General features: G+C 44.3%; 4 protein-coding genes across 4 annotated transcripts; 3 read left to right on the top strand and 1 right to left on the bottom strand.

Moving 5' to 3' along the window:
* The first annotated feature begins 17,986 nt into the window (after positions 1-17,986).
* LOC137910783 (CTP synthase 1-like) lies at positions 17,987-25,650 on the top strand. Its single transcript, XM_068755194.1, has 17 exons — positions 17,987-18,158; positions 18,262-18,432; positions 18,513-18,613; positions 19,237-19,353; positions 19,477-19,560; positions 19,913-19,993; positions 20,226-20,377; positions 20,597-20,729; positions 20,911-20,999; positions 21,215-21,309; positions 22,523-22,585; positions 22,701-22,744; positions 22,848-22,941; positions 23,029-23,084; positions 23,650-23,746; positions 23,814-23,958; positions 24,375-25,650. Exons 1-17 carry the CDS (start codon positions 17,993-17,995, stop codon positions 24,457-24,459), a joined length of 1,773 nt encoding a protein of 590 aa, XP_068611295.1. The 5' UTR covers positions 17,987-17,992; the 3' UTR covers positions 24,460-25,650.
* Positions 25,651-26,727: 1,077 nt separating this feature from the next.
* Positions 26,728-28,626, top strand: rab42b (RAB42, member RAS oncogene family). Its single transcript, XM_068755467.1, has 2 exons — positions 26,728-26,945; positions 27,624-28,626. The coding sequence occupies exons 1-2, from the start codon at positions 26,728-26,730 to the stop codon at positions 28,069-28,071; spliced, it is 666 nt and encodes a 221-aa protein (XP_068611568.1). The 3' UTR covers positions 28,072-28,626.
* A 511-nt stretch (positions 28,627-29,137) lies between these two features.
* taf12 (TAF12 RNA polymerase II, TATA box binding protein (TBP)-associated factor) lies at positions 29,138-32,905 on the bottom strand. Its single transcript, XM_068755478.1, has 6 exons — positions 32,779-32,905; positions 32,030-32,231; positions 30,843-30,920; positions 30,445-30,559; positions 29,911-29,999; positions 29,138-29,454 (listed from the first exon to the last, which is right to left on the bottom strand). Exons 2-6 carry the CDS (start codon positions 32,105-32,107, stop codon positions 29,419-29,421), a joined length of 396 nt encoding a protein of 131 aa, XP_068611579.1. The 5' UTR covers positions 32,108-32,231; positions 32,779-32,905; the 3' UTR covers positions 29,138-29,418.
* Positions 32,906-33,920: 1,015 nt separating this feature from the next.
* On the top strand, positions 33,921-42,070 carry si:ch211-79k12.1 (uncharacterized protein LOC568891 homolog). Its single transcript, XM_068760410.1, has 7 exons — positions 33,921-34,020; positions 34,669-34,790; positions 35,042-35,240; positions 36,890-37,035; positions 38,922-39,066; positions 40,345-40,489; positions 41,423-42,070. The coding sequence occupies exons 1-7, from the start codon at positions 33,969-33,971 to the stop codon at positions 41,508-41,510; spliced, it is 897 nt and encodes a 298-aa protein (XP_068616511.1). The 5' UTR covers positions 33,921-33,968; the 3' UTR covers positions 41,511-42,070.
* Positions 42,071-70,954: the final 28,884 nt, after the last annotated feature.

Here is a 70,954-nt window from a genome sequence, read left to right on the forward strand (position 1 = left end):
AAAGCTTTTCTTGCTATATAAAAATAATTGGCACATGAAAAATAAATCCTGTGCACGTAATAGATCAGACATTGTTATGCAGGGGGAAATGAAAATCACATTCTGGAATAAGTTTGAATTTAAAGGTTTTTGTCAGGAACAATTCTCACCCCAAATGTCCTTGAAAGGCTTGCAGTGAGCCTGGATGATAATAATAAAGTAATGTGTGCTGATAAGGAGCAGCAAAGAAGTGTAAGCCTGAAGGTCATCCCTGGTTGTGCTGGGAGCTCCCAGAGCACTGAGGATTCTGCTGACATCCGCCGTCTTTGTTCTGCGTAATTGGCTAAAAGACTGAGCAACTATATTTACACATTCCCCCGAAGAACAGTAATTACGGAGGGAGAGAGAAAGAAGTATCATCACTTTGCTGGTAGCTGCACACGTGAATGCTTATTGAGGATGGTAGCTAAGGCACTTTATCAGGCAACATTTAGGATCATGTACCAGATTCAGATGGCTTGGATACATTTAATAAGCATTTCTGTTGACTTAAGAGAGAATCTTTTCTTACATCATTTTGTGCACATAATTTTTTTTTTTTTTTTATGTAATTTAATGTTATTCATTTGCCAAATCAGACATGCATGTCATACCAAAAAAACTAAAGCATCAGAGATGATGTTGTACACATCTGTGGGCGAGAATTATTCTGTATTAAATCTGAGATAATTAGAACTCACAGATGATCATTGATATGTTCTTTACGAGACATAACCACACATTTGTCATTTAAACCCCACTGCAGGTGATTAACTCCTTTATTGCTGATGCGGTTTACACATGAGAAATGAAATCAGTAAAATAAATACCAGTGTGAAAGAAGGAGCAATCTAGAAGAACTAATCACACTTCCACTCCAGGACAATGCATTTCATCATCGAGTTTATTACCGAATAAAATTTGATCTCTTATTCTTTCTTTTCCAGGGTCTCCAAAATTGTACCTTTATTTAATAAAACTTTTTACTGCAGAAGGAAATAATGAAAAATTAAAATACTACCTGCATTTTTGCTATCAACATCACTAGGAATTATTTTATCATACAAATGTTGAATCAATCTGCGAAATATTTGTTTACAGCATGGAGAACAATTAATATTCCTTTCTACAGTATGCTTGGTTTATTTCCCCCATTTAGTCTGATGTCTTAGTCCCATGAGTACATCTTTGTTGATAAGACAAGGTTTAACCTCACAAAAAAGCACGTGACCACATGGAACATAACAACTGCAGCTTTAACAAGGACCTCAACAGCAAAGGGAACCAGGACAAACAGACCAGTCCAAACGCATTATCACCCGGGAGAATGTTGGCTTCCATTGTGCAGCTCTGGTTGTCACTGACAACAAGTGAAGTTTTGAGGAAAATAATGGTTCCAAACCAATTTTTCCACTTTTACAGCAACTAAGAAACAAAACACTTAATCAGGGATGTCCTCACTGAGTATTTGTACTCCAATCTGTCACATAGATATCTTAGCCAAAAAAAAGAGGCCACACCTTTTCCTGCCGTTCTCAGGATGCATCCTGTTTTTTATGTACAAAGCATTTTTTTGTTTTTTTTACAGGAGTCATGATGATTCTCTGCTCTCTGACATTCAGTTTGGAACTAGCCATGCTTGCTCTGGAAGGAATTGCATGCATTTCCACAAGTGGGAATGGCTGATGGGGCCCTTGTTAACCACTTCCTGTTATTGTCACGGGAATCTGGAAGCCGCCACACTGCAAAGTTCAATGGAGGAACTTTAGTGGGACTCAGCATAGTGCGAATGATCAGACTTTGCCTGGATGCACCACACTGGAGTCGTGATTAAATAAAATGCAGATGCGTTAAGCATGAAAGAGTTTAAATGATGTGACATTAACGGCAGCAGCAAGACACCTCCAGTCTATGCATGAGTGGAGAATAAACTCTTGGCTTCTCTGGGAATTGGGAAAAATATCTGAAATTGCGTCACGACACAATCAGACCCTAATCCTTCCCACCTGACACAAAGAGTGGAAGGAATATTTAGGATTATATTGTTCAGGCTGGAGACAAAACATGTAATTACAGCAGCATTAGTCCATAAGGAATTAATCATATTCCACAGTCATTTCTGCATGCTATCAGATATTGTCAAATGCCATTATATTACACAAATTGAATTGTATTTGAGTTGATAACGTGTGACCAGCACAGCTTGTTGTTTGGAACCAAGAGCGGTGATGCAATTGAATGCAATCTCCTAATTATTTCCCATGGAGCATGATTTTGTACCCTAATCGTATTTATCTTTAATCTGCACTGTTTTTGTTTGGGTTTCAAACAACCAAACTGAAACCTGTTGACTCAGGTGCCAATCATAGCGCTCATATTTATTTTAATTTTGCATTTGCCGGGATATTGAGCCTATTATTCTAAAAACCCTAAATCCTAATTGAATGAGACAAAATTGACAGACGGTGCTAGTACAAGCGTAGGGGAAGAAGAAAAACAGTTCTTGCTGCGGAGGATAGGGAGTTGGCTGATGTAATTGAGATAGAATGAGATGGTATCAGCACCGAGGTCACCATGAATAAACAGAGGGAGGGCACTGAGGACAATTGTGTGTGTGAAGGAGAAAGAGGCCAACCTTGTGCATGTGTGTGTGTGTGGATGTATTCGCTCATGTGCCTTTGAGCATGCGTATAGCTTGCATGCGTGTCCGTGTCCGTGTGTGTGTGCGTGCGAGCGCGCCTGCAAGGATCATCTTTGTGCTGGGGGATGGGAAGCCTGTGCTTTAAGCTCTGAAACTGACTGGCTGCTGCTCTGCTCTGTGGAGCGCTGGCAGTGCTTGTGCTGCATGGAATAAAGACCTCGCTGCTTGGGAATACTCAGGGGATTGTACAAAACACCACCACACACAGCATCGTCCTCGCCTTTGTCCGCCCACATGTCACCGTCCGCATCGACAATCTAGCGCCATCATACAACACGTACAACTGAAGGGGATGTCCATGAGCGCAGATCTCCACATGGGTTTGGTTTACACGTCTCACATAACACAACTACAGTGTTTGCTGATTGTCACAAATACTGCATTGACTTGTAGACGCTTACGCTGCAGCTACCGCCACAGTAATTCTGATGCTACTTCAGTGGGGATTGGACCGTGTTTGCATCTTTGTAGTCTGACAAAGCATTTAAAACTCAAGGCAGCATTCACCCATTCACACACGCATTCATAGATTGGTGTGCCCCCTCAATCAATCACCATTCACACAAGCGCTTGTGCACCAATGCAATAGCATGAAAAGCAATTAGTCTCTCAACTCAAGTCCACTTTATTAATGGGGCGCCTTAAAACAACCCCTAGCTGACACAACGTGTTGTACATGTACTAGGCACAATTTAGTGCCTGGTACAATTTACAATTTATAAGGGTTATAAGGGTAATGCTTTCAATTCTGTCACTCAGTTATTAGGTGCTGGGGCTCCAACCAACAACCTTACTAAACCCCTAAACCTTTACTGCTAATAAAGATGATGATTATTATTATTAAATGATAATGAAAAAATCTAATGGTTCATGTGTAGAAGAATAAAAATGGTGCTTTGCTCTTTGGAAAGTGTCTTATCAAAGCAGGTCTGGACATCTGTGAGGAAAGGCTGAGCAGATTGTTGCACAGGGGTCTTTGATTAAAAATGCAAGAGGACCAGCGCGTCAACTCTCATCCCCTGCTGTGATCCAAACAGTTAGATTCCCACAAATATGGGCTTTTGCTTTTTGCCAGACGGAAGGCATCAGTTTAGTTCATGTTTTTATGGAACAAAGCATGCAGTGTTAACAGTTTTAGCAGGAACATGCTTTTGGGATAGCTAATCTTTAACAAAATGTGTCTGTCCTACAGGCTGCATTGGTAAAGATGCAAAATTATTAATAGCCGCAAACATACAGGACAAATATGGAAATATGGAAAGTCTTCATTTCTAAATTTGCATGGTAAATTAATTTATTTCAGTCCATAAAAACATTAATGAAGGTGGGGGGTGCTCAATAAATGATAACACATCAGAAAGCTCAAGCACATGTGGATTCAAATTCATCCTTTCTCCTTCCAAAATGCATTCATTTTTGTACAAAGTCAACATGGGAGTGAGAGAACGCCTCACGCACTCAGAATTTCAATCACTGCTGAAACGTCCAGAGATTGTGTTAGACACTCACATTTAAAATGTCCATCTTCCTCTGGAAACACCCAGCAGCTGCTACAAAATCACACACCTGGCTGTTTTCACCTTGTAATTTGAATAACATGACATCATTTAGATAAAATCAGCTTTCCTCTCCTCTTGCAAAACCCGCCAAACATCCAAAAGCGTCTACTCTACAGTATATGTTGCAGCGCAGCAGTAAGTCGTTTGAATTTGCATCAATGTCAGTGAGAAATGCTTCTAGGAGGCGATGCTGATGAGACAAGGATGCCTGAGGAAGTTTTATCACTGTAATACATGGAGCACAGTCTGAGGGATAATACAATGATATTTTATGTTATAGAATAAAACAGGGCTGGAATAAAAATGCGGTCTGGTTGGTTGTTTCGCTGTCTGATAGTGACCTCATGTAGAGCGTTACTTTTGCAGGTAAAGAGCCAGGTGAACGCCGTAGTGTAGATTGATGTGTGGGAAAACAAGTACTGCTGATTTGCACGGTCATATGAGGTATAAAAACGCCTGCGTGCATAGAGACAGATGCACAAACGTGCGTGAAACAGAAACGGGCATGTTCACCGTAAATGTAAGCATGTGCAGACTAGTCTCCCCTGAAGCAGCCTGGGGAGAGTCAGGGTAATGAATGAGTCCTATTGAGTCCTGGCTGGTGAGAGGCAGGTCCATTGTTAAGGACAGCTGCGCCTCTTGTTTCTTGCTTTCTCTCTGGGGGGCCCACGAGCACCCAGCATGGGGAGATTGGGTTTCATCCACACACTCCCTCTCAGCCTCCCACGCATCTGTAGCAGCGTTTCCCTGTGACTGTCTATTCTTCAGCCCGAGGCCGACTCTGGGCTCTACGCTGACTGTGAAAAGGCTTTGATATATCTGTGCATGACGGGAATGCATGCATCCACAAATAAGTACAAATACCCAAGCCACCACTTGCGTATGATTTGTAAGGGCTATCACGCTGTAGAATCAAGTGTTATTTTCACAAACAAACGGTACTTTGCACATCTCGCATTATCGTCAATACGCGACATGACTGAGAGAATGTACACGGTGGTTGCAAACTCTTTTTTTAGCGCCATTCCTAAATGCCTGCTGGAACAACACAGCTCAACGTCGGTTGCCACATCTTGTCCCTCTGTATCTACATCCCCCCCCCCCGAGTCCTCCGCCCCTCTCCGTTTTCTCACACTCGCCTACTTCCTTCCCTCCCTGAGGGAGAACTGTGATTGGGTGGAACAGAGTTGCTCTTTGTGGAGAGCACTCCTTCTGTCAGGATCCTTGTGGCAGGAATAAAGCTCCCAAACAGGACTAGTAGAGGTTATTTTCATCCCCGCACTCCTGTTTCTCTGGGCTCCTGCTCCAAATTTAGACTTAGAATTAGGCAGTGACGTTAATGAAATGAGTCCCTCTTTCCACTGCTTTTAATCTAAGTTTATGTAATCTCTTCATCGCATGAAGAGCTGGACATTCAGTACCATTTGTGCCTGATCCTATCTGCTATTACTGTATTACAAAATCAGACTTGTATTTATTATTCTCTTAGAGGTCAGGTACATGAGATGACAGTGTACGTGCACTACAGTAATCGCTTGACACAGAGTGCTTTGACATACAAGTGTTCCGAGATACGAGAAAGCCTGCGAGCAATATTTTGCTTTGAGTTGCGAGTATAAATTTGAGATTCGAGCACGCCCCCTCACTCCTCCTCGCACGGCACACCGCTGTTAGCGCTATCGTCTGTCTTGAAGGTAAAACTCATAATAAAACCACATTTTGTATTACAGTAATACTGTATATCATTTATTATATCATTTTGCGTGTGTGTGTGTATCTATATTGCAAATAAATAAAAAAAATCCATTGTTATAGCATAGATTTAAGCGTTTTTTGAACAGATGAAATTGTTTTGCAGTTATTTTATATGGAAAATATTTATTTGGCATACGAGCGATTTGAGTTATGAGATCGGTCCAGGAATGAAATACACTCGTATCTCAAGGTATTACCGGTACTGTAATTGCATGTTTCCATTTGGATATCAAGAAAATCACAGCTGGGTGTGACCTCCAAGTCCCAGACAGTATCCTGTCATTCCAGTGCACAATGCAGGGGGGGAGGTGACAAATCCCTAAACCACTTTGTGTCCGAGGCGGACACAAATAGAGCGGCATGCCATGTGACAGATGCTGCACAAGTAGGGTTGCACAAAAAAAATAAAAATCAATCAATGATAGTTCAGTTCACTTGATGTTCCATGCTTAGTTTCTCTAAAAAAATAAATAGGTGACATCAATAAATGAAGCAGTTGAAGCGAATGCCATTAAACAGTAATGCTCCCATCAACACTAAGATGCAAGGATTTGTTTGTTTAGCCTGTTTTTCTATCAAAATCGGAAAATATTTGTTTTTCACTAACATGTTAATTCAGTTAACTTAATGCAGTTAAAGTCAGGTTGTTCCTACAAGGGAGAGAAACATTTTAAATAAATGCGGGACAGATCTGTTCCTAATATATAGGGAGATGTTTCATGCTGTTTCAGCAGGAAATCCTTATACAGGTGCAAGAATTCACAGTACCGGTAAATAGAAAGTGATTTATACGACTGAACAGTTCTACATGAGCGCTTGTGCAGCATTCCCTTCACTCTCCTGTGAGTGTGTGTGTGTGTGTGTGTGTGTGTGCTGGCTGAAAAGTGGTACTATGGGTCAGTGGAGCAGCTGGTGACTGGGAGGAAGAACTTAACCAGGCCTCCTTTGTGGATCAGCTGTCTCTGACTGAGCTTTGTCATTCCAAATTGGGTTCCTTACATCCAGAGACTGGGGAGGATTTGGCATGTAAATGGAGGACCGAGAGCAGCACGATTATGCACTAAAATGCTGCCGAGGCCAAAACTGCGCCCTGAGGGGGGGGGGGGGGGGGGTGACGAACGTACACGCACACGCACGCAAACATACCCACCCCTATGCACACCCACACCCACACACACACCCACTTGCTGCAGACCAAAGTGTGCCTGGATTTATGTTAATGACTGAACTTCCGTCTGGGCGCGAAACACTGTCTCCACCCTAATAGAATTATTTAAGGATGTTATGGGCAGTCATTGTGTGGCAAGTTGTGCAAAGCACGTGTAAACACAAGCCCTTTGGGACACTGTGTAACCATTCTGACTTTTAGAAAAAATAAATGGAACAGATGTTGGATTTCATATTAGGGCCAATTTGTGATTGTTTGATTTTAAACTGGTCTACCAGGCATTAAACATTTTAGGGAATAGAATAAAAAAAAATATTTCATTTTGTGTCCAACGTGTGCATATAAGCCATGATTCAAATGATTACAATACGAGATGTAATATTTAACATAAACTACTTTGTAAATTACGGAAATAAGTAAATGTAGAAACCATACCATTCGCTCTTTTAGTGTTCCCTTGTAACAGTTTCCATTGTTGTTTGTGCTGTTCAGCATTTCTGTATTTATTCTGTGTGTTTTCACAGTAAATATATCATTATAATGATATATCGAAAGGAATTATACATTTCCAGTACAAATACAAATTAATGTGAAATGTATTTATACTGCATGTCAAAAAGCCATGAAATGCCATATTATAGTTGCTTAAGTGTTTCTGCATTAAAGCGCGCCGGTGTGCGCCACGTCTGTATGCCACATGTGTGCATTGAAAGACTTCCAGCTCCCTCGATCGGGAGAGTAGCTGCTCATATGTGGTTAAATGGTTACCATGCTGCTTTGTTTGTGTTCTCCAAGAGAAACAGCAAATAAACAAGATTAACTGCGCACATTGGGTCAGGAGCCAGAGCTGCAAACATCATTACATGAACGCAACGAAAATGCACAATGCCCTCAATAATGCACAGCATCACATCACAGTTTCATTAAAGAGGGGGAAACCAACAGCACAGCGCCGTTGAGCAGCAGCATTAGGCACACAGGAAGTGAAATTTACTCAATACGCTTTAGCCTGCGGCAGATTGAAGGATAATTGCCGACACTCCTTGCCTGCTCAACAGCCATCCTGTGATGCAATGCTCAGGAAAACCCTGACAGCTGCCTGCAGCGTGGCCCGCAGAAAGGACATGAGACAAAGCATGATTTACCCATGTTCTCCATACACATGACATGCAGAAGGATGCTGGATGCACTGTAAAGCAGGAATGGATGCCTGCTGTGGCTGAGTGCTTCTTTCCAGGCTGCCCTACTTTCTGCCTCTAGTTGTTAACTTGGTTTATTTGTTCTGAATGGCCCCTCATTGCTCTGTCTTTCCCTTATTTTTCTGTTTATGAGGAAATGGAGTGACTACAATTGGGGGGGGGGGGGGGCAGAGAATGTGTACGACCTACTGCTGTGCTTCTCTGAATAGTTTCCATCACTGGTATCGGGGTTGTAAGGGAGGTCGGGCCTCTGGAGCGAGGAAACATCTTTCACACCAGCAGAGAAAACCTTAATAATGAGTTTCAAATGGCAGCAGAAGAACAGCTATACCTTGTGTGTGTGTGTGTGTGTGTGTGTCGAGTGTGTATGTCATTGTATGTGTCTTTGCAGTACACTGATGCAGCGATAGAAAGAGAGAGTGGGAGGGCGTGGCTGTTTGGGGGTAAGCAGATGAATAGAGCGGCAGATAAATGACCTCAGCTTCCATCTGCTGGTCACTGCGGGGCGGAGACACCTTCAACCTGCCACCGGTCGGTTGCTACAGCAGTCTGCGGCGCCCCGTCATCCCGAGGGCATCTGCTTTTGGGTGACTGAAAGATGAATGTCGCACCAAAACGAAAGACACCATTGCAGGCCACCAGACAAGCACACCAGCACTGCAGCACAGACGGCCAGAGACACACTGCTGCGGAGATCACAACATAGGCGTGCTACACGGCCTCTTGCCTTTCGCTTTATAATGCATAGCATAATATAATAGAGGTTTGAATTATGCAATGACGCATGCACTTTTGGTTCTGATTATGTAATGCCCCAGGGCCTGCTGGGGTAATAATACCAATATATTTGTTTGTAGAGAACTGGGAATAAGCGCTTTTGTGTATTTTGCACTCTGTATCTAAACTGATATTGTGTGTTTTTGTTTTTTTGTTTTTGCCTTTTTTTTCCATGCTTATCCCCAGACACTGCTGTCACGGTTATTTAGTGCCTCTGCAGTAACCTTGGAAACGCCCACTCTGCATACCAGTGTGTTCACAAACGTGAAACCTGATTGGCAGGTCAAGAGCGAGGAACAAGGTGACTGCACCACAGATTGCCATGAAAAAGTGAGGAAAACAACTCGTGTTGAGTTCAGTTTGAGGAGAAGGGCGGCTGGAGAGAGGGAGAGGAAATGAAAAGGGCGGAGTGGCGGTGGCCGAAGGACAGTGAGTATTCGAAGGCAAAGGAGAGAGGAGAAATCAGGTCAGTGTTGTGGTTCCTTCACGCAGGGCGGCAATGGTTTTGTGATCCACCTCTGGTTTGGAGAGCGAAGGAAAAGCTGGAGGAAATAAACAGCCTTTCTGTGATTGATGGGTCTGAGAAAGGGGCAGCAGAGAGAAAACATAATCAATTGTAATTGACTTTCATCATTTCTCAGGCAGCGGGACTGAAACTTTTCCACAATCATCTCATGAGACAGCCCGTTAGATTTAAAGGAAGTGCTGACATGTTATGCCAGGCCAGGAAATATTACGCTATGCTCAGCTGGATGAATGTGATCCGGAATGACAACAGCATCCGAAGGCTGCTTTGTTAAATGAGGAAAGTAAAGAAAGGAACCGGAATTTGAAGGAGAACCAAAGTTAAATTTAACTGTAGCTGTCAAAGACCAAATAGCTGTTGGCAAAAAAGCAGATCAGATTTCACTTTTTTAAAATACCTGACAATTTAGGGTATGAATTGTAATTCAAGGAATAACTCCATGTTTTCCTTTAACAATTCAGCTTAGAATCAGGACAAACAAACCTAAATCACTCCAAGATGGCTGATGGACAGGAAGACAAAAAGTAAACTACGGTTTAAGTCTGCAAAGGTTTGATCTTTCTGACTGAATTTGGAATTTTGACAAGAAAAGATTTCTAAGTAGAAGAAATAAACAATATGATGACCACCGCGATACGGAACAGGCTTTGGACGTTGTATGCAGCACTAAGTCTTTCTGTCAGTGGATCTCTCGACTGACAGAAAGACTTAGCTTCAGGTTTACAGAGATCAGCTGGGCTGAACTGAGAGCTGCAGAAATGTTTGCTGTAAAATGTCACCTGTACACTGTCTGCTAGGACTGGCTCCCATCTTAGTAAAACCGGTGCAGTGAGCTTTTTATTATTTTTTAGCAACACTACAAATACAGATAAACAGAGGTCAAATGTCCACGTATTGATAAAATAAGACAAGTAAACAAGGAAAGAAAATGACGTGAAAACAGGAAAAGAAGAAATGAAAGAAAGAAATGAGCCAACAGGTAACAGGAATACAAAAGAAAGAAATAAATGAAGGAAACAAGGGTGCGAGGAAACAAAAATCAAATCAAATCAAAAAACAAAAGAAAAAATAAAGAAATACAGGAAATTACAGAGACAGAAAAAATATTAAATGAAACAAATAAACAAAAGAAAACAAGAAAGTCTTGAAAGAAGGCCAAAGTGAAAGAAAAGAAGAAAACAGTACAAACGATCCCAGCCAAATGTGGAACCCCCCCTCATCATGCCTCCTTGTGCACACAGATGCACAACCAGCAAGGATTTTAAACACACGTGCGCCCACAAAAGTCACATGTTCCCTAATGCGCATGTGGGCACCGACTCACACACAAATACCACCATGTACACAATCCTGCTGCGCCTGTAAAATCAGCAGAGCACTCAGAAATTCCACTAGCATCTCCCACCCCATGTGGATGCACGCACACCCTCCTGTGATCCCACACAATTAATGTGAATCCCCCCCCTCTCTCTTCCTGTTCTCCATTACAAATAGCTGAGGATTGTCTTCTCTCTCGTTGGCCTTGCCCGATGTTGTTTTTACATGCCTTGTTGTGCGCAATACTCTCCCTTATGTAAGACAAAATTACCCAACGTGAGTGCTATTCTCAGTGGGGGCGATTTCACTGGAGCATTCCAAACGCAATGAGAGACGGAGGGGAATTGAGAGGGAGGTGAGAGGGAGATTATCTTTCCTTAATGATTATTTTTATGGCAGCCATGCTTCACTAGAATGTCTACAATGAAGACGGAGGGAAAGCAGGGTGGGGGAGAAGTGTGCTGCAAAAAGTCATGAGTCAGATTCAAATTCACGAGCACCTGCTGAGCTCCTACGGTGCTTTAGAGTAAAGAATCTTAAGTAGATCATTTCTTTGCAGATTTAACCCCCACCCCAACACGAGTTCTGAGGATTCCGAGATAAACATTGACCAAGAGATAAGGGGAATAAGTGCAGTTAAGATTTTTGTTTGCCTTGTAGCAGCCTCACAGGAGGCTGGAATGTAATCCGTCAAACATTGGATGGAGGAGAGTAGAATGTCCTGAGCATACACTGCTATTGGCGCAGACTGCGTTGTAGGCGAACACGCAAGCGCGACAGAAGTACCGAGACGTAGACGTAGGGGTCTCCCGCAAGGCAAGGAGACATAGACACATGGCATAATGGTCAATAGCTCTTTGTTTCTGATGTTTCATGCCATGCAACCAACAACTGGCACATTCAGCCTTCCTGTCTTGAATTATATTAAAGTCTCATGGTGATCCTTGATGAACTTTTTGGACTGAGCAATATTGCATCTGTTTTCATTTGGATCAAACAGTCCACAATTCACAAGAGCCAAACCCGCATTGGTTCTGGATGGGTCAGCTTCCTGCATGCTTTCATACATGTGATCTGAAGTGATGCATCCTCCAATCAAGTCAGCCATTGTTCCTTTTGCCCTATGGTGAAGATGAAGCAGGGGGGGGCTGAGATGTAGACAAACCTTCTATTGATAAGACAACCAGAAAATGAGACTTCGTCATGGTGGAATGATCAGCTCTTATGATCAAGACTTGTGAAGCAGTAACAGAGACATCGAATGGATTAAAACAAGCTTCTGTGGGCAAAATATCACATCTGACTAGATTTTGTGAAATTATATTACATTATGCTTACCTTATTGAGTTTAAAAAAGACCTAAATGATCTTTTCTAACTCACAGTAAACATGCCAGACATTCAGCCGGACCCCCATCATCCTTGTCTCCAAATGTTTTCCGCCAAAAGAAGAAAAAACAAACTGGTGGAGACCAAAAAAAACGAGATAAAAGGAGGGTGACTGTTGGACTTAATTTGTTCAGGTTGCTTGTTGCACTTGAAAGAAAAGCTCAAGTGCTTAGTCTCTTAAATGTGGAAACAGGCAGTTTGCCTTTTACGATATCTCTGGTAGAGCGGGAGACGTGTGCAGCATACTGATCAGCAAGTAAAAGAATGGCAATTACATTTCTACGGATTGGGGAGACAATGAGCTCCTAACTTCCCGACAAAAGACGGGATCAGCGTCATTACCAAAGAGATGGAAAGTAATCGTTGTTGCCATGCTATGTCCTCGTCCCTGTTCTGAAATCGCTGCATGAACTGTATGCAGGACGCAGGTTGTTTTACTCCTTGGTAATCCTAATCTAATCTGAGATTACACACTGGAGAAGCATTATTTCTGGAATTCTTTGGTTCAGTGCAAAAAAACAAAGGCAGCCTTGCAAAGGTGTGTTGCAGCGGAATAGCGGAGTGTCCGTATGAAGTATGCCCGTAGCAATCATAATGTGTATGTCTCTTTAATGTTTTTCAAAGCATGTTGATTGGAACATTCTAAAATGTTTTAGCATCAATGAAGAGATAAAGAAGGACTGGCAGCAGCAGCAGCATCTTATAATGACCTGAACATCAGATCGGGTCATGAGCTATTTCAAATGAATGTTATCTAAGTTATTAGCAGGCAATTCCATCTCTTCCCACTTTTGAACGCGGGGCAAGGTGGTATAGACCGGCCGAACCATTTCAGAGACACGAGGAGGTTAAAGAAACGGAATAACTCAGTGATAAAATACATGAAGAAGCCGATGCCAGTGGAATCGTTATCTCCTTTCCAGTGGTAATGATAAAAATGGGATTCCAAAACTCTCGGCTCATTGTCAATGATCTGAGTCCCAAGCTGTCATGCAGCTATTTCCACTCAATGCAAAGACTTAATGGGGAAGCGTGATCGATTTGAAGTGATCTTGCCACTGTTACACCAAAAACTCTTCCCAGATCATGTTGTAGCTGTCCCGGTCAAAGGTCCCAACCCTAAGTAGAGTTATGGTTGTTTTCACATTACGCACATTATAACAGAATACGTGATGAATGAGCTCTCGTGATCTTCCTCTTAACCTTTTATTGAGCAGACATGTCCTCCTTAAAGTGGGCTCAGTGTTGAGAAAAGAGGAGAGCATGCATTTTAAATGAATCAATCTTTCTCGTCCCTTCCCTTGTCTCGGCGGAGACACCTCTCCTGAAGGGGGAGGGTCTGCGGCAGTGGAGCAGGAAAAAAAAAACATCAGTGTCATCTGTTTTCATGGCGATGGCAGAGGCCCCAGCTCCGAGCTGTGCTTTGGCTCGGAGAAAGAAGAGAGCGATAGAGAACGGAAGTATTGAAAAGGGAGGAGGAGGAGGTGTAGAGGGAGGAGGACAGATAAAATAGACCACGGGATGGGATTTAAGTCAGGATAATAGCTTAGGATCATGGGATATGCTGGCCTCCATACACGTACATGGGCAGGTGCCAGTGGCATGCTGAGCACTGAGAGGCAAAAGCCTCTCTCTCCTTCTGTTTGAGTGTCTCTCTACCCGTCTCTATTGCAAAATGACAACATATCTATGTTTCTCTCTTCCTCTCATCTCTCGATTGTCTTCCTTGGACCTATTTCACCCGGATAAAGTTTCCTCCTCTATGCCTGTCCTCACTGGTGCTCCAAGCAAAATGAGGCAAGACAAACTCTCAGCTCAGACACCAAATAGACAACGCCCTTCAAACAAATTTTGTTTTCTCAATAACTTGTGGCTTACGCACACACACACACACACATTTCTAGTGTAACGAGAACTGTAAATGTCTAACTGTCTTAGCTCAGTAGTTTTGCATAATTTGATTTAAAAAAAAAAGAATTTGGATCAAGAAAATGGGAAATCCTGAAATTGAATGTGTTCATGCACCATTCATCATGGAAATCAATCCACTGGTTTTTGCGTAATCCCTCTAACCAGTCCTCTGTTCACCCTCAGAATAAACCATCGACATGAAAACCTCACCCTTCCTCAAACCTCATCCCAATGCCTACGGTCGATCTGACACAAATCATCTCTCATTAGTGGTGAATCATGATAAATCATAATTCCCTCAAATTCAGTGTTCCATATTGCTGGAAGTAAGTCAGTGTCTGTTAACAGAAGCTGCCAATCAAGCTTCCAGCACGGTGTGAAACCGTCAGACATGATCACTCATTAGTGGTTATTTCCTTTCCTTCTGGGCGTGTTATTAACCAGTAATGTTAATATATATATATTTGTTATTATAGGTTAATAATATCATTCAATCAATGTTTACAACAGGGTTTCACTGGAACTGCTTATTATCTGCATGATAATAGGCATTAATGGACAGCCTGCAGCCAGTCAGGATAATAAATAATATTTAAAATCGCAAAATTACAAAGCCACAGGGAGAGGCATCACTCCCATTCATAAATAACTCGTACGGCGTGTGGGGGGATGCGGGCTACTGTTTCTTTGTGTGTCTGTTTGAACAGGGAGGTCTGGAAGAGTCCGGCAACTAATGACATCTGACCCCAGCCTCATTTAACTTCTGAGGGTGGCGGTGAAGAAAATGCTGCCAACACCAACTGACATCTTACTTTGGTAGAATGCGTCTATCCTGTAGCTAAATGGGCATTTCACCCTGTATTCAGATTATTTTTTTGCTGTGAACCATTTTTAGTTTATTAATGTATAACCGATGTCAAGGACATATTAGTCATCAGCACAATGCCAATTATTACAAATGCTGGAAAAAGACAATAAGTCTTTTTTTTATTTCAAGTGGAAAATGGACAATGATGTGTTGAAACATTTATCAAATTATTCCAAATTTGGAAGACGCATTCATTCACTTACTTTTCTGGTTTTAAAAGATAAGGTTAATATCATATATGGGGCGTTTTAAGAATAAGAACGGAGGCCATACCAAGATGTGTCAGGTTGGAGGCAGGGGAAACAGCGAGCCCACCCAAAGTTCAAAGATATTCTTTTCAAGAGTACTGGCAAGGAATATTTTAGAGCTGTGACTTTCTGACTCCCTGGTCTGCGGTGCCAATCTTCTCATTTAACTTCTGAAAAAGAAAGAAAACAACTAAATGTCAAATATGTCTCCAAATGTCAAGCTATCCCTTCACTGATGACATTTTCCAACCAAAGTTTATTGAGTTTCCACCTCACAGCCAATGGCGTGATCTAATGTCCATTTAAATAATAACAAAGTCAACCAATTGTGTACGTGCCCCGCTCTCAGCGAACAAATAAAGTCAGATCAGTTTGTAGAGCTCTCTGTGTTCATTGGCTTCTTCTAACCTTTACGGAAGGTATACGTGTATAATAAAAAAAACAAGGTCAATTATTAACAAAGACAGATGGCCTGTCAAAGGTGACTTTGGACCCAGCCGCACATGTGACTTGCATTGCCAAAATATTTGAACCCACAGTGTTGCCGTGACATCTGTATCAACATGTTGGTGGGTAATGGTGTGCGCACTGCCGTCCACAGATGTGTTTTTATCCAAAGATCCATTCAAAGACGTGGGAATTACCTTTGAATCGCACTGCCGGTTACTTCAGCATGACAGCGAGATGACAGAAACGCAGCACCTCCTCATGCAAGAGGTTAATTTGTGTCTGTGCCTGCTTGTCAGATGTAATTGAAGTGAACAGTTTATGAAAATGAGGAGGCAGGGAAGAAGACTTTTAATTAGATCAATATCATAGAATGAAATGAATTGAAATCACCATTCCTATTGCCCACAATAAAAGTAGAGCAGCATGACACTGAATACACAAAGGAAAACTTTAATCTCATTGTTACAGTCTAACTGTATACATGTTTATTTTGGTGGACCATTGCTTTATTTTGTTGCGTCTCACTCGAACAAATCACAATCTATTGGGCTACATTTGCTTCCGCCCATATTAATCCCGTTTTCTATTTTACCAAACCTGATGTCTTTATTTCCTTCCTGAAAGTGTGTTTAGTATTAAAGTGAATAATATCATGCAATGTAAAAGACACATACATAGGTTTGTACATAGGACGCACATGCCACCTGGCGGTCAGATTAGGTTTAGAAAGAATTAGGAAAATTAGGGCGAAAGGGAGACCCGTGGTTAATCTCGCAGGAGGGCGCCATTATGATTCGGTCAGGCTAGGCTGTTTTTATTAATTTGATTTCGATGTAAAAGCACTGTCTCTGAAGAAACTTCTCATTCCTCCGGACGCGGTGAAAGCACAAAGTGTAAGGCATTTCCGGCTCAGACTTTGAATGCTTTCGTTTACCTGGTGGATTCTGCGCGCGCGACCGACGAGGGTCCGCCTGACAGGCAGAGAAGAGGGTTTAAATTTCCCGCACGAGCCTTAATCCGAAGGAACTGACTTTGACATGTGCTTGTACGGAACAGCGGAACGAAAGTTGCAGCCTGTAAACAGAAGTAAATTTAGTTTCTGACCGGGTGTCTTTATTGAAACGCGTCTGTACTTAATCTTCAGCTCTTCAAGGTGAGTTTAAAAAAATATTTCCATTTATCGTGTGAAGCATGACAAAGCAAAGTGTTGAAGTTGGCTGTTAGCTGCTGATGTAGTTAGCATTGATAGCATTAGCTTGTGAATTTTAGTTAGGCTGCCTTTTGCTGTCCGTCTCGGCTTCATGAATTGAGGATTCGGGCGTCATAAAACGTTTTTTTGGACGATAATAGAGGGCTCTGGTGGAACTGCTTTTCATTACGGTGCATCCCGGGCTAGCGCGTTGACCGCTCTAAAATTAAAGTGGAGTCTGTCGCTATCGTCTATAAATAGGTGGCAATTAGCTGCTTCTGTAATAAAGTTAGCTAAAGCTAGCTGCTTCTGTAATAAAGTTAGCTAAAGCTAGCTGCACGTGTTGACGCTGCGCCAGCCCCGTTTCCAAACTCTTATGTCTGCACGTTCACAGATTTGTTTCACGATCATATTCATATATATATCGATAATTAAACCTGTCAATTTGGTGTCGACGTGCTGGACTGACATTTAACCAGAAGCCTGCGAGGAGTCTAACTTTGAAGTTCGCCGCATTTCATTTTAAAACATTTCGGGAACACACCCTTAATTATGGGCGCGACTATGGAGCTTGTCAACGCGTCTGAAATGAGAGAGAATTACGGGCTGAATGGGAAATTTAATCTTTGCAGATTTCGATCTGTAGTTATTGATCTTTGCTCATGCTGTCGTGTTGCGTTCACAAAGCAGGAATGGCGGTCGTAAAACTGACAACTGGGTTCCTTCGCGATGCGGTGACACAACTTCACATGAAATATGCGGCTAGACTGAGTCCACGGCAGATAAAACACTGCTTATATATATATTTGTACTGCATTTACTGCAGCTCCGTGTTTCCTTTCACACTTGATTGAACAGATTTGACTTTGAAGTCTTCTTTCGCGTCTCTTGTTTTACGTTTAGTCTTCACGTGACACTATGAAGTACATCCTGGTTACTGGTGGTGTCATATCTGGAATCGGAAAGGGGATCATCGCTAGCAGTGTGGGAACGATCCTCAAATCGTGTGGTCTCCATGTGACGGCGATTAAGATCGATCCTTATATTAATATCGATGCGGGAACGTTTTCGCCTTATGAGCACGGTGAGTGGAGTTCGTTCACCGATGCCGTTTCTTTATTGTGTTGTTGTTTTTGTTGCCGATAGGCTGGTTGGTATTTCGCTCAGACATAATATCTGTTGCACAGGTGAAGTGTTTGTTCTCGATGATGGAGGGGAGGTGGATCTGGACTTGGGGAACTACGAGCGTTTCCTGGACATCTGTCTGACCAGAGACAACAATCTCACCACTGGCAAGATCTACCAGTCGGTCATCAACAAGGAACGGAAGGGAGACTATCTGGGCAAGACTGTACAGGGTGAGTTATTCTTTGATTTCCCCGGCACAGTCGGTCAATGGAACAACAATCTTTAATTAAAAATACTTTCTTGTTTTCAGTGGTGCCCCACATCACAGATGCCATTCAGGAGTGGGTGATGAAGCAGGCCAAGATCTCGGTAGACGATGACGGCGTGGAGCCTCAGGTTTGCGTCATCGAGGTGAGTTGCTGCTGGGTTTGTGGCGCAGAGGTCAAAGCCGTTGTGAAGACCTTCCTTACCGAGTTATACATGATATTTCAAAAGATTATTGGACCGCCCCTGTGTGATTTATTACCCGAGCATTTTTTTTTTTTTTTTGCGCAGAATGGAAAAAGAGAAGGTTTTTGATGAGAAATGGGACTGAGTGCGTTGCCTAAAGCAATAGGAAGTATTGGCGTCACTCGGCAGGCGGTGGGAGAATTTGCTGACTTGGAGTTTAGTGCGAGTCGAAGCAGAAAAAGAAACATTGTTTTCAAAACTAAAATATTTAGAGATTTAAACATGGATTTTGTTGTTGTTATGCAGTCTCTATAGAATATATCTCGTGTGAATCTGCTGCTGTTTCCAGTCTTCGGCTTACCAGAGCCCAAAATGGCATCTTCAGAATTCTTTATTGGTTAAATCAATGGACCAAAACACAAAGACCCATCATTCACCCCGTTGTTGTTTAGATTCTTGCTGCCTTTACGTGAGAGCCAGTTTTGCTGAGCACGTTTCGTGTGCCAGAAGTCTTCGTTGGTATTGCGTAATGTTCATGGGAAACAAACCTGTGTGTTCGTGCGTGCCTTTGTGGTTGTCCACAGCTGGGGGGCACGGTTGGGGACATTGAGAGCATGCCTTTCATCGAAGCCTTCAGACAGTTTCAGTTCAAAGTGAAGAGGGAGAACTTCTGCAACATCCACGTCAGCTTGATCCCCCAGGTACGGCACGCTGACGAACACGCGGCACGTCTTCATCGCGTGATCAAAATGGCGTCGCTGCTGGATCGCATTGAAAATGATTTGATGATTTTCCCAACCGTTTGAGGTGAATTTGCATTTCAGCCCATCACCACAGGAGAGCAGAAAACCAAACCGACCCAGAGCAGTGTGCGGGAGCTCAGAGGGCTGGGTTTGTCCCCCGACCTGGTGAGAACCTTTTTGTCTTTTTGAAATCATTGCCTCTCATTTGCCTTTTATGTTTAGTGACTCCGAAACAAACCCATATTTTCATGTTGTAACAGGAAATGAAATGTTTGCCAGTGAGTTCGGGATTTTCCGCTTATCTTACTGGACATGCAGGAATCCGATTCCGGTGTCTGCTGCAGTAAAGTTCAGACACTTTTACTGTCGGGTCCATCAACTGACTTTAGTATTGAGTAAATAAAATGAAGAAAATTGTGGCATACAGGAAGTGATGTTATCAGTTAATGTCCTGTACCACATTTTATCCCTGACTTGTATGTTGTAAATAACACAATAGCCTCTCTATTTTTGTCAGATCATGTGTCGCTGCTCATCGCCCCTGGAAACGTCTGTCAAGGAGAAGATTTCCATGTTTTGTCACGTGGAACCCACACAGGTGAACTTCTGCTGTTTTGTTTATGATCGACAATGAGAAAAATTCCGACTGTCACACCGACATCTGCAATTGTGGTGTTTTCTTTGTCGATGGAAGATACAGGATACAGCAAGTTTTTATGTATGCTAGTATCAGTTTGGGTAGAGTGATATTTTACATAAGAACGTTAACGCTGCTCAGCTTTTATGAGTTGGGGTGAAACTGAAAGAATCTGTTTTGCAAATGTCTGCAGGTGATCTGTGTCCAGGATGTCTCCACCGTCTACAGAGTGCCCCTCCTGCTGGAGGATCAAGGTGTCGTCAGCTACTTCTGTCGGAGGCTCAATCTACCCATCGAGATGAGGCCCAGAAAAATGCTCAGAAGGTGGAAGGAGATTGCCGATAGGTAAAGACGTGCGTCTCAGCTGATAACTTTGCTGACGCTACACACATAATTAGCCTCGCAGGCATGGAACAAGCATTTTAATTACTCTGTCGCTTCTTGGATTCGTTACAATCCCACAATTGGACAAGTGTCCCTTTGTTATTACTGTATTGAACACAAGTTCTAGTTAAAAGAGGCACCAGGTAAGCACCGTGAATTACCCTCTTACCCTCTTTTCAGATCCGACCGTCTCTTGGAACATGTTTCCATAGCGCTGGTTGGGAAATACACAAAGTTAGCCGACTCGTACACCTCGGTGATCAAAGCCCTGCAGCACTCGGCCCTCGCTATTAATCACAAGCTGGAGGTGAAGGTATGGAAGTATTTCACGCTTGTGTGTGCCTTTATTTTTATATTGATCTGCAGTTTGTGTTGATGTCATCACAGAGCAATGGGCATGACTAGCATTAGCGCCTGCGGTTACACTAATGAGCTTCTTGGCTGCGATGTTGACGGATCTCGTTCCAAATGAAGCCGTTTGCGTGTCTTTGCAGTACGTGGACTCTGAAGACCTGGAGCCCGCCACTCTGGAGGCTGAGCCAGTGAAATATCATGAAGCCTGGCAAAAACTGTGCAGTTGTCAGTGAGTAGACAAACCTGGAAAACCAGGAAACCGGTTTCAATGGGGTGCTGTTTATTCCCTGTCATGGACGGAGCGCGTCCTGCCGGTTATCTCAGCCACATGGTGGCAGTAGAGGGCTGCTCTGACTCGAGTTCAGCAGCAGAGGACTGGCCTGTCTTGTAGAAAGGATTAATTATTACGATGATTTGACTGTTTCATTCCGACCGTTTCCACAGAGGTGTTTTGGTACCGGGAGGTTTCGGTGTGAGGGGGACAGAGGGCAAGATCCTCGCCATCAGCTGGGCAAGGAAACATAATAAGCCATTCCTGGGTAAGAGAGACTCGGAACTCCTCGATCGCGTAGCCTCGGCAGCAGGCGACGTTAAACTTTATTTAAAGTGACAGATCAGCCTAAAGCATCACCATGACCAGCATCTACAGAGAGGAGACTCATCGCAAAAAGCTTCGGCTGAAACAACCAGTCAACTGTGGATAAACTTGATGTTTAAAATAAGAGGCTAAAATGCTTAAAGCAATGAGTGAGGAGAGGGAGGAAAATAACCCCCCCCCTGTGGAAGGACCAGTCAGACGATCCATCATTAAAACGAGGTCATTGATCAGGTTCTGCAGCACCTCTCTGTTCTGAGACCATCGGGTTTACAAATGAAGCTCTGCTCTTATCGCCGTACATTGAATTCTAACTAAGTTCCCCGGAACCCTGGAGATGTTCCAATGATTTAAAAGGCAATGTGTGGCGTACAAGGACCCAGTAGAGGGAGGGCAAATATCCATCTGGATGCCGGGTCAGATCCAGATCCAGATAATTCAAAGACTTCATTAGCGGATGCTTTAAACGGCTAACATCATTGTGCTCTCGGCTGTCCGCGTCAACGTGTTTCTCTGGGATGCCATTAAAGTGTCGATGACGTCGGCCGCTGTTCAAATATTTCTGTAAACATTGCCATTTGTGGAATATCAACATCTCACTGCGTACGAGACTGGCCCGGATGCACCTCCATATTGAAGCCAGTTTAATAAATAATTCATTCCTAATTGCTATTTGACAGCCTGCTTTTTCTTTACGCGAGTAATATTTGTACTGGTCTAAATTGAACAATTTGATTGTCCTGGCGTTGCACGCACAGCGAGTGTCTTTGTGAGGAAGGTATTAAAAGGCCTGTCTCAAAGACGCCGGTCCAATTATAGATGGGGCGAGTCCAGTGATTGAAGCAAACAGAGTTTTTATTGAAATGGTAAGATAATGGCTGCGCCGTCTCTAAAATCGTTTGCTGTTGTGTTTTGTTCTACAGGCCTGTTCACAAGAAGTGAAAGCAATAGCATAATTGATTGTCTAAGTATTCCATCACTGCCGGTGGAACTACGAGTATTTTGAAGTCGCATTCATGTTTCAGTAGAATTTATGGCAGCATTCTTGCCGTATCATGTAGGTGTGGTGGCGCCATCCGGTCATGCTAGCGGTTTGTGCAGAGCGATCTGGTTCAACGCCTCATTGTGAAAGAATCTCTTGGCTTCCTCTCCTGCAGGGGTGTGTTTGGGCATGCAGCTGGCAGTGTGCGAGTTCGCCCGCAATGTTCTGGGATGGGAAGGTAAGGCACTCCCGCCGCTGAGGAACATTTGGATCCTCTGTTTGATGATGAATGAAGCTCAGACGCGTTATGATCTGTGACTTCGGCTTAGATGAGCTTTGCTTATCAATTTCAGATGCCAACTCCACGGAATTTAATCCAGACTCCAAACACCCAGTGGTGGGTTATCCTTTTCTGCAGAGCTCACACCACGCTGTGTCAGCACGGGGGGGGGGGGGGGGGGCAGCAGCATGGTTCCAACACCTTTTTTTGATTGTGACAGGTTATTGACATGCCAGAGCACAACCCAGGGCAGATGGGAGGGACGATGAGGTTGGGAAAGAGACGGACCATTTTCAAATCCGACAGCGTGCTGAGTAAGCGTCTCCGTACAGTCATGGCAGACTCTTGCCTTTTTTTTTTTTGTCTGTGTTGTTTTAAATAGCTGGTCTTTCTTTTTACAGGAAAACTCTATGGAAACGTGGATTATGTTGACGAGAGGCACAGACACCGGTTCGAGGTAGAGGCTAAAACAAGGGTTTAGACTAGTGACTGTTTTTGTCCTCATTAGACAAGAGAATGAACCCAATCTTCTTATCAGCTTTTACCCAATACGGGAATGACTACCAATATATGGAGCTCATCAAACCCAGCCAGGCTGCAGCCATTGACTTCACAATCACGTCCACCATTAAACAAAGAGCAGGAAAAGAAGAAGAGCAGGGCTTGTGTCAAACTGCTGCACCAGCAGCGGAGACTTCAGAGCCAAAGACGTGGCTGCAGTTTGCAATAAATCTTCCACGAGGGTTCAGAGCGGAGAGAAAACACGAGTCTTACTTGAGCGACAGAAAAGTAAACCATCCATCTCCTCTCGCTGCATCTTAGTCCTCCTTACCTTCAGGTGTGGGTTAACTACGGGTCCTGAAATCCTTTTCAAAATGAGAAATCCACATCGCTCAGCCCGAGTCGTAAAATGTTTCGTTCTGATCACACACAAGCTATTACTCCACTCTCCCGTGTTCCCCGTGTGTGTGGTCGGATGCGCTGGTAGCGTTTCCCCATCCCTTGATCGTGGCTCTTTCCAGGTGAACCCTTCGCTGAAGCACCACTTTGAACAGAATGGTCTTCAGTTCGTGGGTCAGGACGAGGCGGGCGAGAGGATGGAGGTCGTCGAAGTGGAGGGTGAGCGGCGCTAGCTGCACTCGTTTCTGCTGTGGAGGTCGGCATGTTCAGGCGTACGTTGTTCCAGATCATTGTTACTTCGTCGGCGTGCAGTACCACCCAGAGTTCACCTCGAGGCCCATCAAACCTTCTCCTCCGTACTTCGGCCTCCTGCTGGCTGCTGCGGGGAAGCTTCAGAGCTACCTGAACAAGGGTTGCCAGCTTTCTCCACGGTAAGCTGGGAGACCGGCAGCATATTATTGCTCCAACACAATTTGGTTTGGAAGTCAAAGTGAAATTGGTCCGACAGGATTGTAAATTTCATTTTGGCTTTGCTGCAGTTTCAGCCAACAAACTAAAAGCGTTAATTTCGTGCTTTGTCTTTGTTTGTTTTCTGCACTCCTTAAAGTGGGTTTAAAAATGATAACACGACATTTTTAAAACTGAGACTTACCGTCATTTATAAAAACGTTTTATGCACTAACTTTGGAAATTGGACATTAGCAAGCATATTTCTATTTTACATGATTTAATGCAGTTTCATCCAATGGCCCACGGGCACAGCCACAGTTAACAATCATACTTTGTCTTCATTGAACTTTTAAACTGGCATGCATTATCGCTCCAATAACTTTTTCCTCTGTTGCAGAGACACCTACAGCAGCGGCAGCGGCAACAGCTCTCCCGATACCGATGTCTGTGAGCTGAAGTTCCCGTCTTTGCCGAGAAATTAAAGTCATGTTTTCGTTGTGCGGCGCCGGCTTGCTTCCTCTAATGGAAAAACGACACCGGGTCCATCGCCGTACCCGAGAGTCGAGTCGAGCCGGTGCCACATGGTGGAAAACACGGCAAACGTCATACGAGGTTGTGTTTGTGTGATGCCGATGCAGGTAAATCCTCAAAAAACAAATAGCTGGTCTGCCGTAAACCTGTCCTGCAAAACCAGCGTTTTTATGAAACTCTTCCACTGATCAGAGCTGAGTTTTTAATGTGAATATATTATGCATTTTCTGCTCGCTTGAAGGGGAAAGGATGTCTTGCTGTGAACCTTCGGGTTTTAGTGCAGCTGCAACAAGCAGAATTGTTATGAAAAGGACATTGTTGAATACTACACCAAAAACGATTAACAGTCTGTGCAAATGTCATATTCAAGTTCTATTTAAAAAGTACATAAACGGAAAAACCGCCCACATTGAATTTATTGTCTGCAGTTTTCGTTTCGGCAGCTCTTCTGCAAATCAGTTTAATTCATCTGATGAAAATTCTGATCAATTGATAAATTGTTGCCGTAGTGTTGCGAGTTTCTCCATCACGTACGTTGTTGCTGTTGCCGCTTTCAATTTTACTTTCTGTATATTGCTGTATTTTTACTTTTACATTTAGAGCCATCTTATTTAACAAAGAGATTCTTTGTGGTTGCTGATCTAAAGGTTTGTCCACACTGCACGGACTGTGCATGAAACCCTCAGGTGAGTTTATGCTGGACGATAAAGCTGTACGTGTGAGAGAGTGTTTGTTTTGTAATAAAGTGGTTTGTTGACGGCGGGTAGCAGATTTTACACTCTGTTCTGGTTGCATGACTGGTTACACGCGAGAACTCGTGCCTCATGGCGTCAACAAAAGCAATTTTTCTAGCTGAGTCAGAACTTCCTAAAATGAATTTATCCTGATGCAGTCATGCGACTCTGTGGCTAACGCTAACTCGACGTGATCAAGCAGCCGTTAGAAGAACGCTTGGCTTCTGTTGTCTGACGCCAAACTGAGACTGAGGCGTCGACTGTAGATGATAAATGTTCCATTTTCACTTGTCTTTTCTGACGGTTCTGTTCCATCTGCTGGAAACCCATTCGCGCGGAATACCACTATTTTTTTTTTATGCCATTAAGATGTAGGCTGTTTGTTGAAAATAAATTGTTTTTTTTTTTAATTCTTTGAGTTTCTGGTTCTGATTCTCTAGTGATTACAGTCCTTGAACTTTGAACCTGCGAACAGACGTGCATTGACGTCATCACACTGAAAAGCTTTGTCTCCACTGGCGGCTCTTTAGTCGTCTTCGACCACATCGTACGCATTTAAATACAAAGCTAATAATCAAAAGCCAGACTGAGCTCCAGGAGGCTGATTTACTCTACGAAAAGGTAGCAGCTGCCATTTGCTGAAAATGATCACATTAGCGAAAGCAGAAATAGTAATGAATAACATTTCGGTGCATTCCAGGGTTGATGCGGTTTAATTTGAGTTAAAGTGAATATTTGAATCGCGGTCACTGCAAATGATCACAAAATATATTCTATGAAAAAATTAACTCAGAGCAAAAAATGAATTACAAATCCTGATTGTCCCAGTGATTCCCAGGGAATTTCCCACTATATATATATTAATGAACTTCCTTTTTCAGGTGGCAGTGTTAACTCTTCAGATGCCATAAGCTGGAAACAGCGCTGGTTGACAATGATTAATAATTCAGACCCGGTGACAGCCGGTTTGTCTGGATGTGACTTTAAACTCTAAAGGCAAATGAAACTTCCTTAAATCCACATCCCTCCCCAGACAGCCCCTCCTTCATGCGCTCACTCCAACCTGATCGAGTATCAACAGGTAAATTCAGAAGGCCACGCCCCCCCGAGGGACGCACGCTTCCACTGCCGGTCGAGATCAGCAACTTCAGAAGAGAAGAAGCGCGACTTTGCAGGGCACATGCCAATTCATATCCGGTTTGAGGACCCCCCCCCCCCGGCTGCCCAAAAGCAAACCCTGAGTTTGGGATGCCGGTAAACGGACCGCGCTCACGGACCGGGACGTTTAGGAGTGTTTGCGGCGGTTGTTTCTGAAGCACGCAGGTGTGACGCTGCTGCGGGTTCGGGACGCTCCTCCTCCAGAACCGATCCGAGCCGCACCTTCAGCAGTTTGTCCCTATTTCTGCAGAGTTCGCCTTGTTGCTTTCCTCTCTCTCTTTGCCACTACTTCAACCTAGAGCTGCTCCCCCCCCCCCATCGGCAACAATGGACTTCACTTTTTGGCAGTACCAGTTCAGGTTCATCATGCTGGGGGACTCCACGGTGGGCAAGTCCTCCCTGATGAAGCGCTTCACTGAAGACGTGTTCATGGAGTCCGTCAATCAGACGGTGGGCGTGGACTTCTACGTTCACTTCCTGGAGGTGGAGCCTGGCGTGCGGGTCAAGCTGCAGTTCTGGGACACGGCCGGACAGGAGAGGTTCAGGTGAGAAGGACAAATGGGCACGGTCTTCTGCTTGGTGTGAATCATAACTGGACGTGTTTGGATTCCTTAGATGTTTTAACATGCATGTGTGAATAGATATATATACATATATGTATATGTAAATATATATATATATATATATACACATATTTTTCCCCAGATATCTATTAATATTTCAGAGATATCTGAAAAAGATTTTTTTCCTGCCCAGCAGGAGAAAAATTTTTTTTTATTCCCTCAAGAAATAAAGAAAATCATTTGACATTTTCAGCTGAGTGAAATTGCAAACTGTTTGACCTGTTCTCGGCGTGGCGCCTGCAGCCGTCTAATCCGGAGTGAGTCAGCGAAAAAGTTTTGTTCTTGTACAGAAGTGTTAGGAAGAAAGTTTCTTTCTTTTTTTAAAAGCAGACAGCGACTGGGAGAACGCTCCGCTAATCCATTCCTTAGGTTTATCCACGACTGTGATTAGAGCGGTTGTCAATTTCTTAAACTCAATCATCTTATCTAAACAAAAAGCTCACCGTGCAGATGATCAGCTGATTATTTACACACCGAACAGGAAAGCAAAGTCTGAGTTACCCCAGAGCAGGTGTTTTTGAGAGCTGAAATGTAAAGCGCTACTACCCCCCCATTACCCTCATTCTCCACTTCACCCTTGTGACTCTTTCCTTTTCTCAGGTCAGTGACCCGTTCTTATTACCACAACTCGGTCGGAGGCCTGCTGGTGTTCGACATGTCCAACCGGGACTCCTTTGACCACGTTAAGGAGTGGTACGATGAGGTCTGCGACCGGGTGGAGCCGCAGAGGATTCAGTTCATCCTGGTGGGCCAGAAGTCTGACCTGGATGCTCAGGGGGGGAGAGCGGTGACTCAGGAAGAGGCCGAGAAACTGGCCGAGAAGCTCGGCGTGTCCTACATGGAGGTCTCCGCCAAGACGGGCCACAACGTGAAGGAAGTCTTTGAGCTGCTCACTCAAAGGGTCTACCAAGGTATCGTGAGTGGGGACATAGTGCTGAGGGAGGGCTGGGACGGAATCAAATGTGCTGCACCACAGACTCTGAAGCCACAGAACACCAGCCTGACTAAGACCAGCACAAAGACCAAGACCAAGAAGTGCTGCAATTAAAGCGTGGCGCCAATCGTGTCGCCGCAGAGCCGAAGCAGCGCGTGGGATGTTTGACCTGTTTGGTATTTTACTGTAACAATGGGATCATCGTGACACACTCCGATTATGTTTGTTCATCTGGGAAAGCGTTTTGATGAAAGTTTGTACAGGTGTGACTCTTGGGCAAAGCAATACTTTATTAAATCTTGAGGCAGACGTGAGTACGAATGAGAGATCCGGGTCACGTTTATATATATATATATATGTGCTTTTTGGTTGATGACATTGTTGCATCATAACCAGCTGACTTAAATGTCAGTAAATGCTCTGAACGTCTTCCGACACCGCAAGCGTTGTCCAACCTGTAGATCTTGAAGCACCATGTGGTTAAAAGTAAACGTGACTCAATGCAAGATGAGGGCGGGAGCAAAAATACAAGAACATTCCACTTCTTCCTCTAAATATACAATCAATGTCCTTTTGAAACATTGTGACATCAGTTAATGTTTACTTCCTGTTTGTTCTTTCAGAATTTATTCTGCTGCTTCCCACAGATTGAAGCTTCATGTCTGTAAGTGTACACAAGCCTTATATTTCATGATTATTAAATGTTTTGCCTCCATTAAACCCCTTTAACGTCCTCGGTGACGTTGAACTTGTCTGACTGAGGAGGCCCGTAAAAGCATGTTGACGCCATTTGAAGCAGTCGAAAGTGAACGAAACGTGGATAGTTGAAATGAATGTATTATTGCAACAAAGCCTAACACATTCATTAACAAAAAACACAACGGCACAGGCGTGTCTAACGACAGAGACAAACTGTATCTGTGGCCTCTTTATGGCCACTAGCTGCAGAACAAATGTGGTACAGACCATCTATTGATTTAAAAACTGAAAATTATATTCTACAGCATTGCAAGAGTAAAGTGGATAAACGAAGGGGCCCAAAATGTCGTACATTGCTTCTGATTATCTATTCTTGATGGGACGACAACAAATGTCAATTTTAAAGAGAGACGTGTATCGTAGCATTCGCATTCAGAAGACCGAGTATCAAAAGGTAAACTGGATATAGCAGTGGTCAGAATTCAAACAAAGTATTCCAGTCTGTTTATTTAAAAAAAACGTGATGAATAAAGAGTTTGCCAGGTTTAGCTTACTGGCAACAGAAATGAATCAGAGACAAGGACTGGTGAGACGCAAACGCTGGGGAGCCAGGACGACTATAGATTGGACAAATAAAGAAACAGAAAAAAAAAAGGGGGGGGGGGAGACACACACACACACCCAACCGAAACCTCTCAATCTTAATTAGTCCAAAAACATCAAAGAAAAAAATTACGTGGACGAAATGTTAGCAAAGTCGTGCTACTTTTTGGTTGTCTTGCGGATCAGCGCCATTCTCTGAAATGAAAACAAGTATGAAGCGTTAGACTCTTGTGATTTTTAAATCCAACACAACCACACAAAACAAGATTAGCCGACCCGCCAACCTCTGAAATATATTCTGAGTAGTCTAACTAAAGATGGATGCTGAGTCCACGTTTTCTCTCGGCTTCACACAACACATTTAAATTATTCGACACATGACTCAGTTTCAGCTTTCCTCCTCCTCCTCCGCCGTGCCTTACACTGGCAAAGGTGATCAAAACAACAGACTCGGGGCAAATGGCTTTCCTTTTTAGAGACGGCTTGCATCAGCATACTTTACAGTCCAGAAGCGTAGCTGCTACTAAAAGTGCGTCACAGTTGGCAGGTCTGCATAAATAATGGCCTGTAGTCGTTCTTCCCGTGTATCTAACAGATGAATATCCCATCATCCACAGAAACAAGCTCCCCCCCCCGCCCCCGATTTCTCACCTGTTTATGAGCCTCTGTGGTGCAAGCCTTCTTGAATGGCCGGATCTCCTCAGCGCCATAACCAGGAATCCACATGTTCCATTGGCGCTCTGTAAAAAGTAATATGAGATGTCAACAAGACGGATGATCCCAGAACACACCCAAAACCTACTTTCCGTTTTATTTCCAGCTTGTAATGCTGCATCGCGATCGTCTGCTTCAGCCAGTCCAGCTGGATCAAGATGACCAATTCAATATCTAACTGATTCTGAGCTACATTCACAATCTCTGTTCAGGATTCATGGCCTAGAATAATAGTCAGAAAATAATGGCGTACATGAAATTTTAAGTAAAGGACAAAGTATTTTTGTGAAGTCACCAAATTGACAAATTCTATCTTAAGTCCAAGTAACTCCAATACTTAAACAGAAATATCATTCATAGCAAGCCTTAATAAAACGACACTTTTGGCAAAGATATAAATGATTCACGCATCAAATCTCTATATTTTCAAATGCAACTAGCAAGAAACAAAAAAAGTCACCAGCAACTTACCAAGATGCAACTGAACATCTTTCACCTCCAAGGTGTTGGACTTGCGATGACGTGCCAGCTGACATGCCGCCGTCACCACGCTCTCTATAAAGTCGTCTGCAATTTGTAGAAGCATCTGCAAAGAGACGGAAATGATTAGAATCGCCACCTGTCTGCAGCAAAGGAAAGCATCGTCCAATGATTGCTGGAAAATCCTTCATGTTTTCAGCTGCTCACACCTTTAGTCGAACAACCAGACTTTGAATAGATTGAGATTTCTAAATGATGGATGTGGCAGTGGTTGGGAGGAGTTTTAAAAGGAACAAAAACAAAAAGGAACATTTCACACCATACTGGTGTGAAAAGGGAAAAAAGAGACTATTTATTTTCAAAAGTTGCAATGAAACGCTCTGACAGACCTCCTCGACGTCCTCATCCAGCTGCTCGTTCGGATCGATCTCTCTCACGAGGTCCTGCAGCTTCTTCTTATTGAGCACCTGGATAGAAAGCAGATTCATTTTATTACTGGCTCTTTGTTCATTATACAATTAATCTCAAGATCTTATCACATTTAAAAATGCACCCTGATTATGTGTCTGAGAATTAAAGCAGAAAAGACAGCCCACTCTGAGTCATGGAGTGACTTTCGTCCCTCACCTGGGCTCAGACCTCAAGGTGTCATTGAGTGACGATGCCTCGACTTTGGAACGACCAATCCGAGGAAAGAAGTCTTGCATTTATCACTGACCTCTAATCACTGAGTATTTCAGTCCCATTATTACGTGACAGTATCCTCTGTAGCCTTGTTTTATGGAGTGATATATTTTCTTTTATTACATTGGCATGGTATCATATTTTAGTTGCTTGTGTTTATTTCCTTTAGTTTTATTGCATTTATTTTGTGATGCGATTAAGTTCTTTTATCGTTTTTCTGTCTTCATTGTCTTTGATCATTCACTGACTTTTATTTGGTCTATTTCCCATCTCCATCTCCTTTTTTAATCATCCAATATTTGTTTCCACATCTGCCTTCGCTTTCTTACACTCTTTGGGTCTTATCTTGTCTGCAGATGGAAATTAGTTGGCAGCTAAATCTGGTGCAAAACAATCCTCTTCTTTGAGATCTATGCATTCGGACACGGCCCCTGATATTAATGAGCTCAAATGAAAATTAGAAGTACGGCTTTAACGTCTCTACTATTACCATGTAACATTTATTTTTTTATGTCACTTTGCAAATGTTTGCTCTGGTTCCATAAATGAACTAGAAAAGCGCCCAGAGAGCGCAGACTTCCTGCAAGCAGCTCATTCCCCTCATAATTAGATTTACACCGTCCACGTGGTGGATCTGGATCATCATCAAAAGCTTCTAAATTGTTCTCGGTATCTTTATTCACCAACCATGAAACGTAAATGTGAGTCAGAGTTGAACTGACTTTGAATCCGCAAATGCCATTTTCAATGTCAACATTTTATATTTTTTCCTGACCTCATTCTGGATCAGATCCAGATGAAATCGGTAAGATAGCGGTCCCCACACTCACATGACAGTTGTGACAATTCTATAAACATCGGTCACTAACGGAGATATCGAGGAACAAATTACCTGTGATCCCTCTGGACTGTTTCTGCCAGCAGGACCCGGCTGCAGAACCTTCATCGTTGTTGTGGCGCTGTTTGCCATGCTGGTGGCAACAGATCAAGTTGTTTATGTGTGTGTTGTTTATTTGTGTGTGTGTCTTAGTTCTAAGTGACAGTCCAAAGTGGGCACAGATGGATTATGCTTCACATGGACCAGGTCCGAAAATCTGTGGGAAAAAAAGTCATCAATTAGACAAGTTGGAATCACAGATGTTGTAAGTGGATACGGCATATGTTGGGTTTGTCGATTCGTTAATATTACTGCAATCGGCATCTTGTATTTTCTTCCGTTTCGTTTCACTTTCTATTTATTTTTATTTTGTTTCCTTACAGTGCTGTTTTTATTTTTCGCTAATGATAATACTGTGTAGTTATCCTTTAACGTTGCAGTTCAGACGGCCGATTATAAATTAAGAATGGTATGGTTATAAAACACAAATATAAAATGTGCGGTAAAACAACGGTACAGGCGACACTATAAATATTGCACAAGTTGATAAAATAACACCGCACTCGCAAATTTAAACCGCCAAGTAGCTCGGAATCTTCAAATAAAGCAAACGTGTAAAATACTGACCCAAAATAACATTACGTGCTAAAAACAATTAGCAGCAACCATTGAATGTAACCATTCTGGCTAACATTTGCAGCTAATCTCGCGGCGCGGCTTTATAACAGGATACGTCTTAATTTTGCAATCATTCGCCAACTTACCCAAATAAATAAACACTATCTGTCCATGTCTCTGATCGTAGCGACGGCAAAGTTTGATATTAATAAAGATAGCCGCTTGAGATTAACACGGTACAGCCGAGAACGTCGGCGACGAAATCTATGTACTACTTCCGCTTTACGATCGTCTATTTCCGGTGGCAACGCATAAATTCTACTCTGCCACCTACTGGACAAGTTAAGGAAATACACCGCGATTCAACAAGAACTTTGTTTGCTTTCACTAAGCAAACACGACAGCGTTTTTCCTTAAATAAAAAATATTTGTATATATATATAAAAAATAACACGGAAACAGCATAAAATGTATCAATATTTTCACAGATTTACATTAAATGAAATTAATACAACCAAGGGGTTAAAAACAATTTATTCTCAATTTGAGGAAATATAGAATAAAGTTGAAACTGAAAGTAATATTTTCAGATAAATGGTTATTGAACCATTGATTGTAGCCTAATATAGTTATTTAGTATAAGTCATTTACTATTTATAAGTTATTTAGGCTATACACAAACATTCTCCATTTTAATATTAATTCACTTGCATTGTCCTATTTCGGATGCGCGTAAACGTCTTATCGAAAGACAACCATTAATATTTTGCGCGTCAATCTAAAACTGACGCTGCAAAAGCTTAAAATCGGCAAAGCAAAGAGACTCTCGGACAGACTGAATCTCTTTCGCCTGTTCGGCTTTGTTTAACAGATAATAAAAGTAAAGGTCATGCCAAATCAAGCACGACCCGTTTGCCTGCTCGACGTTAGTATAATCCGATCCAACAGCGTGACGAGAATCGTTTCAGATTCTGATTCTGTGAATTGAGACGCGACTCTTCTCGGTAACAAATGACACGCTGGGATCTAACAATTTCATCATTGGCGCAGTGAGCATCCTTCGTGGACAGTCCACACGCACGCAATATTACACGTGTAAAATATAAATAACTAAAAGAAAATCTACAGATTGTTTAGTAATTATTTTCTCACGCCATGTTTGAACTTTTTTTTAGGCTTTAACAATGCCAGACTGTTTTGAGCTGAGTTCCTGATCGACACGGTTCTAATCTAAACCACACCTCCTTCACGGTTTAAAGCCACTAACTTCACTTTCATTTCAGAATACAAGCTGGTAGCACCGACTCTTCTGGCCCATAAAAGGTTTTCCACAGACATGAGCGTGTTTCTATTCGTTGCGGTCGCCGCCCTGCTTCATGGCAGTTATGGTAAATATCTATCCCCCCCCCTAATATAAGCTGTATCTATATTTCTGTCTGTAATGAGCTGCTGGTTTAATATTCGAGTTGTTCTAAATCTAACCTGTTTGTTTATTTGCTTGCTTTCACGGTTTTTGTCCCTGGGATTTGTGTTCGTATGTCTTCGCCTGTCTTCTTTGTCCTCAGGAGAAAACGCTTTATTCTATCTTCCGTCACACCGATGGGTTTCCCCTGGTGGCTTGCGCAAGGCTCAGACGAAACCAGGAAATGTTGCATGAATTATCAAGGGAATGACAGACAGAACAAATTCCTTATAGATTCACTCTGTAGCCAGAACATAAATAACTACTTGCTTGCAGTATTTATTTTCTGGGTGGCTGTTCTGGTTTCATAATATTTGATACACAAGTTTCCTTCGTTGACTTTAGCTTCAGTGAAGTAGAATAACCTGTTCCTGGCGATGTCGCCACGGTGACAAGAATTGGCGCTTTTCCATTAGGAGCCTGAAGACAAAAGGTCAGGAAGCGGGAGAGGTTTGTTTGAAATGGGTTTTGGGAATAGAAGCCAGAGCCCCAAGCTCGGGTCAGAACTCCGTCCTTCCCTGCCAGTTCATGTTGGGCTCACTAACCCAAATCTGTAATCTCTGTCCACATGCAGCCACTTTGGTCATTAAAGGTCCGACCGAGCCAGTTCTGGAGGGAGAGATGCTGACGCTGGAGTGTCTCTACTCGGATTCTGAACTCAACGTCAGCCGGGTCCATTTTGAGATGTTTTCCACGGTGAGCCACGGGAACTAAAACGAGCCTCTCCACACTAAGCGTTTAAAAAAGAGAGAAGAATGCTCATAGAAAACATTTACAGCCAGATTTTAGTTTGCGCAACATTTTTACAAAACCCTCACATATTCCACCAGAATGTGCATTCAATAAATATTTGAATTTACTCTGCATCTCATTTTTAGCTCTGAATTATGTAAAATAATGCATTTAAAACAGACTGTTTTGACCATCATGAACCATTCCCTGTGCAGTACTCGAGCAGCTGGCGTCCACTCCGGGAGCGATCATGGTGCCGGAATCGAGTGCAAATCAAGCAGACTACAGGGAGTCTTGTTCTTTCCATCCCCAAAGCTGGACAGTACGACGAAGGACCGTACCGCTGTGTGTCTGACGCTCCTAATGCGACTGCTCCAGACTTCTCCTCGCAGGAGTTCATCGTCAAAGTGCACTGTGAGTGTCTGGGTTGATTGTGTGTCGTTTCTGCACCGGGGGCTGCCGTGGAACAATGAGTCTGAATCAGATCAGGAAACCTCGTGTTGTCAGCGTCCCCCAAGAGGTCAACGCTATTTCTGTAGGATTCTGACAATAAGGGGCAAAAGGAAAATACTTTTATACGTTTGATGTGTTAGCAGATTTAATGAAAACATATTTAACGGTTTAGTCTTTTGAGCTTGAGTTATCAGATAACGTATTTTATGCACTTAAAGATGATTTAAGACCCTTAAAAGTCATGGGCATGGACCCTGGACATCTAAGAGAAAAAGAAGAGAAGATATCACGGCTATATTTTGCGCTTTGCTAACTTCATAGATTTTTAAATTGTGATTAGATGACAAGATAATAGAGATTTAGATCCACCAGAACAACACACAGAATACAAATAAGCCACACACATGCTCAGATAGCTTTTTCTGTGAAACCAGGAAGTCTCTGAACTGCCAAATCCTGGTTAATCCAAATCCATATCACATCTGTTTTTTCCATGTACTGTTTGAAATGTCTGCTTTATCTCGCCTCGTAATCTTTCAGTTCTTTTCTCCATTCTCTTTGCCATATAAAGCAGCAAATAGCATTTGCTGCAAACTCTGTGACGCTGGGATTGTATAGCTTTATCTATGCATGCGGTATCTGTCCCTACCCGTTAAAGTAAGAAAAACATGAAATAAATAAAAATGCATGCACACAGATGGGCAGAGCGATCGCTGCATCCACCCTGTGTTAAATGCCGGTGGGATAAATATGTGACTTACAAGAAGAGCCACAATTTCCGCGTTTCACTCCTCTAATAAGGAAATGTGCAGAAGTGACATGACAAACAAGGGAATGCACTTTTGGAATAATTGCCTAGGTGTGGCGGCAGAACAGGCTGCTCTTGCAATTTTCCCCCTCATGTTTCAGATGCTGTGGATAAATTTCTCCTCACAGTGAGGGACGGAAAAATATGAATAGTTTAATAACGCGAGACGTATCCAAACGGCGCTGCTGCAAAATGCACACCGAGACTTATACAACTGCCAAAGGTCCGTCACGAACACTGCGACACGCGTGAATCCTGCAAAAAAAAGAAAACAAGAAAGCAGGATGATGCTTTCTGATAGTGGGCCCTAAGTGGGAGACTATCAGTGTGGGATACGCTGCTGTATGGAATGACTTCCGTGGCACTAGCCACATTATCTGTGTCCCCTATCGTCTCAGCGGCCATTAAATCGACCGTGATGCTGCTCTTCGGCCTCATGGGGGGGGGATCAATAAGAAGCAAAGATTAGAATGGACCACTAAGGCACTGAAGGAGACGGAGACAAGGGGAAGCTGGACAGACGTTGGACTTCTGAAGAGAGGGAAGAGAAAATAAGTAATTATTCACAACTCTGCCTCCCGAAAGACTTCGATGAGATGAAGCCTATTATCGTTGTTATTGACTGCTTGTTCAGCCTGTCCCACTGGGAAGTCTTCATGCTTCGGTCGATTTGCCCATATTGACTCGAATGTCCTCATTGAGCTGCTCAAGAGCTTCAGTCTCCATCCCATGCTTTTCTTCATTAATGCTCAATCATGCTCTATCATTCTGTCTGTTTCTTTTTGTTTGTGTGTGTGTGTAGATATGGGACAGCTGATTGTGACCAGGGAGGGCTTCACCAACTATCTGGGTCTCCCACAGGACTTGAGGGTACGATCCGGGGACGACGTGGTTCTTCAGTGCTTTGTCAGCTCATCAGAAGACGCAGTGTACTACTGGAATAGGGAGGTAAGAGGAAGTCTGTGCATTATTCTTTCTGATGCGTGTCATTCTCGCTGCTGCTGCCTTCCTGATATTTCGATGTGACCTCCCGTCTGTCCTAGTTTCTCCTCAAGCGTTCTCTTAATTTCCTTCTTATACGTACGTCTGTTTCTCGAAATGATTTTCTCGAGGTTCTTGTGTCCCCTCTTCCTTAGGCTTAGGCTCAGCCCTCACCGGGGATTGGAGCTTGCCCGTTTACAGAGGATTAATAGTTTAATGAGGTCTAGACAAGAGCCAGTCAACCTGAAAACAATTATGTGGATAGATTTTTAATTATTTTTTTCTTTTTTTAGGGTTTGGTTAACCAGTATTGAATCATTCAGCAGGGGCCTTCTCAAGTTTAATTGTGCCACTAAATGAAGTTGCGCCTCCTGTGGTGAAAAGATGTACTAACTACACCTTCAAATTCACATCAACCACAATGCAAATTTTGACACCTCACTTAATCAGCATAATTTATTGACAATTTGACCATAGTGTCAAGTTTATGAGTTGGAAAAAGCTTTAGGCGGTACCAGATCCATAATATTTGATCCGGATCATATCTGGTAGATTTTATGGGGCATGTATTATACAAAAGGATCGATACATACATCTTATTATCGTCCCTATATTAATTCAGGATTCAGGTGATGAGTTGAGTTACCACCAAACACAGATTAAACAATACTAATTCCCTGCCTGGCCAAAAAAGAAAGTTTATCAAAGTCCATTTGCAACTTTTTGACGAATCCGCATAACAGACCAACAAACAAACAAAACTAACTCCCCTTGGCAAACGTAGGAATCATTATCGGCAGTTTGACTGGCAGGTCCATCATTGTATGCAGTTGGAATCATTCAATCCTCTGGTGCTCAGGGTTCACCTGTACCTATCAAATATTCTCGCTCCATTTAAATAAGTCACAAGACCTCAGGAGAAAAGAAATGAGACATTCTAGGAAATGGAGAGATGAAATGTGAGCCTGTCGATCTGTGTGTAAACCCACCCTGTGTGTGTGGCATTAACAGATACGGGGCAGACACTGGACTCAAAATCACCCACTTTGACAGATCGCTGCAGTGGGCATGTTGGCCTCCGGTAATGACAGCAGGACAGAGGCAGGAACACGCCTGCTCTCGGAGCCAGTGGATTTGCATACAAAATGCTGCTTTGGCCAGACCTGGCCTTTATGGGAAATCCTCTTAATTCAGATCCATTCAAATTAAAATGGACTTTCTTGGCAGGAGCTCACTCTCCCAAGAGCCAAATCATTTGCATGGTGTAATGTCTTTTTTTTTTTTCATTTGTTTTCCAATCTTCTATTATTTGTTTGCTTCCATGTTGGGTTCTATCTCATAATAGTGCTGCTATGTGTGTGTCAACAATTCATCTTTCTCCCTTGCCATCTCATTAAATGCTGTTGTAACAGTGTGTGGTTGTGGCATCGTTCTTTGCGGATGATGCTGTTATCTGGGTTACTGACTTGTGCCGATGTGTGTTCACTCATTGGGATTACTGCTCAGGTAAATACACTCCATTCGGGACTTTGAGGTTTATTCTCTCAGGACCAAACATCAGCAGATATTTCTCCATCATTGCCAACCACCTCGTTTCTGCCCAGCAAGTTTTATTTCACAGATGTGCAACCTTTTCTGCTTTCTCTCCTTTTTTTTGGGTGCTCTTTCTTTTGCGCTTCATGTCTTACCGTCTCTATTTATCTTTCTTTATTCACAAACTCCATCTGTCCTCTGCTGTCAGCTCAGCATGATTTTAATCATCTTAGAGCTGCTATCAAACCGGCCAATAAAGAATGTCCGCCACTCTCTGGCCCGATGAAAGTTTGCCTCACTGCTCTGTCTTTCTCTCTCAGGGTGATGACTGGATTTTGCCTGACTCCAAGCTCGCACTAAAGAAGGTGGTTGCATCAGAATCAGGGCTGTACACCTGTAGGGCGGAGCATCCCGACATCGCATCACTCAGCAAGAGTCGCACCGTCAGAATCACTGTCCTGCCTGGTAAGAAAGGACTTTCAATATAACCAATTTAGTCCTATTGTTTATATATCGGACCTTTCTCTCTTTCTTTTTCTAAAGCCTGGTTGGTGTTTCTTTGTAAATGCTGTAGACATTCCCTAGCCGGCCAATCAAATGCGGGTGCAGTGCCTCATCATGAGCATTTGCAGAAGTAGTCATTTGTAACTGTGAAACCTTAAAAGCTCTGAATTCCCCACAAAATAGTTCCCCATTGAAGTTTATTGCATCTAATTTATCCACACAAAACATGGTCAGAACAAGAACCATGATGCTGTTAGAATAATCTGTGGGCATTTATACAAAAACTCTCACAAACAAAAGTTGATCAATTAATCCCGATTCTACAATACAAGCAAAATAGTTGATACGATCTCCAAGGAGACCTTTAAATGAGGATATTAATGAAATAGTAAAAGGGTAAATTAATTTACCTTATTTATCTCTTTTGAAACTTCAGTGACTTCTAAAGCACAGATTAGAGATCGTAAAGAGAGATGCTATCACCTGACAAAGCGTTAGCTTTTTTTAAAAGATGAACTTCTTTGGAGTGACGCTCTTGTCCTTCTTCTGACAAATTGAGTTATTTCTCGGCTATTGCATTTAAACGCGGGGCTAATTTCATTACAGCACAACTCGTACAGCTAATCCAATTTACAGCACCTCATCCGTCTTCATCATCTTTATCGGTGACCTGTGAGACAAGTGCTCCGTGCTAATGCACTGCCGTATTTAAAACGCCGTTCTCCCACCAGTAAGCTGCGCGATTTCACTCGTTTCAATTATGCAACCTCTACAAATGCAATTAAGACAGTGTATGTTATTTATTATGGTAGGGTTATCTTATTACCGCTGCAGCTGACTTATTGGTCGCTCGTGCTCCGCGGTGTCTCCGGTGTTTTCTCTGCAGCACATGCACTAATTAAAATAATCATAATTTTCAGATTGCTGGACTAATGTTTGCTCGTTCGTGAAGGCAGGGTGAGCAAATGATTTGCGTCATTTTTGTCGCTCTGAAGTTGTTCGGGGAAAAGTCAAAACGGCAACTCCGGCTGTGGAGACCCCCCCCCATGGCTTTAATATTTCCGTTATGCTAGAAAAAGATTAATGGGATCTTGGCTTCCTGCTGATGATTGGTGTCACATATTACGGGGCAGCATTAGGAGCCGATTCTTCAGGAGACTCTCCTACAGCCTTTAGACGAGGCTTTGCCCGGCGGTGAGTTCAGTCTGTATGATATATGCGTTCCTTCATGTCCCGCAGCGGACGCCCCCTGGTACCAGTCTACTGACGGCTCTCTCGTGTTGATGACCTCTGCGGCGGCGGCCGTGTTTCTCCTGGTGCTCATCTTTATGAGCGTGGCCCTGTACCTCAGGGCCAAGCGGGCCAAGACCAGCAAGGGACCCATGTAAGGATCGCTGCCATGTTTGATTGTTTTTCCGTCTGCTTCTCTTTCACGAAAAAGAATCACTTTGCACTTAAGATTGGGATCATTTTAAATCACTTTCAAACTATGACGGAGAACACGTCTCCGGCTGTGGGTTAATATGTGCCTGCGGGTTTTTGGCTTTCTTTACGCCACTGTATTTAGACCCACCTCCGTCTCAACTCAGCCTGGCCGTCTCTCCACCTGCAGTTTGACTTTATATAACCGATATGTTTATTGCTGTAATATCTCATTCTGTCACTTGTGATAGAACCAAGGCCATTTCAGCTACATGGTGGTGCAGGCACTTTTACACTCTACCCGGTTTGTGTGTTGCATATGCTGGGTGTTTATGCAGAACGCACTTCCACACATGCAGACATGTGCCTTGTGTGCGTCTTTTTTAAAAGGTGCTATTCACACTGAATATTAAAATCTGTCCCTGTAGGCCTGACCTATACCCAACCCCGACTTTGATCTTTATCACGCTCCCTCCCCTGTCATGCTGCTCTACCTGTGAAAAGCCTGCGCTAATTGTGCTGGGTTCTATTCTCTGCCCACGATATCAAGCATAAGAAATTATTTAATAGAAGTCCCATTAAATCTGTTGCTGTTTTTAATGTGCACAATGACCCCATGCAGCCTTGCTCATTAAATTGTTTTTCATATGGGCTGCACGGAAAATTAATATTTGATGCCTTTGAAGAATGGTTAATCCTTACAAAATGAGGGCTGGACATGCGTGCATAAAAAGAGAGAAAATGGAATTTCACATTCACAGCCAGGTGTGGCTCCATCACTTGGTTCTGGTGTATAATTTACTCACTTACACATTTTTAGATCCTGCTGGGGGCTCAGTGTTCTGGTAATCATGCTCCTCTGTCTTTGCTCCTCTCCCTTTCTCCCGACCTACAGTGATGATCGGTCTCAGAAAAAGCCCATCTACAAAACGAGCGTGGAGTCCCTGCCCCCCAATTGTGGAGACAAACAGCCCCTGGTGTGACTGCATGGGCAGGTGGAGGGATGCAAAGTGTGGAAGGAAACGGAATGGGGGGGGGGGTTGGAACGATGAAATGGAGTGGGTGTGCAGAAAATGAGCGATACTTAAACAGGAAGAAGGGATGGTGTAATAATGGATGGTGATGTTGAAGGAGGAGAATGACAGGAAAGCTTAGAGACAGAGGAGAGTGGAAAATCAAAATCAGTAGCTTTTAAAAGAAAAACCTGAAGGGAAGATGATTACTTTAGCTGCACGAAAGCTGCTTTGCTTCTATGTATGTGCTGCCCTTATGCATGGTTAACAGAAAGGGGGGCAATTTCTCTTCATTTCTTCTGACGGGTGAAAAATGCTGAGCAAAATGAGGCAGGATGAGTCAGGTACCGCAAGAGCTGTAAAGACTCCGCATGTCATTCTCTGCCCTCTGAGCCTCCTTTGACGAGCTGAACCAGCTCAAAGCATCTGTAAGTAGCTCGTCTCTTCACCGTCGCAGCTATCAAGCACATCGCGCTCTTGATATTTCCTTTACTGTTCCTTGGATTTGTTTGGTATTAAAAGAATTTCTGATCAAACACTGTTTACCGTTCTCTTGTCTGCGATTGAAGTTCTATATTAAAGTTACAGAAGCTCTTGGAAAGTGCAGACAACTTCGTGAAAGCTGCACACTCCATCGCCACCTCAAGCTTGCATCATATTGTTTACCAACCTTTCCCTTCAGTCTGTCGGACCTCACTCTGAAGCGATGACCTTTACACAAGCATGCTTGTGGTGCCCCCCCCAATCCGGCTGTAAGAACAAAAGCCATTCTTTGAGAGTTCAGCTCACAAACGCTATAACATCAGGTTGAAAACCACATGCTGAGAATAATAACGGCAGGTAACATCGCTGCTAGTTCAGCGTCGTCTACTCTGATCCACCGACATTAACCACAGATAATCACATCAACGGCAACAAATATGTCTTTTTTTTTTTCTTTCTCCTCTGTTGCCTTGGAAACCTTAACGTCCTGCCACACCACCATAATTATCAGTATATTACCAAAGCTGTGCCCATAATACAAAGAAGTTCATTATGCCTGTCTATTGAAGTTATTCTGGGTTTTATTTGATGGGTTGGGGTTTATTGTTGACCGTGGGCCGCCGTTAATAATGGGGAAAGCGGCACTTTCACATTGACACTCCATTAACGGCTGCATGCAACACAGAGCACAGCCAGGCTAATGCTATTAAACTTATTATCCAGGCACCCTGCGCAGCTCGCCTCTGCTGCAGACAACCTTTTGTAGAGCATTTTGCAGACTAGTAGGATTTATTTTCTAACCCCCCCCCCCACCACCACCACCAAAAAAATATATAATTCTGCTTACTCCATGTCAGCGGTTCAGTATGAGAATAAAGAGACAACAGACACCGAGACTGCAATTAAAATACAAAGAGTTTTGAAACTCGGCCATGCTTGGGAGGAAAAGAAAGAAAATCGCAATTTTAAAAATTTAAATGCCCTCCTGCATGTGAAATGCCACTGAGCTCCATTTGTTTTGGCCTTTGAATCAGTCAACAGTGAAACGATGTGCTCTCCCTTGCGGGTGAGGCGTTGCTCCTGGGGTTTTCAGAAAAGACAAGAATTTCTATCAGTTTCACTTGGTAGAGCTTGTCCCCCAGGCGCGAGGCTCCAGTTCGGAGGTAAGGAAGTGTGGTTTACAGTGACAGTTTGACCTTGATAGCGCCTCATGTATAAACCACCGGACAACAGCTTAAGCCGGGGAAGGTAGGAGCTGTGCAGAGAATACACATCAGTGAAAGAGTTTTTTGTCGGGGTAACAATAAGGGGCCCTGGTGTAGATGTTTGGTATTTAAAAACTCACCACCGCATCATCGGTTAGTCTGGAAGAACTCGTACAATGAGTCATGCCACACATGAAACCTCACCGGCTAATGCAACAAAATGCATTTGTAACCCTCTGTCATGTAAAAATGTAGGTGCGATTTATAAAAGCCATTGATTGAACGTTATTAGTGCCAGTAGGCTGGTTTGATATTTTACTCTCTGTGTCGCAGCCACACTGACAAAAGCATCCAGAACATATCAGACCGATAGGCTGAAGCAGACTTTAAAAAACCCCTGGCGTGCTATTCCTGTTGTTACCTGAAGGCGGCGCCAAAGATGCAGTTTCAAAAAAGATGTCAATCCTGCGGTGGATAGACGCGCAAGTTGCGCAAACCCATGTCACGACACTGGATTGGAGGAGGGGGGAAAGAGATGTGGAAAGAGGAATAATTTTCATAATGGAGCAGCGCGCTCTGACTGGAAAGCACAATTATGGGCAAACTGTGGCCACAGCATGAGGGCAACGTTAAAGAGGCCGTTTAGCGGAACCTAATAGGATCTGACAAGAGACGAGCAGAAACTTTGTGTTCCGGGCCATTACTGTCATTCTGGACGGCAGTCTGACCGGAAACACTCAAGCTCTGCTCTGCTCTTCTTCGTTGGTCCCATGAACATTATTAATGTCCCCTAATCACCTGCAGGCTGCTGCACACCTGCGCATCTAGCAGCGAGTCCGTATGTAGCCTTCCCATCAATTACAGTCAAATAATAGCTATAAAATAAAATAAAATAATCCCATTTGCAATTACTTCAGCCTGAAAAAGTGAGTCCATTACAGGCTAACTGGCTGACGACTCACGCGCGCACGTACACGCGTAGTTTGCATAATATTTTTACAACCGTGTTGGGAAAACAATGAATGATAAATAATAATTCCAATTGTAGCATCGCTGGAAACAGTAAACATCTGTTTCATTTTAGCTCATCTTAATCATTGCGCCACGCAACCATCGTCCCTGGAAGTAAATTGGAAATAAATTGGTTATTTGCGTCTGAAAATTAATGTCGGTAATCAATCAAATTTAGAACGAACTGATTTCAATCGGCTTTTTCTCCTTTCTAAAAAAAAAAAGAAAAGAAAAAGCCCAACCACACGCCCCGCCCCCTCCACCTGCTCGCGCTCCCTGCAATTGGTCGGCAGCGCACGCAGGCCCGCCTTAATTGACGAGCTCTTTAAATATGTTTACAATGAAAAGTAACCAAGACAAACCGGCCGGACCGCAGTTTTTCATCCACTCAGAGGTGGAGAGAGCGAGAGCGCGCTGCTGTGTGAAAGACCTGCGGTTACGCACAGAGGCTTTGGTAAATTACGCACGGTAGCCCAGCGTGCGCCCTCACACACACTCACAAACACACACACGCACACACACACACTCAACGCGCACAACGAGCGCGCAGAGAAAGCTGAACCCGCGGGGTTCCGTGTCACTGTGATTTCTCCAAGGAAGAGGAATAACGAAGACGAGATCGAGGGGGGAATATCAGCGATGGCTCTCGCGCCCGCGTGGAACTACCGCGTCCCTCTCGCCATCATCACGGTCGCCTGCTTGGTGCGCGCTGGTAAGGGTCGAGACGGAGCGCGTGAGTTTGTGACGTGAATGACAAAGCGCGCTTTTGCGCCGCGGTGTTGGCTTGTGTGTGCGCCGCGCGCCACCTTTCTGTGGAAGTTTCCTTTAAGTCTAGGAAGAGGGAATAGCTGCTGCAAAAACGCGCACCAGGTCTGTTCAGACTTGCCAGGTGCGGATAAAGGTGAAGGAGGAGCGCACCGCGGGACAAATACGCGCTCATCCCTGCGGATCACCGCTGGGGGGGTTAGAAATGAAAGCCCGCCCGCGCTCCTCGCGTGGGAATCGTTGTTTTACGCATTTCCAGAAAGATTTAGCTGGAAATACCCCGACGTTAGGATGAAAAGAAAAAGTGAAAGTCATGGGCTCGCTTTCACTCCCCCCCCTTCGCAGAAATAATATATTAGATGGTGCTCGGCTGACCCTCCTGTGTGAAATGGGGGGGGGGGGCTGTCTCCGGAGACTTCTGGAGACGCGCTTGCGTACTGTCATGCATGTAAAGTGATTCTCTTTAACATCCTGACAGCCACGTGAGTCCAAGCAGTTTCCCTGCAGAGCACCGGACGCGGTATGGCACACCAGCCCCCCCCCCCCCCCCCCGCAGTGGGCGTTCGCCCCTGTTTTATATTCCACAGTCGTCAGTGGACTGAATGGACCTTTTGAGACCTCACCTTATCAGTCACAATAACACCTAAACCATCTGTTACGAAGCCCTGCGATGGCGCCTGCATGCCCCCCCCCCCCCCCCCCCCCCCAGTGTCGCTGCATCTCCTCCCCACTTGGACATCTCAGTGTGGGATAGCCCAGCATCTCTTCCTTATATATGCACAATAGCCCATAATGAAAGCTGCAAGATCAAGCGCTTGGATGATCCTGATTCTGATGTTAAAGCATAAACCTTATTAAATGTCGCTTCAGTGAATCTGATCAGGAACCGGAAGTTGCTCGGTTGATCTGTGACTGTTAAAGGTTTATTGCTCCGTTGGATTTCTTCATAAACATTTACCCACCATGCCGTCCTCTGAAAGACAGGTGCATTGATTTTCTCCCGTCTTTGCATTGTTTGTGTTTCAGTCTAACTGGAATCCTGTATGAGGTGTGTGTGTGTGTGTTTGTGTGTGTGTGTGTGTGAGGATACCCATTTATGAATATGCGTGTGTGTTGGATGTAAATGTGCTTCTTGTCGGTGTCTGTGTGTGTTTGTGTTGCTGACTGAGCCGGGTTTTTGCCTGAGCTGCAGGCAACCTCTGCTGGGGGGCTGCTCACTGATCATCGCCATTAATCTAGCCACTGACAGGGGCCGGGGGGAGATGGGGGGAGACGGGGGCTGCAGGGTGGAGGGAGAGGGAATTGTGTAAAGACAGTCTGTTTCTTCACACTCCGTGCACATGCACGCACGCACACGCTGTGCACGCAGTTAAAAAAAGAAAAAAATGCTTCAGATAACAAATCAGCACGTCTCTGCTCTTTCTCCGTCGTAGATGTAAAAAAAATAATAATGGAAAAACGAATCTAAAAGAAAGACAAAAAAAAAGTGAGAGAAGAAGACGGGTTGGTGCTTGTTTTTATTCCATTTGACAGATTGATTTGATAGGTGAATTGGGGGGGGGGGGGGCAGGAGGGTGAGGGTTCTGTGAAGATGGCAAGGCCGAGAGACTCGGCCGGCCCTCCTTTGAAGAAGGACTGAGAGATGGAAGGCTGGAAAAATGGGAAGAGTGAGAGAACAAAGGCAGAAAGACTTCAGTTTGTCTGATGGGCAGGCTTGAGGGACACACACACACACACACACACACACACACACACACTGTCACTGCTGTGTGTGTGTGTGTGTGCATGCCTCTGGGGGGGCGGTGAGCCGACACTTCCACCTCACGTACGGTCACAGCGGTAACAAATGCTGTCAACTCCACCTCTGCTGCTTGCCCTCTGATTATTACCACGTACCACCTCCATCACTTCTATTCCTCCACCTCCACCTCCCTCCCTTATGCCTCCCATTTACCGCCTGCCTTATCGCCGTGTGCGTTAAATCCCCCCCCCCCCCCCCCCCTATTTGTCAATTTGAACGTTTGCAATGAGAGCCATCCATTTGAGCTCGTTCCCCGTCTTGCTGCTTGGACTCTGGCTGGTGGAAAAATAGGTAGCAGTTGGACCTACTTGTGGGAGGGGATTTGAATACCAATTATAGCCGGTATATGTGTGCGAACACACACACACAGACAGAGGCCTTGCATAAATCAATGTCGCTGTGAGTCACGGAGGGGGGGGCTGGCATGTAAACACAAACATCAAGGGATATGGCGTCTGTACGAAAACAGGAAGGTGGGGACGTCGGTCCAATAGCGCATTCATGGACAACTTGTATATTGACGTCTTGCATCGTATTTTAGAGCCTCTTTTCAGCACAGGAACCGGATTGCCAACGGATGAGCCCGATTGTAGGTTTCGACGGTTGTCGGATGCCGCTTGCATTAATGCCAGAATTTAAGAGTGCCTCGTTCCTTTTCTCGGCCGTGCACCAGGCTCGCTGTTTCAGCAGCTTTCTTTGTTCTCTAACACACGCGGCGGGAGTCCATCACTGAGAGCAATGGTTTATTCTTCTGTTCCGGGGATAATAATGCACCCCCCCCAAAGTAAAATAAATGTGTCCACAATTTAATTAAACGGAGCGAGACCGCCCGTCCTTGCTCTCTGCCCTGCCACCTGCTGGTTTACAGTCAAAGTCTGCGCCCGGCTTTCAATCAGAACTCATTCTGTCTTTTTGTAGTTCTGAATAAACTGGACAGCCTGAACTTGACAGAAATGAAATGAGTCATTTACAAGGATGGGGGGGGGGGGGGGGACACACACACACACACACACACACACCATCCCTCACAGGTGCCATCCACTGCCCCGTGTGATCAACTGATGCAGTTTTAAAGGGCCCTGACGGGACGTTCTCCTACCAGCAACTTGGTGTGGGCTGCTTTTATTGTCCCCGAGGCTTTTATGGCTCCATTACTCAGATGCAGAAGAGGGTCCCCTGCCTCATTGTTTAGTGCAGATGATGTCTTTTACAAGTCATCTTCTCCTAATCTGCTCCCGGTCTTCACAGCGATCTATATAACTTCTTGTCTTTGAAGTACTTTTATTTCACATTATGACTGCATCTCAATGGAACCTCTTCGACATCGTAGACCTGATCCGTAGACAAGTTGTATCTTTCCATCAACTTGGAAATGTAGGGACGTAAAACAGGATCAGACATTTCATTTCCCCTGCGAGGACAGATCATCGGGTATCGCTGTCGCGCATCCCCTCTCACATCGTACAGCCAGTGATGTGTTTCCATCCGTCTTGCCCTTTGGCAGAGGTTCGTGTGTCGCATGTAACGCAGTGACTGAAGGGGCCACGGGATTCGGAAGGCACGCTGATCGGTATATGAAGTCTTAGCTCTCGCTTTGGCCATTTGTTTAATTAGCCATTAGTAAAACTTTCTGTCAGTCTAATCAGGCCAGTGCTAATGTAGAACCACTCTTTATGGCTACCAGCTCATCCCCTTCCCATTACTATTCCCCAGACGGCACTGCTTGTGATTATCATAATGGTGATCCACGTCGTCCTTATGTGTCTCTCTGTGAGAACAACTGGCAGTTCACCAACTTGGCCACGGAAGTTTTTATTTTTTTTATTTTTTTTAATGCTTAGTAGGATGCCAAGGACGTCTCCTTCACTTGTTGCCATCCAAACCCTGTCAATCAATCAGCGCTTTCAAGTCCATCCAATTGGATCGGTTCTGCGCCGGAGCGGTTCGCCGGCTGCTTTCTGTAGCGTGACCGAACGGCCTCCTGAGCCAGCGGCTTTTCTCTGGATGCTGACCCCTTTTTGCTGCGTATTTGTCTTTGCCATGGGAGTGCGGAATCAGTAAATGGTGATTCCCGCTGCACAAACGCTCAGAGGCAGTCAGGCGGATGAGATGTACTCTTTCTGCTGGGGTAAAAAGTGTGTTTAAAGGCAGTCATATTGTGGATAAGGAGCAGGCATGGCTGAAATAACATTTGCACCACCGGGTAAGCATTCTTCCCTATTGATGACACAGTTTCCATGACTAAGAGTAAATGTTTCGATGTCATGCCTGGCCGTGGGCTTATTTGACACCCTCTCCCGCTGCTTTGACACCTATCTCTGCTGCTCCCACGGGGTGCAGAGCAAACTTAGCCTCTGGTATCTCCGGTAACCAAGGTGATTATCCCCCTCTAAGGCACTATGGCAGAGCCGTCACAAGCCATGATTGTGCGACGGAGACCGATTGAGCTAAAAAAAAAAAAAGGGCAAGTACCTAAAATTGAGAAGCTGGGAAAAAATGTGCACTCTGCCAGTGTGGAGGCTAATGCACATCCCACCTGGATGATGCCCCTGTAGAGAGAGGACGAAACCAGCATGGCTGGTAATGAGGTGCTCATCCAGTGGCAAGGAAGGTCAGTGAAGGACTTAAACCCGGGTGAAACTGTCAAGACTTGGCACAGAGGTTGCCAACAAGACCTGGTTTCCCTTTACCCTTGGGAGGTTTGTGTGTCTAATGGATCCTATAGCTGATGAAGAGTGACCGGACTTAGCCGGGGCACTGAGGTACTGATGGGGTCAGAGCAGGAAGTGAGGGGGAGATGGCTGGCTGAACAGTGTATAAAAGAGAGGATGGAGGGAGGTAGGGGTAAAGGGAAAGTGCTAGGGGCATGTGCCACAGACCAGTGAAGCAAGGAGGAGTGTAGCAGAGGGAGAAACTCGGTCGGAGAGGAGTCCAACAAACGAGTGACTGATTACGGCATTTCAGCTCTGAAATGAAAGGGCGTGACGGAAAAAAGGGGCAGCGTGAGGAACCCCTGCTGTGGAGAGAGGTGGGGGAAAAAGGGCAGGTAGGAGAGAAAACGGTGAGTTCAACCAATGTAGAAAAGTACAGGGTACTGGTGAGGGGGAGGAGAGGCAGCGAGTTGGATGAAGATGGAGAGTGTGTAGGTGGCCGGACGAGATGTCGTGATCGACGCACACGACATCCAGCGCACACAAACGCACACTGGAAGCAAACAAGTACCGAAGTTCTTTTTCTTCCACAGCTCCTGGCCTTCCTCCTGATTTATGGGGAGCTACAGAAGGTTTGCGCTCAAAATAATTAACACCCACACACAATAGTTAACACCCACACAGACCTATTCATCTGTCTGCCATTTAGAAAAGTGTCTTTGTATCGTCGCCATTAAGAGGTTCGCTTTGATGAGATCGACAGAAGCTGAATATTGCCGGTCAAAGCGCCGCGTTATCTGCAGGGAAATCAGATGGAGATCTTCAGAAGGCCGACGCGGCAACGCTGAAGAGGCCTCAGATGACTGGAGAACTCTTAAAACATTTCTCCTCACGGCACCAACTCGTTTGAGCTGTGACCGTGTCTAGCAGAGAATATCGCAGTATAGCGTCAAGTCCCTGACTGCTTCTTCTTCTTCTTCTTCTTCTTCTCTCCCTCTACTGTCATCAGTCTTCCGTTTAAAGCCTTGTTGGGAGCACATTTGAAATTTAGAGGCCAAGTTGGATGTTAGCTTTAAAGAGAATTGATTTTAAAAAGTCAAAGACGAGCAGAAAATATCACATTATCTCTCGCCGCTTGTCCCGATCTGTTCCTCCCTTTGGCCGTTTTTGTACACAGAAATCGTGTCAAGGTTTGAGTTAGCCACTTGTGAAATATTCTATAGTTGCAGCTCGCACAAGCAGTGCTGCATCGAAGCGTCGCATTTCTGTCCTGAGCTGCAGCCTGGCCAGCTCTAACAATCTCGATTCTCTCATCAGCGATTCAATGCAGGACATATGCATTCTCAATGAGAATGACACACACAAAACTACAGCAGAGGTCATAAACAAAAAGGAACACCAGGTACAAATACTCGCTGCCATGCAGTATAAATGCTGCTTTTATTTAATCACTTATGTTAGAGTGGAATAAAGGCTCGCCAGTCCCACCTTGAAACGGCTGTGTAAAGGGGGCCATTAACCCTTAGAACAGTGAAGCGCAACAGTTCCGCTTCGTGCAGGCTGTGTAAAAGCATCTCAAATCTCTCTCTCAACCAAGAGACAGGAGCTTCACCAGCAGGCGAGCCCAGCTCTTGATCCACTTCATTAGCAAACCACAAACAGCCATTAATTATAGCCAATTAATTAGCGGCACGTGAAAATAATCCTGCTAGAAGTTTGCATCTCTCAAAGACCCCCAAGCTCATGTAAGGAGTGAGACGGAGGGGGACAAAGAAAGAAGAAAGAAAAGGGGGAGAAAAAAAACGAGGGGAATCCGCCTGCGGTCATGCGTAATGTGCCGGGGCGAGATTTAGCGCAATGATTTGCTGCGCTCCTTTGGGATTCGTAAGGTCGTCGATTCATGCGCCGCTCTCAGCAGGGTTAAACAAAAGTGAGGCGATGCGGCGTCTGCATTGAAATGAGAAGAAACGAAAAGGGAAGCGCAGCCAAATTGGATTGGCGCTCCAATTGCTTCTGCAGAGTCTGTTATAGTTGGCAAGACCACTTAAAAAGTGGGCAAGCACCAATGACCTTGAGGGAAGTGCCGGCTGATTCCCTCCCGGGATTCATTTTTCCTGAGCAGCAGAAGTGACATTTAAGTACGAGGCCCGCTCATCCACCTCATGCTCATAAACAGATACACCCATTCTGCCCGTAAAGTGCACTAGCAGAATGAAGCGGCGCATTGAGATGTGTTTCTATCCGTCAGATGGATGATGTCATCACGGGCTGCAGAAAACCCCGCCTCTTCTTCTTTCTGAGACACGACACCGGCGGAGTGGAGCCTCGGCATCCACGCCTTCTCTGATACTGGATGAGTCCGACACAGGCCTTGAGCTTCAGGCGACGGTTATGGCGAGCATCCGTTTGCTGTAAGCTCCACCCGCTGGGCGGTACTATTTAACCGAGCTGTGAAGCGGCCCGCAGAGAGTTTTTTTTTTTTGTTAGATACCAAAAACAGTGAGAGGGTTTTGTGTCTGCAGTTCAGATCCCGCAGCCGTGGCGAGCCACACGGCTCACGCGCTGCGGCCTTGTGGCTGCATATACAGTAACGCACTTTATTGCAAGAGAAACTAATAAAAGGAGGCTGTAGGGGAACGTGCTTTCATTCTTGATTATCTCCCTATTCCCAAGGGCCAAGATGGCTGCCATCTGTCCACTGTTTTTTTGTTTTTTTTTACTCACTGAGCTTCTGGTTTGTGGTCTGTCTCATGAAAAGAAAAAAAAAACATCCTCGAATACTCACATATATATTTCATTTTAGGTTCGAAAACATATCTTCTGCAGTGAAAAAAACAAATTCCAAAATAATTTAAATAAAGTCATAAAATAAATTACAAAGTGTATTAAACAATTGGTATAGAAGACCAATGTTATTGAAAAAAAAAAACTACGTTACTTCTAGACAACACAATATTTGTGTCGATGCAAACGCGGAAATGTCATTACTATTATTTTTTTCTCTGTATATTATTGAGAAAAATCACATTTGCGCTGATACATGTCCGATAAGTGCAGCCCAGGTGTGACAGTCCGTCAACATCCTTCAGATTAATACTTCGGTAACATAAAACTACAACCCTGGATGATTGATTAGTTAAGCTTCATCATAATATCAACATCATAATTATCATTACCTGTTGACACATATTTATTTAAACTTCTGGAGTAATTAAACTCCGTGAATTCGCTGCCACTGGCACTACTTAAGGATGCAGTTCCGTGCATGCTTATCACCATGGAGATGGATTTGAGTTGTGCTATGAGGAAAGCAATTTGTCTGCTTAAACCATAGGCAATTAAAAAGCGTGTTGATCTTGAGTGAAGACTGGCCGCGTTACAGATGAGCCAAATCTGTCTCTCTCACGCAATCACAAACACACACGCATATGCATGCTAGATACGCATCAACACAAGCATTACGCTGGACTCGGGAGACCGTAGAGACCTTTTCAAACATATTTACTGCAGTATGTGGCATCCTGATTGTCTGCTTCTTAAATGCCGTCGTCCCTCTTCAGACTTTCTTCCTATGCTTCATTAGACGCAGGGACACACCTGCTTATTGTGTCTCAAGTCCCTCCACATATTCAAAGGTGACTCAAGACGGTTTTGGTATTTTCTTTCATTATTTCAACATCCCTTCCCCTCTTTTTATTTTAAATATTGTTTTTTTTTTAACAAGCTCTTGATCACTGGCCCCGTTGCCGTCCTGCTCTTCCCTGAAGCCCTCCCTCCATTCTGATCCCTTGCTCAGCGACTTCCCCCACATTGTGAAGTCTATTCAAGGGCCTCCGCAGTGTCTTTTTTATCTGTGCTCGCCATGATCACTCGTAAGCTTTTTAATCCCTCAGATCCCTCTTGACGTGCCTGTCTTTACACGCAGACCTGCCAAATGTTTTTTTTCTTTTTTTTTTTTGCGTAGCTACTTCGCATTTTGATGTCAAATACGCTTATGCGATTTGTCATTTTAAACTATGCAAATGCCGGTTAGGAAGAAACGGGGGGGGGGGGGGGGGGACCTAAAAGTCTTCATTCTCCTTCTGGTGAATACGTCATTGCTTTATCTTCCTTCATATGGCTGCGAGTCGGTGCGATGTTATGCAAGTATGTGAATTTAGCATTATGGGCTACGCCGTCGTGCAACTCGGGAATACTTCTCCAAGGTTGGGACATCTCTGTGTAACCGTGTTGGTGTCGATGCCCATTCCCATGCACACCCTCCGCTCATCCCATCCCGGCGTTCCACACGAACCTGCCCCATCTGCCACTGTGAATCCGCACCAAGCAGATTTTTGGTGGATGAGTGGGAGGAGCCTTTCCTTGCCAAGATCATTCTCTGATGGATCGTGTAGGATAATAGCCTTCCTGCTGCTTGCACCCCATTCCAGGCTCCTCTTCCCATTTACCTCTTGCGCCGTAGCCGCGGGTTACCGGGTTGACAGAGCCAGGTGCGTAGATAGAGGTAGAGAGTGAGATGAACGGAGAGGAGGGATTGGGCCCAGGTGGCTAGCCTGAACCCAAGAGCTTCTGCTTTCCCTGTTTTCTCCGTTTACATAGACAAAATGTGTTTTCCCTCTGACTCTTTATTTTCATCACTCGCTCATTCCATTTTCTCACACCACATCATTTCATTTCCAGTAGTTTGGTTTCCCTCCTCTCCTCCTGCTGCTCTTTTTGTTTCTCAGACTAACTTCCACTTCCTTCCTTTTCTTTCAACTTGCTGTTTTCTTTTTCGACTTCATTCATTTTACCCGACCTCCACATTTACCACCTCCTACCCATCTCCCTTGCTTTGGGCTTGCTGAACTGTGCATTTTACTTACACGCTGCTCTGCAGTATTCTGGAGGCGTATTTTCATTGTATGTGCACTTCAGAGGCCGTATGGTCCCCCCCCCCCCCAACCGTCTCCGCTCATCTCCCATGACTGTTTCTTGTTTTTACTAGCCCTATATCTTCCCTTCACCCTCTCCTCATTCCCCACCTGCTCCCTGCAGTCTCCCTGATGCCTGTGCATAACATTGTGTTCCTATTATTTGCAGCAAAGCAGAGTTTTGCTCCTTCATATTTAATTTCCCCATTTACTTCCTACCAATCTCTTGTGATCAGTCCATCAGAGACACACACACACACACACACACACACAGCACACATCATTCTTCTTCCCTCCTAAACTTTTCCCGTCTCTCGCTGGCACTCACTTACATTACATATATTATATTATACACTCCCATTTCGCCTCTGCTCGGCCTGCTGATGGCATATTGGTCATTGTACAGTTGTGTGTTGTGTGTAGCTGTTTGTTTGCAAAAGGTTGAGCAGTATATTCTACTCACACATGCGGACACACACACATACATCGTTGTCCTGCCGTTTTTGTCCTGCCAAACACACTCCTGACTGGCTCAGCCTGAGTCCGAGCTGAAATCGTGCGTAACCAGGCACATGGTCAAGTATGAAGATAGTTTTGAGTCGTTTATTTTTACACAATTGATGTGTAGACTTTCCTTTAAGAGATATGCAGGCTCTCCGCTGTAACATTCCGCCCATATATACTCTATAGATCCATATATACAGCTGACAGTGTGTGATAACCTCACGGACACAAACAAACACACCGGAAAACAGCCATCAGGATGCCTCAAAATTGCTGAATAGAGTTATGCAGCCCGTCAGTCAACTCCAAAACATGCCCCCCCCCCCATACCCCATCTTCCCAAAAGCACCTCTCCACACACACACACATCAGCCTGTCTGACGGTGCATATTTCGCATGGGAAAGGGACTCAATTATGGCGAAGGTGAAAGAAGCCATAAACACGGCGCAGATACAGGGGGGGGGGCTCGCTCAGCAGCACTGCAGTCAATCACAGAGCCAGGTAGGTAGCCACCGCTGTTTGGCTCATCCGGTAGTGAAGTGCTAGTAATGGCCAGGGGTTGTGGATGGATGGAGGAAGGGAGGCGGAGGAGAGGGGTGAGAGCAAAATGCTGCCATCCGACCCCTCTGAAAATGACATGGCAGAAAACAACTTACACTGAACTGCTGATGGGTGGGTGGATGGATGGATGGATGGATGGATGGATGGATGGATGGAGGGTGGAAGGCAGTAACGGCTTCATTTCAGCTCTCAGCATACACATACATGGACTCTACAGGGAGTATATGTATCTGTGTATCTATCAATCTCTATAATCAATCACTATTATCTCTCTGACTTGATATCTCTAACTTTCTATCTCTGAATATTTCGGTATTTCTATCTCTCCATCTCGACCACGCAAGAGGACCTTTCAGCACAATCACAAAAAACAATGCACCATTTGCCCAGCATGCATCTGCTTTTTGTCCTTGTGTGTGTGTGTGTGTGTGTGTGAGGCTGATACTACAAACACCTCGGCTGATTAAGCTGTTGGTACCCCCATTATTTATGCGGCACTGCTGCAATATTGTCAGGACACTACGCTCAGGTGACAAACAACAGCTATGAAATCATTACCGCCATGTCCAACTTTTAATCTTTGAGATAGGGGGGCACTTGTGACAGAAACACGAGCACAACCCCCCCTTCTAATCTTTGAATAAATGTTTTTTACTGTACCTTATTTGGTTGAACCGTTTTGTTCAGACTCTGACAGCTCTTGCTTGTGGTGAGAACAGAATTATCATTATAAATAAGTACCAAAATCACCGTTTAGGTTCGGCACAGGAATGCGTTAGTGACTCTGATATTTTGATGATAACTGGGAGCTTGCCATAAATATAAAACCTAATTAAAATAAAAACTGCCCGACAGCCGACCAAATGCTGCGGCAGCACAGCCCTAACAGGTGAACGGTTTGTGCCGTATGTCAGAGAGGGGGGGCGTAAACCCTGACGATATTTAAATCCAGTGATAATGATGATTTAACTGAGGTTTATTTAAACTAAAACACTTAAAAACCACGTACTGAATCCAAATGAACCACATTCCGGACATGGATGGGATTTTTTTTTTTTTTTGCAGCGTTCTTGTTGGGTAACGTTCTAAACAAGGAACCTCAGACTCAGTCACGTTGGATCCAGCAGCTTTATCGCTCACAGCTACATCCGCCTTCCTCCATCTCTGATTAATTTCTGTTACCCTCGGCACACCCATATTTCACTTCTCCTCCCACTCTGTCACTCTCTTTCTCCACCTTGTCCACCTCCTGAATTTAACACGAAGACCTTTTCTCTTGACAGTTTGTCCTCAGTTTCTCCCAAACTAATCTAACCCCCCGCCCCCCCAATTCCGGCCTCATTTTCTCTCCGTCACTGGTTCTTCTCTTTTGCACTCAGACCAGACCTCTGCATCGTTTGTTCTCTCTCTGTACAACTTCCTATTTGAGTTGGCTGAAGGCTAATCTGGGAGAGGAGGGGGAAAAAACAAGGGCAACCATTGAGGAGACACATTTGCTGTGAGGAACATGATAAACTCCCATAATGCACCAGCTTCAGATGAATCAGCTTAATTACTCATGTAAAATAAGGAGGTTAGTGACACTCCCATTATTGCTTGTGTTATTAATGAAAAGAGTTTGAGTATGAAGTGAGCTGCAATCAATAAGCGGCATTAAAGGGAAATTACACAAGGAGACATGGGGGAGAAGTTATGGCGACCAACTTTGGATTGTGTTATTAGTTACTGGTGCTGCTTTAATGAGGGCCATTTAATGGGCCAGAAAACAGGCGCACACAACAGCCAGCAAACTAAAAGCTGATTTGCATCTGAAAGTGCAAACCAAAGTGCGACAACACTTCTTCTAAGCTAAACTGAAAAACAATGGGAATGAAATATGGGGGTGCCGGAAAAAGAAAAGACAGCCAATTCCTTCCAGCAGGCTCGCCCTGAAAGCCCCGACATTCACTTCTCCTTGTAATTGCCCCCCCCCCCCCCCCCATTGTATCTATCTCTAATCCAGGTCTTTCCTTTTTATCTCTTTCTCCTTCGGTCCGCTTTTCCAACTGCACCTTCCTTTTTATGGAAGGCGCAGTTCATTACGGGACAATAAAGGTCTGATTGGAATGGGTGGACCAGCTTTTTCGGAGCGGCGTAAAGCCGGTCTGTGGTAGCGTTCCACACCTGCTGTCTGCAATCAGAGGTCGTGCTGACGACTCTCCACGCTGCGTTCTTTGAGTTGAGGAGAGTTCAAGGAAATTGGTCGTGTTTAATAGCTGCGTGCAATCTGCAGGGCAACGACACAACTGTTCATCGACGGGAGCGGGCGCGACTGCAAAGCCGGTCTCACGGTCACTTCAACCTCATGGCCATTATGTGATGTCTCTGCCCTGTGCGAAGTCGGCATAGTGATGTAACACGCTTGAACAAAGACATCTCAATGAGATGACAAGGACCTCAGTCTGGGTCATTACTCCCAGCCTCTCTCGACCTGTCTCCTCCCCCTGCTTTCATTTTCGCCACTCCTAAAACGAAAAGATGCGTTTTTGACATTTGTTCAAAAATGGAGTGGGTCGTACCTGTTGCCTCGTAGCAAGAAGGGTGCAGGTTCAAATCCAACTTGGGGCCGTACTGTGAGGAGTTTGCGTGTTCTTCCTGCGTCTGCGTGGGTGATGCTGAATACTCCGTAGGCGTGAGCGTGATTGCTTGTCTCTCTGTGGCCCTGTGATAAACTGCCACGTCTCAATCTACGCTCGGACACTCAAAAGACGCGCTGCGGTAAACAAGAAGTGCCTGAAGGTGCGTTAGTCGTGAACTCGTCTCTGGCCTGTGGATGTCACAGCCTCGTCGGGGGAACTAGACAAACCTGCAAGCTCTTGTTTCATTATCTCTGCCAAGTACGTCTGGCCATCCTCCCATTCACACAGATTTCCCTCCGCCCTGGCTGCGACAGGCCAATCTCCAACGTCTTATCTATTACGGAATTGGTTTGATCGTGGAATCAAGAGCGTCCGAAATTAATTAATTAATTTATTTATTTGCAAGGAGATGAAACCATCTCGTTTTCAAGAGGGTCCTCAATCAGAACAAGAAAAATACAGCAGTGCAGACATGCAAAAAAAATACACTCTCCTTACACACAGACACACACCCACACACACAAACACTCGTCCATCTTATTTGGTACAAGGTCACGCATTTTTATTACTTCGATTGGTTGTAGGCCTGTCCGGAGACCACTTTGGTCTTCAGCTGCTGACAACAACCCCGGGGGAAATGAAAATGAACTGAGATTTTCCAGACTAATGTCCATTAATGATTTAGACTGACCATGCAAGGACTATGTCAGGCTACTGATGACCAAACATTAACAAGAAATTTGCAGACATGAACGTCCAACATGTGTGTTCCAGGCCCAGCTTTCCCCGTATGCAGATAGAAAATGCAATCATTGCCCTCCTGATGCATCATCAATGCTATTCTTAGATGCCCCTGTCCCGTCTCACAATGTCACTGTGTGGCTCCGCATATTGGCAGCTGGTGTATTGTTTGGGTATCACTTAGTAATACTGCTTAGTGTAATTTATAATTAGTGTGCGCTGCAATCTGATGGTCACACACACACACAAAAAACCTGCCAAAAAACAAACCGGACAGAGAAGTGGGGATTAAAATCTGTTTGGGATTCTGTGCTAGGACAAGGGTAGCAGAACATCATAGCTTGCTGCTTGTGTCTTTCCAGGAGGAGGTTTTGGGCTGGAAAAGGAAAATTCTGCATGCGCACAGTTGATTGCCGATGTTCAGCGGTGCGTGGAACTAATTTGTTTTAATGATATTGCATGTGCACTCGTTTCCAACTGGATTTCCGGGATTATGTCTGTAAAGCACTTTCAGAATTTAACTGATCATAGTGCAAGAACAAATGGCCATAAATAAAATGAAAAGTGCTCACAATTTATTGACAGCCCCCCCCCCCCCCCCCCTTTGAAAACTTGCCAGATGTGTTGACATCATAACTGGCCTCCCTCATTCATCAAAACTTTGAAATGCAGGAGAGGCTTTTATTACCTTCTGGCACAGAAAAGCTGCTTTTGATTAGAAAGGAGCCAATAACAATAGAAACAATAGTGACTCTACACTTCACGGCATCCAATAAAAACCACTATAGGAAGGAGAGAGAAATGATTTTGTCATTAGAAAGGAAAGATGGAAACATTGATTTGAGAAAATGGCAGAAAGTCAGATATATACGCTGAGCTTAAAAGATCTTAGTTCTATCTTAAGCTGGGTTCACACTACAGGAGAATTGATCTGTCTCAACACTCAAGGGCAAATACTGGTGTAGACCTTTGATTGGCTGATATTTGTTTTAGATAATCTGCTAGTCAGTGTGAGGTGATTTTAAGGCCCATTTATGCCCCTTCCATCGATTGGTTTGATTGTGTTCATCGTGGATGTAATCAACGTGTTTTCAGAGAGCCAACCGATACGGATGAGATGGATGAGAAGGATGAGATGGAGCGTTACCACTGGAAACGAAAGGTTTGATGTACCTCATGGCCGCTACCTCCGTTTTCGCTACTTGGTGCTTACATTATCGCAGCCTCCTCCATCTAGCGCCACATTTGTTGTTGTGGTTGAAATGTCTTGCTGCCCTCCTGTGAAGGTGCAGACATGAAGGTGCTGCCCGATTGACCGGTAGCAACCGATGCGTCTGTTTATCTACGTGAACGTAAAGGGAACTTAAATGTGCGTTTACACCTCCCGGCTCGCTTGGAGGGATTAGTCAAGCACGTGTAACAGGAGAGGAGATCTGCGTTATTGTCAGTGCTTTGTGAGTGACGTCACACCAGCCAATGAGGGAGAACGTTGGGAGCGGCTGACAGGTGCTGCCAAACAGCAATAAATGAGGCATACAGTAGCTGTCGCATTAAAACAGAATCTCACCTCCAGTTCTCGCTTAATGAAAGATGGCGTGTTGGGCCCGGCGATTTTATACTCCACACTCATTTATTATCTTTTGTATTCTTCTTAATGTGTGTGTGTGTGTGTGTTGATTAATTCAGAGGTGTAGACGGGAAGCGGCCTTGATACACTGACATTAAAATTGAAAGGCCGTGTTCATCTGTGTACAATTATGTGCAAAGACTTGATTATAATGGCTATGTGCATAAATATCTAATAATTGACATCAACAAATCCTTGTTTGACCTTATTTGGATATATATTATATACCAGATTTATTTTGTCCTGAATCTGGCTTTAGGTTCATACAGTGATTAATTACATGCATCCGTTACACACTGACATGTGAACCTGTCAGCCTATTCATGGCACATGTGTGTGTGTCTCATCAATTCATCCATCCATCCATCCAGCCGCTTTTCCGTTTAGCGGGTCACGGGAGTTGCTGGAGAGTATTCCAGCTCGGTACAGGCAAGAGGCGGGGTACATCCCGAATAACCTTAGACAAGAATAAAATAATAATAATAATAATCGGGCGGCTCGGTGGCGCAGTGGTAAGCACTGTTGCCTCACAGCGAGATGGTCGCGGGTTTGTCTCCGGCTTGTGGCCATTCTGTGAGGAGTTTGCATGTTCTCCCCGTGTCTGCGTGGGTTCTCTCCGGGTTCTCCGGCTTCCTCCCACCACCAAAGACATGCAGCCTAGGCTGATTGGTGACACTAAATTGCCCGTAGGTGTGAGTGTGTGTGTGGCTGGTTGTCTGTCTCTGTGTTGCCCTGCGGTGAACTGGCGGCTTGTCCAGGGTGTCCCCTGCCTCTCGCCCATTGACTGCTGGGATTGGCTCCAGCTTGGCCCGCGACCCGATAGCGGAATAAGCGGTTAGAAGATGAACATTCTAATAATAATCGCTCAGCTGCTCCCATCAGCCAGATCAGTCCCTTGGAGAGTGCCGCGGTGCAAAGACCTGTCTGTGGCTTCCCTCAGATTTCACAGTTGTCTTATTAGAATGCGTAGAGGTGATGGTTGGAGTTTAGGTGGCGTTCAGATGATTGATTAGGGCATATTTTTAGTGGTCGGCAGAGCAGATTGGCTCTTGAGGGTATTTAAAAACTCATCATCACGTCACGTTTTTTTTTTACATTTTTGATATATTAATCTTTAATCGTGCATCATGACGCACGAGAGTAAAGTTTTGTCACGTGACATAGGTTGCTCTGCAATACCATGTCTGCCCCCCCTCGCTGCCCCACATGTTGTTTCTTCCTATTTCACTGCCACTGCTCAGAAAAGGCCAAAAATATCCTAGAAGTAAAAAAGAACTTGAGTGCATGCGCAGTCCACACTGATGGACTCCTTTGTAGACAGCGACACACTCAAATACACAATTATCACTTCCTTTCCTTGGTAAAGTAGCATCTAATCAATACAGATCCCACTCTGCAAAGATTGACCTTGGTAGTGTAGAAATGATTCATTTATTATGTTGAAAAGCAACTCTTGTAATTACCCCCCCCCCCCCCCACACACACACACACACACACACACACACACAGACACCACACACACAACTGTTAATACTCAAAGGGATGAAGAGTCAGAAAAATGTCTCACTATAAATCAGGCAGCAGATATTTTTACCTGTACATCTTTTAAATTAAAGTATTTCACAGGGTGTGTGAGTGGGTTAGAGTGTGAGGGTATTATCAGTGTGTGTGTGCGTCGGGCTTGTTTTTGTTGCCATTTCTGTTTTGAAAGAGTACAAAGAGCCGGCGGTGGGAGTGAAAGCTTACCCTCTGGTGTGATAGGGCTCCGATGAAGAGATTAGCAGGCAGAGATGCGAAATAAAGAGTGTTAATTAAAAGCAGCGAGTGGAGGTGTGGGAAAATCAGGTAAGAGAGATAACACGGAGTGAAGGAGCTGAATAAAAAATGATTTGCCTGCCCACACACACTCACACACTCACACTCATATGCACAGGAAAAAAACATTTTAACCTGAGGAGATAGGGGTTGAGGCATAAAATGAGCAAGTTACCGATGTGGAAACTGTGCTACAAAATGAGCATTGCTGAGTAGGAGGCGACGTGGATGAGGGATTAATTGAATTTGACTTTAATCCTGCTGTTTTTGTTTGCTTGTTGTGTATGTTTTATGGTTGCATTTATGTAGGAGTGTGTGCAGTCTTGCCTCTGTTCTGGATTTTGAAGAAGTTAAAGCCATCAGGGCTCCGATTGGCAGATAAAGATGGAGAAAAGGATCCGCTTCACTTCACATTTGAAGCGGAGTAAATGGGAGATAACCTTTGTGTCAGGTAGCCGAAAATGATTCGTTTCTAAGCAATGCGGAATTACAGAGAGGAACATTGTTTGTTTGTCTGGAAGGTAGAAAGAGAGAGTGAGGAGAATGGAGAGAAAGACAGAAATGTTGCCATTGATAACATCGATTTTAAAAAAGAAAAAAGTTGGGAGATGTGGGACGGGGGCACTGGAGGAAGTTACAAAGGTGGAAAGGGCAGCAAGAGAGGAAACATGAATAATAAAATGGATTAATTGAAACAGATTGATCCTGGGGGGGTTTCAGGGGGTGTGAACTTTCGAGAGAGATAGAGAGAGTAGGGGGTAATGGGGGAATGAAATCTGTAAATCATTTTAATGATGCCTCTCCTCTGCATTAGGGGGCAGCTAGGAGGCCAAATAAACAGTGTGCAATTAGAGCAGGGAAATGGGAAGCAGAGCTGGTGAGAGAAAGGGGGCAAGAGAAAGTCATTTGGTGAAGTAAAGTATCGGAACAGGAGACCTTTGGACAATAATTGTTATGGCTCTCATTATACGGTGCCACTGTTAAGAAATGAGACCCGACAAGGTCTGGGATACCAAAGAGGAGGAAGAGGAGGAGGAGGAGGATGAAGCTACAGGCTGCCGCTGCCGCCGTGTTGATATGGGTTAGCGTGGCAAGGATGATGATGGCCATGAAGGCAGTAATGGAAGATACTGTCCTCCTAAGGCTGGATGATGATGATGATGATGATGATGACAATAGCAGGCTAACGCTAATAATGACAGATGTGATGGGGGAGTCATTGTTTCCTGCGCTTTGAATTTGGCTAATTTAGTTGTATATCCAGAGCCGCCTATTCAATGCAGGATCAAAGGAAGCTGCCGCTTTCCCCAGCATGCATCAGGACATTTACTGTACATTAAAAACTTTATATCAACTTCAGGCCTCTGGATTGTTGGAAAGAATTTGAGCACCTTCCAATTTCTGTAAGGTTATATATAAATATATATTTTCAGCTGATCTCCGTGATTTACGGACATTTTTCACACACACAAAAAAAAGAAATTCATTTGAAGATGCCAAGTTTCTGTTTTCAATGGGCTAACATTCTAGATCAATACCTGTACAAGCAAATTCCTGTTGCATAAAAAAGAGAGAAGAAGCTGCTGGTCACATTTTGGAAGATGAATCTCTTAATATCATCCTTTTTAGTAAGTTGTGTCATGAAAAGCCAGAAACGTCTGTTACAAGCCGTATCTTCCTTATTCATGGTCAATGTCTTTAAAAAAGAAAAGGCAAAACATAATGCAGTGAAATAAAAAGTCAAGTATTTTCATCTGAAATAAAGTAAATCAAAACTGTGCGGCGCTTGAGTGCATGAATTTCACTTTATTTCCTTCACTCACAGACACACTTTTACACAAAAACACACACATAATCACATAATTTTGACTTCCTTGTCTTGCTTTCATGGTTTCCGTGACGGAAGAAAAAACTCTAGGGGGGATTTCTTTTTCTTCTGGTTATGAAGAGCATCGACAGGTAGGAAAGACACAGGGAACAGCATTCAACTTAAGTCTTCAGATGGATTCAGACTGGGGGGCTTTGCACTTCATGTGCTTTGCCTTAATCCGCCAGAGGAAATCAGATTATTTTTTTAAGATATTTTTTTGGGGGTGTCAAACTCAAACTGGCTGATTTGGAAAACCAATTCTGTCTTTCGTCACTTACATTTCAATCACATTGTCTCCATATTGTTATGTGATGATCAGCTCGGGTTCTGGCTATGACGGCGCACCTGCGACGAGGACATTGATGCTGTTCAAAGCGTCTCCCCTGGCTTAATTGATTTTTGCTGATGTCGCAGGTCAGCCTCAGAATATGAAGGTTGCTTTCCCTCACATGTCGACAGTGACTCTGTGAGTGTTTATATCATTACCAGCGGCGCTAACGGTGATTAGGATGAAAACACTCTGTTCCATTCCTTATCATCAATCATCTAACGGGGGCTTGAGGGACTGCCCCCTTTTTCTCTCCTGTCTGGACCCTGGACTCGCACGCCTTCCTATCCATAATTCATGCGGTGTGCGTTTTGCTGTTGGATGGCGATGCAAGGATGGCTGCTTGTTTTGCTTAGGAGCTGCCCGTGAATGAGCGCAGGTGGGAAGCCAAATCACACAGGCTTCAAGCGAACGAAGGGACGGATGAACAGAAGGATGAGAGGGAGCCAGGTGGAGAAGTGTGGCACTCGGCACTCGCCTGAGTCATAGGTGTGTGTGTGTGTGTGTGTGCGTGCGTGCGTGCGAGCACCTTCTCCGTAAGTGTGTGGTTACAGATGCGTTAACGCCGTAGAGTCGATTGGAGGGATTATCTGGAAGAGAAAATAAATGGGCGAGCAGAGGGTGTGTGCATGTTTGTGTGTTTTTTTTTTTGCATCCCATGATTCCAAGCATGTTTGCGTGTGATTGCTCTCTGACCTGTCGCCCGTGGCTCTCTGTCTACATAGACCCTCTCACCGCACACACTTGCAGGAACACTCTCCCAAATCCAGAGAGTAAATCTTGCCAAGGGCCACGGGGTAGGAAGGAAAAGCACCACAGAGACGTAGAATCTCTCTCTTGCTCCCTACTTTTCCCTCTCTGATCTCTCCCTTGATTCCCCCCCGCTCCCCCTCTCCTAAATCCTCATCTCCATATTCATAGACAGAGGGCCTCTTTAAGAGTGCTGCTATCTGAAATGGGCCAGCAGCACCTCTTGTTTGTGGCTCTCCAAATGTAGAAAAGCCATTTCCTCTTCCTGTCAAGCATTGAGGCTTGACAGGAACACACACACACACACACACGCACACGTCTGCAGTGTAGACCTGAGTTTGGATGGAAAAACGTGTTGTCAGGCAGTTTTACAGTCTTATGTCTTCGAGGCTGAGAGCAGGCCAACCGTTGGAAGTTAAAACTTTTGCAATCGCACTTCTTGTAAAACGCTTGAGCTGTGGCTGCGCTGGAAGAAGAAGAGTAGAGAAATGTGGCATGAAAGGCAGAATCAAGCAGAGAAAGGCGAAAATGGGGAGACTTTGAAGATGTTTACAGTTTTCCAGCTTCATCTCAAGGTGCACATTAATAAGAAACGTCGAGTTGCATTTCTTTCTGTGTAAAACCTCATATTTGATACAGCCCTGCAGAGCAGGATTGATGGCCTCTTGCTCGGTGATGGATCGTCTTTGTGGAATAAGATGTTTGTCCTGATTTTGTTTTCCGTGCCGTACGGATATAAATGGGGGAGCGAATGACATTTCATTAAAAAAAAAAAAAATCACCGAAGATGTGAAAAAATGAGCGGAAATATGAGCACAAAGTCAAATATTGCTCTAAGTGACTTAAAACAAAATCTACACGTAGAAGCTGCAGTAAAGTACAATCATTTTTTTTTATCAGTGTGAGGCTCAACCATAAATATAATACAATATAAATGTAGTTCATCACACAGTATGCATAATTAACCACGTTATGCATAATTCCATTAGCGGGATAAATCCAATACATGTAACACCAGCGTCACATCGCGTCCTTTCTGCAGTAGAATGATGCAAGGCCATTGCATTTTCTAATTTCGACTGAATGAACGTACGATTGCTAGACTAGAAATCAATTCAACGGCGTCTTACCGCCCGAGGGATGAAGATAAGTAAAAGAGAGGAGGGGAAGGTAAGTTTAAAAAAAAAGCAGGAGGGGCAAAAGTGAAATTAATTTGTGCAAGTTGAAGGGGTTTCTTTGCCGTCTCTCACCTTCCTCCCTGTGTTTTATTACTTTCACGTCTTTGCAGTACACATGATGCAACGGAGGGCAACGGCTGCTTTCGTTACAGATTCATTGAATCATCAAAACATAATGGGGGGTGAAGCAGGTGGCTTTCGCGGCTGTTTTCTCTTTATTCTCTTTCCTCTACTTCCGTCTTCAGGCGGATCGAGGCCACCTCTGTGGGATCAAAGGCGTGCTTGTTGAATTAATGGTACGTCACACGTTGACTTGTCCCAGAAGCTTTGACTGTCTGGCTCAGAGTCAGGCTGCTGTTCCAAGGAGTCAAATGTTCTGTGCTTTTGTCTCTTAAATCCGAAATCCCTCGAAGATTTATGGATGCCGAGAATATGGGTGGCTGCAGGCTGCTGTGGATTTTGGAGGGTGTGTTCTACTGCAGGAACAAAGATGAGTTAATTGATGATGGCTGAAAATGATGGTTTGTCAATAGCTATGTGATCATTGCCTTCGGTCAAACTGTTTGCATTGGAATGCATGTCAATGTGTTTATTTTTGTATCGATCAATTACAACGCAATCAATAGTTTTGCGGTCACATCTTCATACCTTGAGCCTCGGCTCTGCTCGAGGTTTCTGCCTGTTAAAAAGCAGTTTCTCTTTGCCGATGTCTTCATGTTCCTGCTCACAGGGGGGGCGGGGTTGACTAAAGTGCTGAGAATAAAGAGTCGCTCTCGACCCGCTCTTCTGGGAAAGTTCCTTGATAAAGTTTGTGTTTGAATTTGTGAATTGAACAATCACTTGCATAAAGCTCAAGGTGCATCCGAGGCGAATGGAAGGTCATCAGTTTTGGTGGCGCTCGACGAACACTCATCCGGTGGGAACCATTAATACGGTTCAAACCAAAAGAAAGACACAGACGAAATTTTTCTGCCATCCGTAGAGACGCGTTTAGCGAACGTCCGACTTTGACATATTTGATCATCATTAATCTTTGAAGACTTGGGACGCCAGATGAAATCCTCCATTTCAGGTGTCTCCCAACCTTACCTGATCTCCTTTCAGGTTGCACACATAACTCACATGTCCTGAATTTGAAAACGATACGCGCTAATGTGATCCGTGTGATCCACCTTCGACTCAACATCTTGTTTGACGGCGAGGTTGAATGGCTGAGCTGACAAATATACCCGACTCTTGCCGACGTCGATCGGTCGCATATGAGACTTCTCTTCCGTTGGGACGTTTGATTGTGAAAGGAAACTGTTTCAGGCACCTTGCATGTACGTCCTCAGGTGACTCTGTCGTACGTCTCACAAGCCCTGTCAAACATCAGTGATGCCAACAAGCCCCGATAACACGAGTCACGATGTGTGAGAACGAGCAGACGCACTCTCGCGCACTCTCGCGCACTCTTCCACGAGCACAGCGCTGTACATTTGTCCTCATTTACTCCTCCTGCTCTTCCCTCCCACTCTCCTTCTCCTCTCACTAATCCGTTTTTTTCGGCGCATTCTCTGTGGGCTGATTTTTTTTTCTCCCTCCCTCCTCCATCCTTCTCGCTCCTCTCTGCTCACTCTTTTCATTTTGAACTTTCCGCCTGTTTATTTCTCCTGCCTTGTTCCCTTTTCCTCCCAATCCCTCCAACGCCTGCCTTGTGTCCTTTCTGTCTCCACCTGCGCTCATTTTTCTTCCGGGCTCATTTTCGCCTTCTCCCCCCTGTCTTCTCGTGTATCACTGCAGACTCTTGTAGTCAATTATCCCTTCTGTTAATGAGCAGATAAATCTAATTGCTCTCTCCTTCAGTGCCTGACGGAGTCTCTCCTCTGCCTTTTCACGCCCGCAGGATGCGCATCATCCCCCCCCCCCCCCCCCCCTGTGTCATTTCTCAGCCCTTCCTCCTTTCCATGGCACTGTTGCTATTTTTCATCCACCCTTTCGGCTTCCTTAAAAGGATTTGACTTGGTCTTTTTACTCGTCTTCTACCTGCACCTTTCATGTCATTTACCTCCGCCGTGTCAATCCTATTTATTTATTTCCGCTCCCCCTCACCTCTTAAACTTTTACTTTTATACCTCCTCACCTTCGCTTGGATTGTTCCTCTGCTTACTTTACCGCTCAGTTCTTTTTTCTTCTTTTCTCCACTTCAGTGTGACCAGTAGTTTAAGACGGATGATGGACTGTGAAGGGCTTGTGGTCACAGGGATTGATAGCAGCAAAGGGCAGGGCTTGTTTATCTTCTCCAGCTCCCTCGGTGAAATCCTTTCTGCTATTGACAGCTTTTTAAAGTCTTACCGATTTTGCAGTTGCACAAACTAATTAGTGAGCCACTTTGGTCGGGCTAGGTTTAAGCAATAATGATCCCAGGAAACAAATAATAACAACCTCTGTAAGTAAAGCAAGTCAGACAACCTGCAAGGCATGCAGAAAATGAAGCATGCTCTGCAAAATTAATTTAAAACCTGAATTCTAGAGGTGACAAAAGACTCCATGACAAATAAGCATGTCTGCGTGGGATTTATTTGTGTGTCACGGTTGGCGTAGATTCCCATTCATCCAGGTCACGGTAACCTTCAAGGATTTTTGTGTAGCTTCTTGTCAGTCTGTTTTCAGCATGTCTCCCTGCTGCAGGCACGGTAAGGCGAAGCTGACGTCTCAACTCTCCAGGTTGAACGAGAAATCTTGGCAGAGGCATGCGGCTGATATAATTGACGGCAGGGCGAGCGTCACGGCAGATATTAAAGCATGGAGATTGCTGCTTGCTGTATCACTCAGGGGTCAATATCACTTGTTGGGATATAATTGACAAGTTAATAGTGAAGAATGCTGAAGCTGTGATTCAGATCTGGATGGATGGGGCGGGTGGGTTAGCATTACACTTGAGGAGATTAATGTGCAGCTCTCGTTTTAGCAGCACGTGAATGACAAACGCTTGGTTCTATTAAGCTATATATATTAAACTTGTTTACTCCTGAGCTCAAGTTCAGCCAACACAAATATGCAACTGCTATATGTCATTATGTCCTCCCAGAAACCTCTTTAACGTTTGCCTTTTTGCAGATTGTGTCTTAAGACACTCCTGCATTGCTGAAGGAAAATTTAGAGACATATTCAAAATCCCCTTTTCAGATTTTAGGGTATAGCTTAAGCTTTAGCTCATGTTCTGACCCAGACATTGTGTGTCTGTGTTGGTATGCTAGAATACTGTTGGTGGGGATATCGCGTTCAAAAGTGATGCGATTTAAGTCATGCACTTCTTAAAAATAATCTGTTCTAATCATTTGGTAGACCTGCCAGGGGTTCAGAAAGGGAGCAAAGATGTGTTCCATCATTCAAAACATAGGTAGAAATGACATTTCACATAATTTATACTCCTGAGTCCACAAACATCAAAGCGTGATGCTATCTGTAGCCAAACACACGCGGCGGGACGGCGAGAGATAAAGCATCTCTCGCTGGATAGAGCTGTGAACCTACTGTGCATGTACATAATGAGATGTAGAGAATTAATAAAAGAATGGAAGAACATCACACACACACACACAGAGCAAGACTGGAGGAAATACAAACAACAGCGCATTGAGACATCACATGGTGCCATCAAGCTCTGGGATATATTTATGCAGAGACGAGGTGGGTCTTTATGCATTTAGAGGATAAATGTTTTGCCTCTATACTTCCCACTAGAGCTAGCGTCTCAGACAAAAGCAAGGATGTCACTCAGTAGGATACGCACCCTCGCCTTCACCTGTAATTCAATAAAGTTGGATTATTAATCTTCTAGATATGACAGACAGGTTTTATTTTCTTCAAGGTCCAGCTGTCAGTTTCTCAAAAATAAGACAAAATCTAATGAGAAGAAGAGGAATTATGCTGGAATTGACTTTGTGCCGGTCGATTAGATAGTCACCAAACTCACCTCTACTTTAGTTGGTGGGAGGACGCTAATGCTTGCAAGAGGATTTCCATCAGGACTATCTTGCAGTGTGGCAACAGTGCTACCCACGGCGCCCCCTGTTAAAATAAGACAAAAAAAGCACGTCTGATTTGGTACTGCGCAGTCGGTCTTGGCTACACACACAGAGAGACTGGGTTACTGGTGTGGCGTCTGGCTGCCCATCAAACATGGCTATTCTCACAGGGCGGGTTGCGGGCTGCGATGCTGGTGGAGCTGCCAGCCAGGGCTTTAAGACTCGCCTGCCACCAGCTGCCGTGCTAAATTCCAAATTAGAAAACCTGTGAGAATAATCCTGAAGTCTTTCCTCATGCTCTAGTAGCAGAAACGTTTTTCATATAACATTTTCATCATCATATTTTAGTTTAGTTTTAGAAGTAGAAAGTTTATGATGAGTCAGCTGCCAATTGCATCCTGCGCTAAACCCGGGGAGGCATGCAACTTGGGTCGAGCTGTAGCGCTCATTGAATGTGACTCAATGTGATTTTGCTGCAAAGCGATGCATGTTTTAAAATGCACACTTAGGCACACTAACATACAAGCATGGCAGTAGCTAGGCTACCAGAAAGGAGAAGGAGAAGAAGGAGAGAAGCTCAAA

This window comes from Brachionichthys hirsutus, chromosome 3 (assembly GCF_040956055.1).
Source record: "Brachionichthys hirsutus isolate HB-005 chromosome 3, CSIRO-AGI_Bhir_v1, whole genome shotgun sequence".
Classification (NCBI taxonomy): Eukaryota; Metazoa; Chordata; class Actinopteri; order Lophiiformes; family Brachionichthyidae; genus Brachionichthys; species Brachionichthys hirsutus.

Coding starts and splice junctions, on each gene's coding strand:
- LOC137910783 (XM_068755194.1), top strand. CDS start 17,993: ATGAAGTACATCCTGGTTACTGGTGGTGTCATATCTGGAATCGGAAAG. Junction 19,994..20,225: donor GTCACGTGGAACCCACACAG/GTGAACTTCTGC, acceptor AAATGTCTGCAG/GTGATCTGTGTCCAGGATGT. Junction 23,959..24,374: donor GGTTGCCAGCTTTCTCCACG/GTAAGCTGGGAG, acceptor CCTCTGTTGCAG/AGACACCTACAGCAGCGGCA.
- rab42b (XM_068755467.1), top strand. CDS start 26,728: ATGGACTTCACTTTTTGGCAGTACCAGTTCAGGTTCATCATGCTGGGG. Junction 26,946..27,623: donor GCCGGACAGGAGAGGTTCAG/GTGAGAAGGACA, acceptor TCCTTTTCTCAG/GTCAGTGACCCGTTCTTATT.
- taf12 (XM_068755478.1), bottom strand. CDS start 32,107: ATGGCAAACAGCGCCACAACAACGATGAAGGTTCTGCAGCCGGGTCCT. Junction 30,000..30,444: donor AGATGTTCAGTTGCATCTTG/GTAAGTTGCTGG, acceptor TACTTTTTACAG/AGCGCCAATGGAACATGTGG. Junction 29,455..29,910: donor CCACAGAGGCTCATAAACAG/GTGAGAAATCGG, acceptor TTTTCATTTCAG/AGAATGGCGCTGATCCGCAA.
- si:ch211-79k12.1 (XM_068760410.1), top strand. CDS start 33,969: ATGAGCGTGTTTCTATTCGTTGCGGTCGCCGCCCTGCTTCATGGCAGT. Junction 35,241..36,889: donor GTTCATCGTCAAAGTGCACT/GTGAGTGTCTGG, acceptor GTGTGTGTGTAG/ATATGGGACAGCTGATTGTG. Junction 39,067..40,344: donor CAGAATCACTGTCCTGCCTG/GTAAGAAAGGAC, acceptor CATGTCCCGCAG/CGGACGCCCCCTGGTACCAG.